The sequence below is a fragment of the Melozone crissalis genome, unplaced genomic scaffold (assembly GCF_028551555.1).
Source record: "Melozone crissalis strain CALT ecotype California unplaced genomic scaffold, PUWL_Pcris_2 ptg000159l_1, whole genome shotgun sequence".
Classification (NCBI taxonomy): domain Eukaryota; kingdom Metazoa; phylum Chordata; class Aves; order Passeriformes; family Passerellidae; genus Melozone; species Melozone crissalis.
Genome location: NW_026535930.1, coordinates 650,835 through 722,767, shown reverse-complemented (window position 1 = coordinate 722,767; position 71,933 = coordinate 650,835).

The following is a 71,933-nucleotide window of genomic DNA, read 5'->3' as shown; positions in this document are numbered from 1 at the left end:
GGAACCCAGAGCTTTTTGTGCTGCCAGTGTCACTGCACCGGGGTCATGGGATGGGAACACACAGCCCTTGTGCTGGAGCTGAGCTGCTCTGCCCAGCACTGGTGGCTGCCATCCCAGCTGATTTTCCTTGTCCTGGTTCCCTGACAGCTGGGGCCCTGGGCAGAGCCCTGAGAGCCTGGTCTGCCCCCAGGGAAGGAGAAGGAGCCCCTGGAGAAGCTGTACCGGGTGGGGATGCTGCTGCTGCTGCTGCTGCTGCTGCTGCTGCTGCTGCTGCTGCTGCTGCTGGAGACAGCGAGGATGACATCAAGGATGACAAGCTCTTCCTCAGCCTGGCCACGGAAGGCTGAAGGTGACGGACTTTGATTCTGGCACCTTCTTCAAAGCCAAACTCTACAGGGAATTTTTACCTAGGGAAATTCTGCCAGATTTGGGCATGACCCAGCGTGGCAGGGAACCAAAGGTTCCCCCTTTGCTGGGGCAGATGCAACTCATTCTTCAGTCGCTGCTCAGCTACTTTTTGGCAGGGCTGGGGCATGGGCTGGGGTGGGTACGAAATGGGAGTGGGCTCCTGGCCCTGCCAATGGCCCCCAGCACCCACCGTGCCCCGGGCTGGGGCTGGGGCAGCCAGCCCGACACAAACAAAGCCCCATGGTGGGAGCAGAGGTGGGGCTCCAGAACCTGTGCACAGCTGCTTTGCTGTGCAGGCAAGGAAGGGTTTGGGCTGCTCCACTGCCCTTGTTTGCTTTGGGATCCCTGTGATTTTTGGGGGGCAGTGCAAGGGGGAAGAGAGAAAGTGTCGGCTTCCCTCACCCATGGCTGGGTTTTTCCCTACCATGTAGCAGTTGGGCCTTCCTCAAGACCCTGACAGAGATGGGAGTTTTTACCGTTATTGTTGTTTTCCCTTTTTTTGTCTCTAATCTCTTTTCAAGAATGTGTTGTTTGTTTTTCCAGAGAAAGCGTTGGAGGTGGTCCAGTGTGGATGGGGAAGTGCTTGGGAGCAGCTGTGGCATGGATGGGCCGTGCCCTTGGAGAAGGCTGAGGACATGGTTTGGGAGCAGCTTTTCTTCCAGCCGTGGGTGGCGTGAGGTGGGTCCCTGTGTGCTTGGCAGGGTGGGATCAGAGCTTTTGGGAGCTGGCAGCGAGCACAGGAGCATCCTGCTCTGGGCAGCTGCTGAGGGCTGGATGTGCCGTGGCTGGCTGCAGGCTGGGCACATGTCCTGCCCTCCTGCTCTGCTGCCAAAGGCAGCAGGGATGGGCAGCTCTGGGCACAGCTCTGGGCGCAGCCAGCATGGCCGGGGCACCGCAGGCCTTGGCACAAGGGCACAGGAGCCCTCAGCTGACGGGCGCTTTCTGCTTTCTCTCCTTGCAGCCAGGCTCTGCGGGTGCTGAGGCTGCTCTGGGCTCTGCCAGGGCTCTGCTGGGCTCAGCCCTGGGCCCAGCTGGGCTGGCTCTGCCCTCACATTGCTCTGACAGCTCTGCATCAGACGAGCCCGTTGCGAGCACAGTGCCTGAGCTTTCGTCTTTGGCAGGTGAGTGAGACTCTGCTGCAGGCCCAGAGATTGCAGCTGGGGACACACATCCAACTGGCAAGGACCCAAACTCTCCACAGTCCCAGCTGAATGCCTGGATCTGCACAGGGTGTTTTGTCTGTCCCATTCTTCCTTCTTTATTGGCTGGAATTGTGCAATTGCACTTTCTTCCTCCTCTAGAAGTGCCACGAGTGGGCCAAAGCTGGCGAGTGGGCTGTGCTCCTGAGGCAGTGCAGTCTGGAGCTGGTGGATGGAGAATTGCCCTTCCGCACTTCCAAACCAGAGCAAAAAGCTGTCAGTGGGACTTTGTGTCTCTAAGAAATCCCTGACAGTTTCAAAGGGAATGTGCAGCTCATTTCCAGGCTGAGAAGGAAGGTCATTTTCTAAAGGATTTGGGCTTTGACAGAGTTTCCATTCCCAGTCCTGCTTGGAGCTGGAAGGGCACAAAGCAATTTCCTCTTGCTTCAAAACCACTATTTCAAATACCAGTGTTGGAAACAAAGCCCAAAATCTTTTAAGAGTCTACTGAGGTGACAAAGATGGATCCATGCCATCAGCACATTTAAAATGTAAATAACTGAGTTGTTTTTTTAAAAAGATCATTTTCCTCTTAATGCAAATAATGTAACTTTGCATTTATGTTTTGTTTTTTTTATCATTACCTGTATGTTATGTTTCTTCACTAACACTTGGATTTTATTCTTATCTTTTACAATTTATCAATTTTTTTCCTTTTTCCTTTTTTTTTTCCTTTCAATAGAAAACATGTCCTATAAAAGGAATGTCCTTTGCTCCTGGTTCCCGTGTGGAGCAGCTCCCTTCCTGCTGGCTGAGCTGCTCAAGGAGAGCCCGGCAGCTCCTGGCCCTGCAGGGCTGAGGCTTTTCCCCGTTGCTGGGCACAGACTGATGGAGCAGCACTGCTGAACACGGGCACACAGAGGGAGCAGCAGCAGCTGCCTTTGGCCACCTGAGGCTCCAAGGCCCAAACTCTGAGCAGCCAGGGCTGGAAGAGACTGGCAGGATCTGATCCGTGACTCTGGGCCAGGGCTGCACAAATGACCCCACAGCAGCAGCAGCAGCAGCAGCAGCAGCAGCAGCAGCAGCAGCAGCAGCAGGAGCAGATGGAGCTGACTTTGAGCACAGCCCCTGCCCCTCTTCCCTCCCGTGTGCAGCGGTGTCACAGCAGCCTGAGGCACCTGGGAGCCCCCAGTGCCAGCAGGGACTGGAGATGGCAGCCCTGAGCTCCTGGAGGCTGTGCAGGGAACGGAGCTGGGCACTCCCTGTCCATGGGGAGCTTCCAGATGGAAAAGGCTGCTGTGCCCAGGCAGCTCCAAGGGCACAGAAAGGAGGCTCTGGAGCACTGGATCTGTGTCAGTGCCATAGTCCTGGGCAGCAGCCAGCGAGCCCTGGGGGAACAGAGGGCACAGCAAGAGGGACAGAACCAGGCAAGGGCAGAGACTGGAGAGAGCCAGGCCCGGGAGCAGGAGCAGCTGCTCTATTGCACTCTTGGAGAAAGCTCTTGGCTGGTTCAAAGCGCTGAAAGGCGTGAAGGGCAGAGAGGAGGCCACAGCAAACAATGTTCCTGTTTGCACAGCCTCCCCTCTCCGTGTCCCAGAAGGAATTGCATGGACTGTGTTCTTCTCTCCGAGTCGTCACATTGAGCATGAGCAGGTCAGCACCAGGAGCTGAAGGAGCTGAAGCCTCAGGCCACAGGAGCTGGGCAAGAGGGAACTTTTGGAGCAAAGTAATGCTGCTAAAATAGCCCCAGCTCAATGCAATGGATAGAATCATGGAATCACAGAATCCTTGCTGTTGGAAAAGCCCTCTGAGCTCACCCAGTGCAGCCGCTCACCCAGCAGTGCCAAGCCCAGCACTAAACCACGTCCCTGAAGTGCCAAGGCCTGGACACCAGCCCTGAGTGAGGCCTGGACAGCAGGCCCTGAGCCAAAGGTCGCGTCTGGATGAACATTCCAAGCAAACGTTATCTTTGTATCTGCTCCCTAATGAAATATGCATGGTCATCAGCCCTGTGATAGATGTAGCCACTCATTAGTGAAACATGTATTGACCTTTGTGTATTTAAAAGCCAGACAAGGCCATGAAATCTGACATCTGGCCTTGTTTGGGTCTGTATGGTCAAAGTCACCTCCCTTGGTTCCTCCTTGAGTCCTGGCCAGGCATTGGGAGCAACTCAAGAGGAGGATGAAAGCAGATGTTGCCACACTAGCAGTGCTGTCAGTTTGTTCATTCAGCACTGTCAGAGCTGGGCCCTCTCCCAGCGGGGTTGGAGCCTCACCTGGGGCTGGAGGCACCTGCAGGAATGCCCAGTGCCCAGGAGTGGCTCTGCAGCCCTTGGCTGTGACAGCTTCCCCAGCTGCTGTGTGGGTCTGGGGGATGGTAAAGGCTGAGGGTAAATGCTGCTGGATCTTTGTTAATCACTGCAGGTAGTCTTTGGTGGGGATGGTTGGGTGCATTGCTGAGCTGCTCCTTTTGTGATTCTTTGCTGCTCTGAGCTGCAGGAAATGACACTGATTCCTTCAGCTGGAGTCTGTGTCTCTGGTGCTGACCATGCCCACTGGAAAAACAAAACTGGCACAGTCTGGCCAGATCCCAACAAAATGTCACTTGTTCAATGTAAATGTGAGGAATCAGTGCCATCAGAAATTCCCAGCTGGGAAGCCCTTCCCTGGCTCTGGAGTGGGCTGAGGTCGGAGCCCCGTGGGAGCAGTGGGGCAGTCGGGTAAAAGAAGCTGCACCTCTGGATGGCTTCAAATGCATCCAAAAATTGTATATAGAAAAAGAAGAGACTTTGTGGGTTTGAGCAGACAAAGATGAATTTGTTGAGAGTACATAGGAAACAGCACCTTCAGAAGGAACAATGATTGTTGGAATGCTCCCACATGGAGCAAGAGAAGAAGGTTTTAATCTTGAGCTCAGATGCACTTGTGCAAGTGAAATATCAATATAATAAATAACTATATATATATTTATAGGATAATAAGACCTTCATATTTATATTTATAGAATTATGTAGATATGTCTATATCTATATTTTCATATCAATATGTACATATAAAATAATAATAATGTGAAATAGTGCTGACAATACTTATTTGGTTTCTTTGGCTGCTCAGGGATGTAACACTAAATACCCTACAGAACAGGATTGGCCAGGACCCTAATGTCAGTGGTCAACTTTGTGAGATTGTATACAATGGAAAAAGGAGGAAGGGAGGAAATTGGCTATTTTTACAGGGTTTGCTGATACTGTGATGCAGAGTGCTTTGTCTGTTCCTGTGAAAAATACAGTGATTTTGTCTGCAGGGTTTTTCATGTACCAGACTATGCACAAGCTGCAGGATTGGTTGCATGGGTGAAGGGGTTGTTAAAAGAGCAGTTGGAAAAATGAGGAGATGGGAACTTTCCCAAGGACAACCCATCTCCCAGATATGCTCCATGCCCTTTACAATGGCCCACTGGGGAAATAGAAACCCCCTGGCTGTGCACAGCTGCCCCAAATTGGCAAATCCAGCCATGGGCAGTGAGACTTGGGCTGCCTGGGAAATTGTTCTGGCTGTGATGGCCCCTGGCAGGGCCAGCCCAGAGGCTGCAGGGCTGGGCCTTCATGCATTGGAATTCATTAGGATAAATTCAAAGCAAATAAGAGCTATCAATTCTGAAACAGGAATTCAGATTCCTCCAGGACACTTTGCTTTGGTAACTGCTGCCTTGGAGCTTGGCCTTGCAAAGTGGTCCTGTCATGGCAGGAGGAAATGATGCAGAATATCAAGGAGAAATTACAGTAAATCTGTAAACAATAATGAACAAGATTGGATTATTCAACCCCATGACAGGGTAGCACAATTATTGATCTTGCAATTTTAAGAATGATTGTGAAAAAAGGAGATCCAGCTCCAATCACCACCTTTTGTGGAGATAAAGGGTTTGGATCCAGCAGCCCTAATAATGGAGCCAGAGTGTGGGTCCGGAGGCCAAATGGCCCTCCCGAGGCAGCTGAAGGAACAGCTCCTAGGAAAGACAACTCTGAGTCCTGAACCCTGGGCAGGAACAATGGGAATGTGTCCCTGCAGCCAAGGATTCTGTGTGAGAACAAGTAGATCTGCCAGGATATTGTTTTATACGTCCTGCCAGACCAGATCTCCCTGTTTGCCCCAAGGGCCCCTTTGGAAAATGCTCTGATCCACGGGGCTCCATGTGAAGGCTGCTGTGACACTGAGGGACTTGCACAGGAATTCCATCCAGGAGCCTGGGTGCCCCTCAGGGACTGGGACCCGGCCCCTTCCAGCCAGAGGGGAAAGGGGCCCCCAAGCCTTGTTAGCCACAGACAGCATGGTAAAGCTGAACAGCAAAGGGCCTGGGGGCATTATTCTGGAATTAAAAAGGTGCCAGCTCCATGCACAACAGAATTCTTGTTCCTAATTCGAATGATTGAGAAAAAAGAATGAAGAACGGTGTCACTAAAGTACTACTGATGTCTGTAAGGTGTACCTTGATAGTCAGCCAGAATCTTTGTCTGCCACAAACACCTCTAGTGTTTCAACAAGGGATTGGTCATCAAAATGTAATGATGGGTTTTGATGGATTGCTGAGCTTCTTTTGTAATTCTCTGCTAATGATGATGTGCTTTGCTGAGCTTATCCTTTTGTAAATCTTTGCAGCTGTGCATGATATAAATGACATAATTCCTTCAGTTGGTGTCTGTGTCTTTGGTAGTGACCCTGCCCACTGGTGAAACAGGGCCCCCTCTTGCCTAGGTATTCCCTGGAAAGGCAAAAACCCTCACTCCAAAATTCCCCCCTCCCTCCCTTTTTTCCCCCCTTCATACCCTGAGCATGATGTGCTCTGGTCTGGGCTATGCCCGGGGTCAGTTGGGGTCCCCTGTCCTGGCTGTGTCCCCTGCCCAGCTGCCCCGCAGCCCCAGCCCCTCCCCAGCGTGGCTGGACGAGGGGCAGGACAGGCCTTGGCTGTGCTGCAGCTCAGCAAGAGCAAAACCATCTCTGTGTGCTCAGCCCTGTGCTCAGCACCCAGCCCAGCAGTGTCTCAGTGCTAGGGGCTGGCCCTCAGTCCCTGCCAGGGGTTTCCATGGCAACTGCCAGGCCAGGTGACCAAGGTGTCCCCCCAGTGCTGGTTGCCATGGAAACAGTGCCCAGCCCTGCCCCTTTCTGTCTGGCTGAGCTGGCCTTTGGCCCTGGCAGTGCCGTTGGCTGCTGGTTCCTGGTGCCTGAGCGGCCAGCGCGGCACAGGGCAGGTGGCCATGGCACAGCCCCCAGCAAGGCATACCCTCTGGCTCTGGGCACTGACACCAGCCCTGAGCAAGGGCCCAGGGCAGCTTTGCATGGCCACCAACCATCACAACGGGGCTGGGCATTGGTTGCCATGGCACCAAACCAAGGAACGGGTACCCGTGGCCATTGCCATGGCACCTGGTGGCACCAACGAGTGTGACTGCAATTGTACATGGAACAGCCCTGGCACCGCTTTGTCCTGAGGGTTGCAATGGCAGCTGAGGGCAGCAACAGCTGGTGCTCTGCAAGGGCCCTGGGGGAGACGGAAAGGAGCAGCAGAGCAGGGGCTGATCTATTCCCAGTGCGCTGCACAGCCCAGGGCAGTGTCCCAGAGCGTCCTCATGGAGCTGCCAACAACATCCCCCCTCTGCAGCCCTGGCCTCTACCCCAGCTCACACAGGTGCCCCATCCTTGCAGGCACAGACACGGCAGCACTGGCTCAGCAGCCCCTGTTTGCATTGCATAGAGCAGGGGAGCACCCCCATGCTGTTGGTGTGGAGACATGAACCTGAGGGAGCACAAATGCCATCAGCCCCTGGGGCCAGCAGGGGCTGGGGGACAACAGGGAAACCACTCAGCTTTGTCCTGGCCTCTGCAGTCAGCCAGAAAGTTTGTTCCCATCAGCTGGGAGCTTCCTGTCCCACTGCAGATGCTGTTGCTCAAGCCAGGACTGCCTGGCAGCCACCCCCAAACTGCCCTGAGCATTTTCTGGGCTTCACCTTTGCTTTCTTTCCTCTACCTGATACAAATTTCTTCCCATTGCCCACCCCTGTTCCCTCCCCTGCTGACAGCCCATCCGTGTTTGCCCTTTCCTTTCTGACCCAACTCCCCACGGCAGTTCCTGACTTGGCACCACGGGAACGTCCCTTGGGGAGCAGGATCATCCTACAAGTGCTGCAGGAATTGTCTGCAGGCTCCTGCAGTGCCTGGTGCTGCTCCCTTGCCAGAGGCACCCCAGGCCAGGGGGGCACATCTGGGCTGCTGTGTCTGCCTCTGGGGCTCCCTGTTCTGGGCAGTGAGGAGGAGCTGCAGAGGCTCTGCAGGACTGACAGGATGGGCCTTGGGGCTGGCAGGAGAAGCTGAGGGACCTGGGCTGCTGGAGCTGCTGAAGAGGAGGCCCAGGGCTCATCCTGCAACTGCTCCAAGGGTGCTTTCAGAGAATCCCAGAATCAGCAAGGGTGGAACAGGCCATGGAGATCATCAAGTCCAACCTGTGCCCTGACACTGCCTTGTCTCCCCTGAGCCTCCTCCTGGATAAACAACCCCAGCTCTCTCAGCCACTCCTCACAGCACTTGTGCTCCAGACGCCCCCCAGCCTTGTTGCCCATCTCTGGAAACGCTCCAGCCCCTCCTTGTCCTTCCTAAATTGGGGGGCCCAGAAATGGACACAGCACTCAAGGTGCTGCCCAAGCAGTGCTGAGCGCAGGGGAAGAATCCCTGCCCTGCTCCTGCTGGTCACACCATTCCTGAGCCAGGCCAGGAGTCATTGGCCTTCTTGGCCACCTGGGCACACTGCTGGCTCCTGTCCAGCCTGCTGTCCATCAGTCCCTGCAGGTCCCTTTTGCCTGGCTCCTTTCCCAGCCTGTAGATCTGCAGGGTTTGTTGTGGCCAAAGTGCAGGACCTGGCATTTGGACTTGTTAAACCTCAGCTTGCTGGATTTGGCCCCTGGATCCAGCCTGTCCAGGGCCCTCTGCAGAGCCCTCCTACCTCCAGCAGATCCACACTCACACCTAGCTTGGTGTCATCTGCAAATTTAGTGATTATCTATTCTTTTTCACATATGTGATAATCATTTCCTCAAAATCATTAACATATTTCCCCTCCCCTCATGCATGTGTTCTTCTCTCCTGGAGGTCTCTCTGGTGGTCCCTGGTGCTCGTGGATCCCAATGTTCCCATGGGCCTGGCTGAGCTGGCAGGACACTGAGGCTGGTGAACTTCCAGTTCCCCTTCTCACACAATGGGCATTGTGTGGTTTCCATAGGCCTGGGGTTTTGGAGAACAAGCTCCAGGTGTCAGCTCAGCTGGTGTAGACAATTTATCATCTGGTAACATGAGGTCACAGAGTGAGCTCTGATATCACAGAGTGTGTTATGTGGGGTCATTGAGCAGTCATGACATAATAGACTGCCTCATTGACATCACAGGACAGAAGTCGGAAACCACAGAGCCAGCTGTGACATCACACTGCAGAGGTCTGACATCACAGAGTTGGCTGTGATATCAGGGACCAGCTTTGTGACATTAGAGAATGGGCTGTGACCTCACAGAGCAGTCTGTGACATCCCAGAGGGGCTGTGTGACATCCCAGCAGGGCTCTGTCAGGTCACTGGGTTGGTCACACTGCCCCAGCTCCCCCTCACAGTTTCTCCCAACAAGCCCAATGCTGTTCATGCCCAGCAGGGTCCCTGTCCCCCAGGGTCCCCCCAGCCCACCTGGAGCCACAGCCTCCACCAAAGGATGTTCCACAGGATCCACCCCAGAGACTGACATGGGGACAAGGGGCTAGGGCTGTGTGACCAGGACATGAAGGACGGGGATTATCCAGGTCACTGTGGCCTGGGTTGGGTTGCCCAGGGCAGGAAAGATGTCTGGCAGCTGGAGCAGGGTCTGGGAAGGGCCTCCAGGGTGAGGCTGGAGCCCCTGGGCTGTGAGCAGAGGCTGAGGGAGCTGGGCTTGTCCAGCCTGGAGCAGGGAAGGCTGAGGGGCTCCTCATCCCAGCCTGGCAGTGCCAGCCAGGAGGGGATGGAGAACACAGAGCCAGGCTCTTCACCGGGGGGCCTGGGGGGAGACAAAAGCCAATGGGTGGAAGGGGAAAGAGGGGAGATCAGCCAGGACAGGAGGAGATGAAATGAGTCAGGCTGGTTTTAGCATTTCCTCAACACAAAAAGCAGCCTGACCTCCCTTCTCCATCCACCACTGGCAGCTTTCCAAATCAGGAATTGTTTGAGCTATTTTGCCCCCACTCCAGGTTAAGCATCCTGATACAAGAACTTAATTATGTTTATATCTATCACAGAACCACGTTGTGAACCCAGGGCAGGACCTGGCCCTTGGCCTTGGTGAACCTCATCCAGCTGTCCTGGACCCATGGCTCCAGCCTGCCCAGATCCCTCTGAAGAGCTTGCTGCCCTCCAGCCACAGTCCCACCCAGCTTGGGCTCACCTGGGAACTGACTGAGGGTGCCCTCGATGGCCTCATCCAGATCAGCAATAAAGAGATTTCACTGACCTGGCCCCATTCCTGAGCCCTGGGGACACCCCTGGATGTAACTCCATTCCTCAGCTGTTCTGAGTGCCAGGGGTTGGGTGAGGAAAATGGTGTGGAGGGGGTAGTGACAAAGTGTGATTGATTGTCAGCCACAAAGGGTCTTGATTATCATATCTGTTCAAACTGCATTAGGAGGTGCTGGGGATCAATATCCACTGGGGATTGCTGATATCAATCTATAAAGAAGAAAAAAAAACAGGACAAAACAGTTCTCTCTGCATTGTTTTCAATATGGTATATTCACTTTGAATAGACTTATGAAATCTGTCTTAATAACCACAGAAGAATTGAAAACTTAGATTATTCCCATGGACTTTTCTTGTTTTGGGTCTTTTGAACAAATATTTATGATATTTTCTCAATTCCTGAAGTGAAGAGCTCAAGGAAGAAGAGGCCCTGGAGTAGGAAAATTCATCATCAGCCTCTAAGCGGCTGAGGATCCAGCAGAGCAGCAATGAACAGAAATGGGCACAGCTTTGTGGCTGCCCCAGCTTTGGCATGGGCCCTGGGCCTGGAGCAGGAGCAGCTGTTGAGGGCCCCAAGGCCGGGGCTCTTGTGCTGCCCTAGGTAGATGGGATGGCAGCAGGGGCTGCAGAGCTCTCAGCACCTCAGCCTGAGGGCAGCCAGGGAGCCTCCTTTGGCTTTGGCCAAGCACCTTCCCCCATGGCTGGGGCTGAATCCTGTGGCAGCTGCAGCTGCTGCTGTGCCCTTGCCAGGGGCTGAGGCCATGGGGCCAGTGCCCAGAGCAGCCTGGCCTGAGCAGAGCTGTGGGGCCAGAGCTGGCTGGGCTGGGCTGGGGAGAGGCCCTTGGTGCTGCCCAGAGCTCAGGGCAGCTGGCAGAGCTTGCAGGGAGCTGGGCTGGGCTCAGAGAGCCTGGCCCAGAAACCATCAGTGTCCATCTCAGCCTGGCTGAGCGTGCAGGGGCAGGACTCAGGCCAGGCCTTGTGGGGCAGGGCCAGCGCCTGTGCAAGGCATTGAAAACAGGCAAGTGGCCCAGAGAGGAGGCTGCTCTGTGCCCTTGGTGGCATGGACAGAGCAGGGAGGGGGTCCAGAACATTTGTCAGCACCAGCCTCTGTGCCCGTGTGTTGGCAGCCCTGGCTGCTGAGCCCAGCTTTGGCCTGGGCTGAGTTTGGTTGTGGCCCAGCTCCATCCTCCTGCGGGGCTCAGGGCCTATTCCCAGCCGTGGTGAGCCCTGGCTGCCTCTCTGCTGGCCCAGAGGCCGGCAGAGCCCAGGCAGGGCTGTCTGTGCAGCCCCGCAGGTGCCAGGGGCTCTGCAGGAGCTGGCAGAGGCTGCCCAGCAGGGAGGCCATGGGGCACAGAGCCCCAAGGCTGCTGTGGGCACCACGGCACAGGGGCCGTTCCCAGCCGCAATGCTCCTGGCCTGGGCTGGGCCTGCACAGGGGCTGGGCCACCATGGCTGGGCCAGCACAGGGCCACAAAGGGGCCACGCAGCCACTGCCGGGGCTGACAGCAAGGCCAGGCACACACAAGCAATTGCTGAGCATGGCCTGCACTGGCCAGACCTGACTGAGCCAAAGGCAGAGCTCAGCTGGCCTTGGGGCTGCAGGAACAGTCCAGAGCCCAAAGAGCCTCCATGGCTGTGCTGGAGACTAAGGCTGCAGGAGGGAAATGCAGGGCTGCTGCGCAATGACGAGGGCATTGAATTCCAGCACACACCTCAGCTCTCTGATGATCCCGGCACCATGCTGGGCCCTGTTTCAGACTGGAGCAGAGCAGATGTTGATGGGCCAGGAGCCCTGTGGGGCTGTCAGGGACCTGCAGCTTGCAAGGTGCTCTACTCTCTCTCAGGTGCTCTCGGAGACATCCAATTCCAGCTGGGCACCTCAGGGCACAAGTGGCACTGCCTGTTCACGGGCACACAGCTGATGTCTGCCTGGAAAGGGGCACAGGTTTAAATACTTGTTAGTTTCTAATATACAAACAAATCTTTATTATCTGGGTAATCTGAGTACTTTGAAGTTATAGCAAAGTTTTCCCATCAAAACCAGGGATTTCCTGGAAGCATACTGATGGCAGAAGGAGAAGAAATACTGATCTTCCCCTCTGCTTGTGTCCGCAATATTCATTCTATGATTTAATCTTTCTTTTCCATCAGGTGTTTCCAGCCCTCCTGGTTAAATGGCCATGTCTAAGGACATCTCTTCTTTTAAAGCAGGTGGATCTATGTACTTCCTGCTGCCCCCAGATTTACTCCTTTAGGTCCTCTCTGGTCACTGAAGTACCTCTCAACTGACTGATTTCATACTTTGAGCTGCAAGAATTTGCCCAATATTTCTGAAGTTCAAATAAATATATAATTAAACATCATGTCATTTCTGTTTATACTTATCACAGTATTGTGTTTTCTTATGTCCTTTTTTTAGAACTCTTCCTGTACAGAAATCCCTTGGTGATCGGGGGTATGTCAGATGCTTCTGGGACATCCCAGAGAGCTGAGGGAAGAGCTGTGATGGTTCTTAAACTGTTCAAATGTTCAACTTGTGTTTGTTGGCAAGAAACCTTTCTGTGCCTCTGGATGCCACCAGTCCCTGACCACAAAGGACAAAAACCTGATGAGTTGTGGTTCCCACTGCAGGGGCTGCACTTGGACCTTGGCTCTGCACAGGAGAGCTCTTCATCCCCTTTCTCTCTTTTCCTCCCTCTGGGCATGGAGGGAGCTCCTGACTTCAGCGTGTGACTCGTGTGTGCAAAGAGCAAATCTGGGCAGAATTGGGGCAGGGAGGGTTTGGGGGGACCTTGGGATCTGTGGTGGGCACAGAAGGTGTTTTCCATTGCTCTGAGACTGTCTGCTGTGGAAAGTGGATTCAATATCCAGCAGAGGAATGACTTTTGCATTTGATGGAGCTGTGCCTTCACTTGGCTTTGTTGGCTGACAAGAAATGAACATCCCTCTTTTTCTTGGGCACCTCCTTCTCCAAGGAAAGCAGGTGGGAGTTGGAGCCATGGAGCTGAAAGCTGCAGGTGCAGCCTGGGCTGGAGGGAGCTCAGATTTGCACAAGGCTGCTCTGAGTGCCAGGGCTTGGATGGGGGAAATGGTGGGGTGGGGGTAGGGACAGATCTGATTGATTGTCAGCCATGAAGGATCTTGATTTTCATATCTATTCAAACAGCATGAGGATGTACTTGGATTCAGTGTCAATTGAAGATTGCACATATCAATTTATTAACAGGGAAAAAAACCTAAACGGGACCTAAGAAATCTTTTCTCACTGTTTTTTAAAATAGAATATATTCAGTTTGAATGCACTTCTGAAATCTGCCTAATTAACCACAAAAGATTTGAAAACTGAAATCAAATTATCCCCAGAGGCTTGGCTTGTTAAAGTGTTCTGAATGTTAATGAGACCTGGGACACTGAATTCCTGCACTGAAGAGCTGAAGGCTCTAGAGCAAGCCTCTAGAGCAGGAAAATTCAGCAGCAGCCACCAAGTTGCTGAGGATGTCAGCAGCCCCCACTGAGGCCATCCCTGCCCAGAGACCGAGGGGGAATGGGCAGACAAGGAGAGCATCCCTGGGGCTGGGGCAGCACAACTCAGAGGCACCAGAGGCTCCAGCTGGGAAATGGAGTGTGGAATGTGGCTGGGAGCTCAAAAGAACAAAACAGCCTTTACTGCGAACTTTAGAAAAATCAGAGAAACTTTGGCAAAAGGTTTAGTATGACGTTCAATCAACAAAAACCAATTCTCAAAGCACTGACTTGGCCCATTCACCTTCACGAACTCTTAGCTTCATCAATTTTAAGTTACTCAAATTCTACAAGAAGCGTGAATTAAAAAGAGAGAAAGACAAATAAGATACAGAGGAGCACACACAGAGCTAACAACTCCTGGATTCCAGCAGTGTTCAGATAGAAGTTCCAAGAGGAGGTAGGGTCAAGATGTGTGCTTGCCTTGTGGTCAGCCTTTAATACCCCTTGGTCTTCCTGGGCCCTTCCCCCAGGTGGGCCTTGGGCTCATTTGGTCCCTCAGGAGCTGGGCTGGGGCTGCAGAGGTGGCTGTGGAGCATTGCCTGTGCTGTGCCAGGGACTGGCAGCCACTGCTGGGCTGGGATAGAGGCTCTGGGGGGATTGGGATTCCAGGGCAGGGCAGGGCTGGGGTTCCAGGGCAGGGCAAGGCTGGACCTGCCCCTTCCTCCCCCACACACAAAATGTTTCCAGCCAACAGTCTCCTCCAGTCTGTCACTACAGGGAATGCTGGAAGTGAAATCCCATTTGTGGCCATGGGCACCTGGTTCAGAAAGACAGTTCTTTTCCATAGGAAGGAAAGCACAGAGGTCCAAGGTTTGGAAGGCAGGTGAGAGCCTCAGTAGGCCAAGGCCAGCCAGACGTGTCAGGAATGGCAGATTTTTTTTGGAAGCAGTCTTTGAATTTAGGGAATTTTGGATGTGGAAACCCAATCTCGGCCATGGGCACCTGGAGAGGCAGGACAGTTCTTTCCCATGGGAAGGAGAGCACGGAGCCTCCCTCAGTGTTTTGGGGACAGATGAGAAGTGACTATTGTGAAACCACTGTCAGCCAGATTTATCCTGGCAATATTCCTATGGGAACAATCTTGGGATATAAGGAAATTTGGAGGTGAAATCCCAATTCTGGCCATGGGTGCCTGGAGCAGAAGGACAGTTCTTTTCCATTGGGAAGGAAAGCACAGAGCCCCAGTGTTTCAGCAGCAGATGAGAAGTGACCCTCAACATGCACAGGTCAGCTGGACCAGTCAGGCAGTCCATGGGAGGCCAAACCAGCCAGAGCTGTTCTGTGCTCCCTAGGTTTTATGGGGCCCCACAGTGTCACAATGGTCCCTTGGTCTCACAGGGCCCCACAGTGTCACAATGGTCCCTTGGTTCCATGGCCCTGTGCTGCTGCATTCCCCCCTCCCCTTCTCAGGCCGCCCTGCCAGCTGAGAAATGCTCCTTGGGCCTGGGCCTTGGCCAACAGCCCCTGGGCTCAGCCCCTCTGCAGCTCAGTACAAACACTGTCTGCTCCAGGCACTGCTGCTGCCCAACCAGCTCCTGGTTTCTGTAGGAGCAGCCTGGGAACTGTTTTTGTTCCCTCAGTGGCACCACATCCCTGTTCTCACACTGCCAAAGAAAGCTGTTGATGCCAAGTGCGGCCAGGATGAACCATTGGTGGGACTGAAGCCCCTCTCTTGGGGCCCTACAAACAGCGCTCCAAAAGGAGCCCTTGGAGCTCTCCTGGGCCAGCGACTCCCTCTGAGTGGGGCCTCTCCCAGCTGGGAACTCTCCCGTTTGCTGCACTCAGGGATCCTGAACAATGACGGAGCCTGGGCCGATCCCCCCACTCCTCCAGGCTCAATCCTTTGCCCTTTGCTGGGGAGATGCCAAAGGATCCACAGGGAGCATTCCCTGCCCTCAGGGGCACTGTTCACAGGTGCTTTGCACTGACTCTTTATGTCTGTGTGCACACAGGAGTGCCTGTGTTGGGGAAATGTGGCAGAAATGCTGCTCTCTGAGGGTTTTGAGAGCCTTGGATAGCTGAGTCCGTCAGGCCTGTAAATGAGGTTAAGTCATGAGGCCTAAGCAAAGTTAAATGCTTCTAACAGTTGCTCCTTTGCTAAGCTGTTATGTTTAATAAAAGGTATTGGCTAAGTTAAGTACTGGTAAGTGTTATACCACTGTTAAATCATTAAGTCATAGGTTTTAAGTTAGATTAAATACCATTAAGTGTTGTTATTTGCTAAATAGTGAAGTTGAAGGTATCAGTTAAGGTTAAGGTCTGAGTTCAGTTTTGTTAAGTTTGGGCTCTGTTAAGTGTCCTTGTGTCTCACACACACACACACACACACACACACACACAGGGACAGTTCTTGATTCATTTCTGGTTTGATTGCCTGGATTTTGTTTGGTTTTGTTGTTGCTTTGTTTCCTTCGTGTGCCTCAAGTGTCCAGTCAGGAGCAGAGTGACTCTTGCCAAGGAACTTTGTGCTGCTGTCCCTTAATATTAAATCTGGTTTTTGCTGCTCCCTTGCTGGGGATTTTTTCAGCGCTCTCAAGCCCTTGTTCATAACAGGGAGAAGGAGCCCTGGCCCAGGCTCTGGCCCTGGGGGACACGGGGATGCTGCCGGGAGTCCCTGTCCCCCTGTCCCACCCCCAGGGCCCTGGCCCCCCATCCCTGTGTCAGGATCTGGAGTCGATCTCGTGGAACATCCTCTGGGGGAGGCTGCGGGGCCGGGGGGACCCGGGGGGACAGGGGACCCCGCTGTGCACGAGCAGGTTTGGACTGCTCTGGGGGGAACTGTGATGGGCACCAGGGCAGAGTGACCTCCCCAGTGACCTCACACAGCCCCTGTGATGTCACACAGCCTCCTGTGATGTCACACAGTCACCTGTGATGTCACACAGCCCCCATGTGATGTCACACAGTCCCCTGTGATGTCACATTGCCTCCTATTATGTCACACAGTCCCCTGTGACGTCACACAGTCCCCTGTGGTGTTACACAGCTGCTCTGTGATGTCACAGAAGGTGCTGTGATATCAAAGAGTCACACTGTTATGTCACAGTTTGTTCTGTGGTGTCACAGGCTGCTCTATGATGTTACACAGCCACCCAGTGATGTCACAACCCATTCTCTCATGTCACAGAGCCACCCTCTATGATGGCAAGGCTCTATGGCCTCACACTGTCGAAGGAAGGAGACCAGGACACCAGATGGTCATCAACAGGTCTAATTTATTGATTGATTCAGCAACCTAAATACAGTACATAATGAGCCCCATACATATTGCAAAAGCTGAGCTCAGGATTGGCTATTCAGCTACATGTCAACCCGCCTTTTTTAGCCTTTATCTACATTCCTGTGGTTAGCAAGAATAGCCACTTCTGCATTCCACACCCCGTCCTTGTATAACTTCAGCATCTTCTTTGTGAACAAGGACACCCTGCCTGCGAAAGGGCCTCTGCCCTAGTTAGGACATCTTTACCAAATTGATTCGGCTGTGTCCCCTCTCCTCAAGCCGCTCTTTGACAAAACTCTCCACATCACACTACGATGTCACAAACAGCTGTGTGATGCCACAATCCCCTCAGTGATGTAACAAAACCCTCTCTGTGATGCCATACTGCCACTCTCTAATGTCACAGCACACATTTTGATGTCACATCTTGCTCTATGATGTCATACAGCCATGCCTTGATGTCACAACCTGCTCTGTGATGTCACACAGTCCCCTCTATAATGCTGTATCTGCTCAGTGACCTCACTCAACAAACTCTGTGATGTCACCACCCAACCTGTGGCCTCACACAGACCACTATATGCTGTCACACAGCCCCTTGCTGACATCACAGCTGCTCTGTGCCTCCATGACACAGCCACAGAGGTGCTGTTGTGACACAGCCCCCTGGGCCATCCCACAGCCCCTGCCAGTGCTGAGCCCCTGTGAGCTCTGTCTGTGCCCTGCTGGTGTCCCTGAGGGGCCCTGGCAGTGCCCCAGCCCTGCTGGGCTGTGCACAGGAGCTGCTCCTCGCCAGAGCTGTCTCTCTGCAGCGCTGCCATTGCCAGGACCTGCCTCTGGGCCAGGAGCCCGGCCCAGCTCAGCAGCACAGACACAGCACAGGGACTTTAATGAGCCTCTGGGGCTTTGGTGCTCTTTGCATCAGACCCAGTCCCTCACCTCTGAGTGTGCTTAAAGAACTTCTCAGGGACTCAAAAAGAGGGTGAAACACTGAAATTGCTCATACTTTAAATACATCTTTCTGAGGGACAGGACTGAGAAAATGTCCCCAGGTTCCATGTAGAGGAGAACACTGGTGGCAGTCATGACAGGTGGGGACAAGCAAGGGAAAGGTGTCTCTGGTGCTGAGCAAACCTGCGCCTCTCTCCCTGCAGGTTGTCGGCATCCCCTGGCTGCCCCACCTGGCTGGGCCCTTCCTTTGCTGACACCTCTGCCTCTGCCTGCCCACACAAAACCTTGGGCTGCTCCAGGCTCCTGCTGGGGGACGTGCTGCACCACAGCCCTGCCCCTCCAGGGAAATTCCTTTCTCCTGGTGTTTAGTCTGGACCTTTCTAACTGCACTTGGTGCTATTATGTCTTCTTCAGGATCATTCCTACTATGAAGAAAAGCTCCAGTAACTCTAAAACCACCCTTCCATCCCTCCATGGCTACTCCTGTTCTGTCCTCAGTCTCCACACCACTGACCCCAGAGCCATCAGCCTCTACCTTCTGGTTTTGCGATGAGGCCTCCAAATCCCATCTTGGGAGACTTTTGTATCTTCTCCAAGGTCTGTGAAAATGGAAAAATAGTGGTCAAAGGTATTTTCTCCCAAATGTTTCCTTGACAGAACAAGGGTCAATATCTCTAAACTAAACAAGGGTGGATTTACATTTGTTAGAAGGAGGAAATATTTTACAGCTATGAGAGTGGCACAAAGCTGTAGCTCTTTTTCCAGATAAGTGGATTCCCCATCACAGGAATTGTCCAATATCAGGACAATTTGTGCAGCCTGACCCAGTGAAACCGTCTCATCCCTAAGGACGGAATTCCTAAGGACGGAGTTCTCTGTGTTCTCTGATGTGCTGGGTGCCCTCACAATGCTTCTGGCCAGAATGTCTGCTGAGGGCAGCCAGGCTGCTACAGGGGCAGTGACCTCACAGCCATCACCATGGCAGCCCTGTCCCTTGGGCCTGGTTCTCCCCTTTCCTCTGCCCCTGCCTTGTCTCTGCTGGCATGAAGAGTTTTGTCATTAATATCTTGTCCCCGAGGTGCTGGGGCCAATGGCTTCCCAGTCAGGCTCCTGGAGCAGAAGTGGCTTTTCAGGGCCCAGCCAGGAATGAGCCCTGAGGCAGCAGCTCTGCAGTGGTGGCCACCAGGCCGGGCTGCCAAGGGAGGCTTCTGGCCATGGCCTGCAAGCAGCTGCTGCTGCCAAGGTGCCTTTGGTGCCTCAAGCTCTCCCTGGCACAGCTCCCAGCACGGCACTCTGCCCTTGTGCCCAAGGCCTTCCCTGTGCTGGGGCTGGCCTGGGGCTTTTCCTGCAGCGGGACCTGCCCTGCTCATGGCACAGGAAAGGCAGTTCCTGCTGGAGCAGGAGGCTCTGCCTGCAATGGCCTCCAACAACTCCAGTGAGGTCCTGCTGACTTCAAAATTGCTGCCTAGAGCACTATATTGTAATAATTGTTATAGCTCCTGAACTGTGGAGTAAATAACTGTGCTAGTGATCTTTCCGTGTGATCATGATCAGAATAAGCCAGAGACATATTTATATAAATGTATCTGGTATTCTGTCATTAATCCTGCAGGACAAATTGTGTTAAAGTTGAATTCCACCTGTTCAATCTTTTACACCTTTGACAAAGTCTGGGGCTGAGATTGGATCTAGCCGCTCCCAGTCTCCTCTCTTAGAAGGAATTTTAGAAGTCGAGGGGCCCTGCAGAGGTTTCAGGATCCATGGTGGCTGTTGAGTGTCGTTTCTCCACCTCATGTCTCAGCAGGTGTTTCTCCAATAAAGAAAAAAAAGCTTTTGCCTGAAGCTCCCACTGTGCCCATGACAGGAACCCCTGGGAGTGTCTGGGGCATCCCGGGTCTTTGGCAGCCTGGGGGCTCCTGGGATGTCATCGTGGAGCCCCCGTGAGTGCCTGTGACAGATCGGTGCCTTTGCAGCCCAAGGTCCCCTGGGATGTCACCATGGAATGGCTGTGACAGCTCCTGACCACATGGCTCTTTACCATCCCCAGAAAGCCCTGGGAGGTTTCCATGTAGCCCCTGTCTGTGCCTGTGACATTCCAGCTCTGAAACAGCCTGGAGACTCCTGGAAAGTCCCCATGGAACCCCTCTGAGGGCCTCTGAAAAATCTGATCCTGTCGTGGTTTGACAGGAAATGGGACATCTGGGATATGTTGTTTTGCTGTGGTTACCAATGGGTGGTCGGAATTTAAGATGAGCGCCTGGTTTGACCAGTGCGGCATTTGGATCCGCCTCTTGAGACTACGAACCCAAGGGGTTAAAAGCAGGGCTCTTGTCCTTCAGAGCCCTCTTGGGATTTCCGGCGTGAAGAAGTCTCTCCCCCGGCCCAGTTGCTGGCTGGGCTGGGGGAGGGGAAAGCCACGTGGGCCATCTACGGTAGGCCCGGGTTCGGAGGAAGGGTGGCGGACCCTTGAGCGACCTGTTTATTCCCCCTCCCCCCCCCCCCTTTGGAGATGGAGAGAATGCAGCCCGTGCTACCTTGAAACTTGATATCATGTGCCGGCAGGCAGCACGGCTGGGAGGAGAAAGGGGGGGGCAGCGGGCAGTCCGGCCGCCTGGGAGAACTTTTAACCCTTGTGGAGAATGAAGGCTTCGCAGAATATTGCCTTTCCTGGGAAAGGGATAGGAGTGGAAGATGAAGGAAGAAACCAGGCCAGTAAGGGGGGTCTGGCAAAGGGAGAAGAGAGATGTTGAAGGAATGGAGGAAGATGGAGTGGCAGTTTTTGCTGGACTCTTTTTTGTTGTATATCCATGGACTCTTTCCTGGTGAGGCAGAGGCTGTATTGCAGGGGGAAGCGGAGGCTCGGAGTCAAGAGAGTTTGGTTTTGAGACCCCTCGGCCCCAGGGGGTATAGAAGACATGGGGGGGACAAAGGTCCCAGGGATGTGACTGTGCTCTGCTTGGAACGAGACGAGGCATTCTTAAAAGGCCCTGAAGGCAGACCCCTGCTCCATCCGACGCCTGGTGGTGAGAGCACCTTGGCATGGAAAGGAGATGTCACAAGATAGCAAGACTCCGGGCGGATTGCTGATTGTGACAAGAAGTCCGTGGCACAAGGAAGGACTCCGTCTATCCCTTATGAGCTGAAGATTTGATTTTTTTTCTAAAGGGTTGTGCCAGACCAAGTGTGGATAATTTTTGGAAATGTAAATGTGCTTGGGAATTTGGTGGGAGGAGGATAAGGAAGTGTTTCTGTGTAGTTTTCATTCTCCTTGTGTTATTTTTCTTTGTGTGTGTAGTTTAGTAATTGTGTGTGTAGTTTAGTTAATAAACTTCTCTTTATGTTTAAGTTGGAGCCTGCTTTGCTTATTTCCTGGCCACATCTCACAGCAGATATCAGGTAAAAGGTATATTTATGGGGGCTCTGGCTTTGCCAGGCCTAAACTGTGACAGATCCTTAGCAGGCAACCATCACTGGGACCCTATTGCTATGGTCAGTTTCAATGGCAGCCATCACCAGCCCACTATTGTTATGCTCTGTCCCTCGGCAGCTCCATGGAGACCCCATGCCAGGGGTGGTTGCCATGGACACCAGCTGAGACCTGCAGCCAGAGCTGTTGCCATGGCAACCATTGGCAGCCCCATCCCCAGGCTCATGGGATCCCAGAACCACAGAATTAGCTGAGCTGGGAGGGACCCATACGGATTCTCCAGTCAAAATGCTGGCCCTGCACAGGACACACCAACAATGCCAGCCTGGGCCTGGCAGCGCTGTCCAAACGCTGCTGCAGCTCAGAGAGCCCTGGAGCTGGGACCCTTCCCTGGGGAGCCTGGGCAGGGCCCCAGCACCCTCTGGGCAAAAACCTTTTCCTGACATCCAACCTGAGCCTGCCCCGACTCAGCTGCAGCCGTTCCCTCCACTCCTGTCCCTGGGCACCAGAGGGAAGAGGTTCCCACAGCCCCAGCCAGGGACCCGCTCCTAAGGCTGTTGCCATGGCCACAAGGGCTGGGACCAGCTGGGATGCTCAGTTTCCACGGGCCGGGGTTCAGGAATGGGATTCCCCAATTTCCTGCTCCTGCTAAAACCACGCTGCCCTCGCTGCCCTCCCACCTCCCATGGAAAGCACAAAAGGCAAAGATCCTGGGCTGGGATAAGAACAATTTATTGGGAACAGCAACGAGATAAGGAACAAATGGAACAGAAAAACTATTGATCACAGAAGGGATAAATAAAACTGTTTACAGGGAAAACTAAAACACAACTCACTGGCTCTTCCCAGCAACATATTTCCCCCACCTGGAAAGGACACTCTTCTTCTCAGGGAGAGAGAGAGTCCCTTTCCTGCCCCTGGCAATAACCTGAGGTGAGAATGAATGTAATGACAGGACCATGGAAAGACCCTCATGTTCTTCAGTTCTACACCATGTCATTGACAGGGGAAGGTATTGGGGCAGTTGTCTTCCCAGCATGGATCATAGGGAACATGGATCACCCGCGCTCTTCCCAACGTTAGACCTCCATTGGGGATGAAGCTGGAGCAGTTCACAAAGCTCCTCCTGCAGCTGGGGCACTCGCAGGGCTTCCCTTAGTGGCACCTCCATTGGTGTTTTGTCATGTTAGAGCTATGGGTGAAGGTCTTCCCACACTGGGGACACTCGTAGGGCCTCTCCCCAGTGTGGATGTGTTGGTGGGTGATGAGGTGGGAGTTTTGCTTGAAGCCCTTCCCGCACTCAGGGCAGCGGAAGGGCCTCTCATCCGTGTGAATCCGCTCATGCAGGAGGAGATTGGAGCTGCTCTGAAACCTCTTCCCACAGGTTGGGCACTTGTAGGGCCTCTCCCCAGTGTGGGTGCGCTGGTGCCTGATGAGGTTGGAGTTGTTCTTGAAGCCCTTCCCACAGTCGGGGCAGCGGAAGGGCCTCTCCTCTGTGTGAATCTGCTGGTGCTGGAGGAGACTGGAGCTGGTCTGAAACCTCTTCTGACACTGGGGACACTCGTAGGGCCTCTCCCCAGTGTGGATGCGTTGGTGCCTGATGAGTTCTGACCTGTAGCTGAAGCCCTTCCCACACTCCCCACACTCGCAGGGCCATTTCCCGGTGTGGATGCGTTGGTGGCGGATCAGGGTGCTCCTCGGCCTGAAGCTCTTCCCACACTCCAAGCACTTGTAGCCCTTCTCTCCATCATTAAGCTGCTCATGGACCACCAGCTCTGAACCCTGGCGGAAGCTCTGTCCACCTTCCTGGCTCAGGGAGGGTCTTTCCTCCTCAGAGCACCCCAGACTGGGTTTGCAGCCCCTCTTCCTATGGAATCTCTGGGGAGTTTCCTCCCCGTTGGATTCCTGTGCCCTGGAGTCACTCATCACGGCCTCTTCCTGCACGTTCTGCTGTGGGGATTTGTCCTCCCTGGTCCCAATCCTCATCTTCCTCTCTGGGGACGGAAAGACAAGGAGAGGATGGGATTTGCCTCTGTGCCAGAGGGCAGGGGAAGGAGATTCCCCCAGTGCATCTCCAGTAGGATGGTGTTGGCAGCAGGGTTGTCCTGCAGCCAGGGGCCATGCTGGGCTGGGAGATGGGGCAGGAGAGAGGGGGAAAGGGGCACTGATTTCCTTCTCACCTGCCTGGGTGTCCTGGGGATCCTTCTTGTTCCTCACAGCCTCCTTTTCCATCTGGCAAAGGTTTGGGGATGGGAAATTCTGTTTTGGGAGGAAAACAAGGAATGAGTGCATTGAGTTTTGCACTGGGTTTAAGGCAAACCTGGGAAGGGTCTAAACCAGAATTACAATTTAAAAGAAAATGAAGATCAAGGCAATGATACAGAAACACTGTCTTAAACTGACAGAGTCAGGATATAACCTGACACCCTGTATGTAAGGGTGGTGGCAGCAGTCCCATTAAATGGTGGCTGCAGTCCTGTTGGAGTGATGAACGTGATTCTGTCAAAGCAGTGATGCTGTAGAAGGGTCTGGCCTTCCTCTGGAGGTCCACTGGTGGTTCTGGAGCTCTTGTCCTCTGGGAATCCAGTAGGCAAGCTGCTCCTGGTTGTAGCAAGGCTCAGCTTATATCCAGGCAGGAATGCTTGGATCCTCCCCCTGGGCGGAGCATCCCACAATGGGAAGATGGAATTTTATCAGTCCTTCAGGGACACTCAATGGCCCATTAGCAGAAGATATCTCCCCTGGAGGGCGTTGTCAGGGCTGAGTCATGCAAGAGATAAAGAACACTGCCCCACCTGTTTCTAACAGTGGAGATGGTGATTGAAAACATGCATTTGGTTACATCTTGCATTGCAACCTGAAACAGTGGGGTAATTCCTGCTCAGGGGGGTGAACACCACCCCCCTTACCCAAACTGGCTCAGGTGTAAAACCCCCACACACAGGGGACAATATCACACTTGCCCTGCTCCAGGGGAGGTCTCTGTCCCTTGTCACTCATCTTTTCTCTTTCTTTCCATCTCTCTACCTCACATTTACTGTTCAATAAAAACCATTTTGGATTTGGTGTCGTTAGCACCTTAATTGGGGCAGAGGAATCTCTCTAACAATTTGCATAACCAGACTGTGACATTATTTTTGCACAGTGTGTTTAGGCGCTGTTCTCTGAACCCAAGTGCCTTTGACAACAGCATGGCTCCCTCCACTGACGAGGTTGTGGTTCTCTCTGGAAGAACTCTTGGAAACTTGGACACAGTCTCTCCTTCCTCCTGCGGAGCTTATGGAGCTTATAAAAGTTTTTTTTCTTTATGGGAGAAATGATGAGGAAAATGGCTTTTATGGCTGGCCAGTGTAAAGAAAATAATTTGCTGCCTTTCCTTATAAAGTTGTTAAAATCACTGGAGGAAACGGAGCAAATCTTACCAGTGAGACTGACAAGGTTCATTCACCCCATGGTGAGGAATGCAAGGCAGCTAAAAGTCCCAGAAGAAGCCCAGCTCAAGTAGATAAATTTCCGAATAAGTCCTGAATTCCCAGGCTTGGGGGCTTTACCAAATGTGACAATCATTTTTCTCTTTATCCCTGTCACCTTTGTTACTGCTACACACAGCTTTCCATTCCTTTTAATAATCTGTATTGGGCCAAATTTCCACTTTCCTTTTATTGAAACCTGCCAGCAGCTTAGCTGGAGCTGTGCAGGAAGCAATGAATATTGGAATTGCCACTTCACTGCTTGGATTGTCAGTTTATTCATGTTTGGGATTTGTTTGCACTTTCATCACAAGTTACTTGTGGGAAGACTATATATTCTTCACAGTGATTTTGCAGAGTCAAATTTGATCTCTGCCAAGTTTATTTTGTCCAGTGCCCAGAGGATGCTCAAGGGGTCTCTGTGCCTCTCGCACTGGGAGATGCTTGGGAGGGGTTTGGCGGGGGGGGGGGGTTTCCTCTCCCTGTCAGCCCAGACTGTTCCCCAGGGGGTTTCCCTGTCCCTGTCACCCCAGGCCATTCCCCAGGGGGTCTCCATAATTTTCACCCAGGAAATGCCTGGGGGGTCTCCCTCCCTCTCACCTCTGTGCCAGGGGGTGCTCGGTGCAGTCTCTGTCTCTCTCAGCCCAGGGGATGCTCAGGGGTCTCTGTCCCTCTCAGCCCAGGGGATGCTCAGGGGTCTCTGTCCCTATCAGCCCAGGGGATGCTCGGGGGGTCTCCTTCCCTCTGGCCCCAGGCAATGCCTGTGCAGGGCTGGGGACCAGGGGCTCTGTGTCCCTCTCACCGCTGAGGGTGCTCGGGGCTGGGGGGGCTCTCCGACCTTCTCACCCCTGGGGAGGCCGGGGGGGTCTCTGTCCCTCTCAGCCCTGCTGTGACCTCACCCAAACATCATTGGGGTCACAGGGAAAGAGACACCCCCAAAGCCCCAGAAGGGCTGAACCTGGGATTTGGTTTGGGGCTGAGGATTTAGGAAGGGGCTGGAATTGGGGCTGGGCTTGGAGTTGGGGCTGAGATTCGATTAGAGCTTAGATGGGGGTTAAAGCTAGACATGTGATTAACTTTAGGGCTGGGGTAGGGATTGGGTCTGGGGATAGATGAGTTTGGGACTGGGATGAGAATAAATACAAAACTGTGAGTGTGTCTAAACATGGAGTGAGACTGAGACCAGGATCAGGGTCAGGTTTGGGATTGAGCTCACCCAGAGCGGGACAGGGGGGATGTCACAGTGGGAAGGTTTGGGGAAAATCCTGGTTTGGGGAAAAACAAGGTGTGAATGCCTTGGGCTGCGGACTCCTCCAACCCATGTCCATTTCTAGAAGTCACCTGATGTCCAAAAATCAAGAGTGAATTAAAAAAAGCCACCAGGAGTTTCCCATTTCCAGTCTCATCCCTCTTGGGTTATGCTTGCTCCCCCATCTCAGGGCTGCTGGGGATTCCATCGGTCCTGGGGATCCCTCCTCTCCAGGGTCCTGCTTTTGGATTCTGGGAGGTTCTGGGGTCCCAAGGTCCCCCTCTCCAGCCTCCCCTCAGTCCAGCCACTTGGGGTTCCCCTTTCTTTCCACCACCCTGTCCTAGTTTAAGGCAAAATCGGTTGAAACCCTCCAAAAGGAGTTTCCTCTAGAATGCCGATTCAGCAGCCCCACCCTCAGCCAGTCCGGGAAAATATTTCCGGGGAGAAAAGTGGAAAAAAACTTTATTCTACAGGCAAAGCATTCACCAGCACAAAAAATTGAACAATATTAAGCAAGGAAAACTCCTGCTGCTCCAAAATAGATGACAAACTCTGAAAGTCCCTCCTTGAGTTGTAGCTCTGTGCACTCAGTGTCTTATCAGTGCCTTATCAGTCTCTTATCAGTCTATTACCAGCCTCTTATCAGTCCATCCAGCGCTGGAAATGCCTCAGCCCAGGCCCGTCCCAGTGGGCTTCACGGAGGAGCTGCCGGTGGTGTTCTGGGTGTTCAATCCAGAGCAGATTTAAACAGCTCCAAAGAAAAAGAAAAACCACAGTCCAGGGAACTTCTCTGCCTCAGCGAGCTAAAAACTAACTAAAAGCAAAGGAGAGCTCTGTCCTGCTCTCTGTCCATCCAGCAGCTGGAATGTAGAGGAGTGAGTACAGTTTCTGAAAACAAACTGCGGCTTCTTCCTCCTCCCCTTCGCTCTCAGAACCAGCCTTAAAGGTGCAGAACTCATTTCTGGGCTAAACAGACCGATGGGGTACGAGCATCATGAAGTCACCCCAGGACACGCCCCTGTCACGGTCAGGGGGTCCCGTCCCCGCCTCATCTCCGGGCTGCCGGGCGTCCCCCAGCTCCGGTATCGCCCCTTCCCCTCTCTCCGCCCCGGGGGTCCCCCGTTCCTCAGCCCCGGCTCTAACGGGGATCCCCAAAACAAATGTCCCGCCCCGTCGGTACCGGGCCATCCCCACGTGGACCCCCCGGGACCCTCCCGAGGGGCGATCGCGGCTCCTCTCCCCCCGAAAAAGCTCCTCTTAGGGAGCCCGGAGATATCCGGGGCTCGAGTCCGGGATCTGCCGGCTCCGAACACTCTCCAAAAGAATCGTCCCGGAGACCCCTGGCTGGAGCCGGGGCGAGCTCGGCCTCCACCCTCCCCTGCGGCTCGGGGCTGGGGGCGATGCTCCCGGGGCAGGGGGCGCTGCAGGCTCGGCGTGCGGGCGCTGCGAGCGCCGCGTTTCTCCCCCTCCTGCTCCTGCTCCTCCTCTCCCTCCTCTTCCTCCCGCATTTCCTCCGCTGCCAGCCCGGACCCCCCTTTCCCACCGCTCTGCCCCGCGGCCCCGCAGCACCGGCTGCTGGGTGGGGGAGCCCCCGATCGGCCCCAGGGCTGGGCAGGGGCTCGGGGACCCCCCCGGGGCGGATCCGTCCCCCCGGCCCGAGCCCCAAATTCCGCTCCGCGGCCGCCGGGCTCTGCGGATCCGCCTGGCAACCTGTGAGTCATCGGCGGGAAAAGCTCTGGTTGGCTGGAAATTGTTTACCGCGTCCTCTAATTGGCTGGAATTGTGAAAGGCGCTGCTCCCTGCGGGTGACCCTGGGAGCTGTGGAGTCCGGGCCAGAGCCTTTTCCTATTTCTTTATGTTCTCTGAGACCATTTTCCAATTTCTTTCTGTCCCTCTGAGAGTTCTTCCCGATTTCTTTCTCTTCCTCTCTCCTTCCCGTGTCTCGTTCAGTTCAATTCAAGTTCGAGCAGATCCGGAGATTTCGCTCCCATGGTCTCATTCGCTCATTCACTGGGGCAGAGGCGTCTTTCCCTTGCGAAATCTTAACCCATGGGCGGGGTCATTTCCCAGCCCAATCCTTCCAGGATTTTGTTGCGGACTCGCTTCCATTTCCTCCCTCCCTCTACTTCCAGCGGGGAAGGTGCTGGAAAATGCCCGGCAAAGCCACCTTTGCTGTGTGCCCACAGAGCTGCTGGACCTTGTCCCCTGGCCCTGCACAGCTCCTTGGGAGGCACGGCAGGAGCAGCACCCTGGGAGCTTCGGGAATGCCCCTCTGGCATCCATGGCAAACACTGCCAGGGGCTGGAATTCCAGTTCCCGGCCAGGTAAAGATGTTCCTGCCCTTGAAGGCAAAGCACTTAAGAAGGTGCCAAAAGCCAAGTGGAGCAAGATCCTACAGTGACATTTCACTGCCAGCCTTCCAAACTTCACCCATGGCTGTTGTAGCCCGTGGATTGGGAGTTAAATCATGGCAGGGTCTTTGGTGGGAGCTGCTCTGGGTCAAGGGAGACCCTGAGAGAGAAACAGAGCAGGGAAAGAGAGGCAGGAGAGAAAGGACGGCATAAACACAATCAGCTGAGAAGGTGGCACTCAGAAAACAGACCAGAACTGACTGAAAGTGAATGGGACAGAAAGAAATAATTCTGCACTTTTCATTTCCTATCAAAATACAATTTCTTCATTTTCTCAAAAACCTCCTCCCAATGTCATTCAGCAGGGCTGTAAGAAAGTTCTTTGTTCTCTGTCAATATTCCAGGCTGCAGCCACAAGCAAACAGGGAATGAGGATTTTGCTGCTCCTGGGGAGTTTGACATCGTCAGCTGAGGAGAGGAGGAGGCACCAGAAGAAAAGAGCAGCTGGGCTTCACTCTTCCACAGGAAAAAGAGTGGAGAAAATCTCTCATCCTGTCTGCAGCTGCTCCCACAGGGATGTGAGGGCTGATCCCAGAGCCCCAAGGGTCACAGTCAGAGCTGCCCTCAGGGAATGCTCACCTGGTATTGAGGGGCAGTGTGGGAGCACCTGGATCTTGGGGCACCCAGCTGCTCCTCATGTTTGGAGGTGCCTGAGGAGGGCTGGGATGATGCCAGGGACATCCTGCAGTGACATCCCCCCTGTCCTGCTCTGGGTGAGCTCAGTCCCAAACCTGACCCTGATCCTGGTCTCAATCTCACTCCATGTTTAGACACACTCACAGTTCTGTATTTAATCACATCCCAATTCCAAACTTGTCTAGCCCCAGACCCAATCCCAACCCCAGCCCTAAAGCCAATCCCATGTCTAGCATTTACCCCAATCCCAGCTCTAATCCAAATCTCTGCCCCAATACCAACCCCAGCCCCAATTCCAGCCCCTTCCTAAATCCTCAGCCCCAAACCAAATCCCAGGTTCAGCCCTTCTGGGGGTTTGGGGGTGTCTCTGTCCCTCTGACCCCGATGATGTTTGGGTGAGGTCACAGCAGGGCTGAGAGGGACAGAGACCCCCCCGGCCTCCCCAGGTGTGAGAAGGTCGGAGAGCCCCCCCAGCCCCGAGCACCCTCAGCGGTGAGAGGGACACAGAGCCCCTGGTCCCCAGCCCTGCACAGGCATTGCCTGGGGCCAGAGGGAAGGAGATCCCCCAAGCATCCCCCAGGTGAGGGGACATAGACCCCTGAGCATCCCCAGGGAACGGGGCAAAATAAACTAGGCAGAAATCAAACTTAATCCTACATAAAATACTTTGATGAATATTTGATTTTCCCGAGAGTCACATGTGATGGAAATGCAAATAAATCCCAAACAGGAATAAACTGACAATAGAAGAAATTCTGTGGCAATTCCAAGTTTCATTGGTTCCTGCACAGCTCCAGCTCAGCTGCTGGCAGGTTCCAATAAAAGAAAAGTGGAAATTAGGCCCAATACAGATTATTAAAAGGAAGGGGAAACTCTGTGTAGCTGTCACAAAGGTGACAGGGATGAAGAGAATAATGATTCTCACATTTGGCAAAGAACCCAAGCCTGTGAATTCCAGAGTTATTTGGGAATTTAGCTACTTGAATTGTGCTTTTTGTTGGACTTTTAGGAGCCTTGTGTTCCTCACCATGGGGTGAATGAATCTTGTCAGTCTTGCTGGTAACATTTGCTCCCTTTCCTCCAGTGATTTTAACAAACTTTTCAAGGAAGGACAACAAAATATTTTCTTTTTCACTGGCCACCTCTAACAGCCATTTTCCTCATCAGTTCTCCCATAAGGTGCTCAGAGGAAGCTGTGTCCAAGTTTCCAGGAGTTCCTCCAGAGAGAACCACAACCTCCTCAGAGGAGGGAACCATGCTGTTGTCAAAGGCACTTGGGGTCAGACAACGGTGCCTTGAACCCACTATGGCAAAATAATGCGACATTATTGAGAAAATAATTGAGATTATTTTCTAAATCTGCTTAAGAAAATTGTTGGAGAGATTCCTCTGCCCCAATTAAGATACTAACAAGACCAAATTCAAGGTGGATTGTACTGAACAGTAAATGTGAGGTAGAGAGAGAGTTGGAAAGAAAGAGAAAAGCGGGGAGAGTAAGGGCGTGACAAGGGACAGAGACCTCACCTGGGGCAGGGCAAGTGTGACATTGTCCCCTGTGTGTGTGTGGCCTTCCCGGGGTGGGGGTTTTACACCTGGGCCAGTTTGGGTAAGGGGGGTGGTGTTCACCCCCTGAGCAGGGATTACCCCGCTGTTTCAGGTTGCAATGCAAGATGTAACCAAATGCATGTTTTCAATCCCCATCTTCATCAACTGCTATATACAGGTAGGCCAGTGTTCTTTATCTCTTCCATGACTCAGCCCTGATAACGCCCTCCAGGGGAGATATCTTCTGCTAATGGGCCATTGAGTGTCCCTGAAGGACTGATAAAATTCCATCATCCCATTGTGGGGTGCTCCGCCCAGGGGGAGGATCCAAGAATTCCTACCTGGATATAAGCTGAGGCTGGCAACACCAGCAGCACCTTGCCTACTGGGTTCCCAGAGGACAAGAGGTCCATAACCACCAGTGGACCTTCAGAGGAAGACCAGACCCTTCTACAGCATCACTTCTTGGACAGAATCACGTTCATCACTCCAACAGGACTGCAGCCACCATTTAATGGGACTGCAGCCACCACCCTGACCAACAGGGTGTCAGGTTATATCCTGACTCTGTCAGTTTAAGGCAGTTTTTCTGTATCATTGCCTTGATCTTCATTTTCCTCTTAAATTGTGATTCTGGCTTAGACCCTTTCCCAGGTTTGCCTTCAAACCAGTAAAAAAACCAATGTGCTCATCTGTTGTTTTCTGCCGAAAACAGGATTTCCCATTCCCAAACATTTGCCAGATTGAAGAGGAGGCTGTGAGGAAGATGAGGATGCCCCAGGACACCCAGGAGTGAGGAGGAAGTCAGTGCCCCTTTCCCCCTCTCTCCTGCCCCATCTCCCAGCCCAGCATGGCCCCCAGCTGCAGGACAACCCTGCTGCCAACACCATCCTACCGGGGATGCACTGGGGGGATCTCCTTCCCCTTCCCTCTGGCACAGAGGCAAATCCCATCCTCTCCTTGTCCTTCCTCCCCCAGACAAGAAGCTGAGGATGGAGACCAGGGAGAAAAAATCCCTGCGGAATAACCTGGAGGAAGAGGCTTTCATGAGTGACTCCAGGGCACAGGAATTCAACGGGGAGGAAAATCCCCAGAGATCCCACAGGAGGAGGGGCTGCAAACCCAGCCCAGTGTGCTCTGAGTAGGAAAGATCCTCCCTTAGCCAGGAAGGTGGACAGAGCTTCAGCCAAAGCTCAGAGCTGGTGGTCCATGAGCAGCTTAATGATGGGGAGAAGCACTACAAGTACTTGGAGTTGGGAAGAGCTTCAGGCACAGCAGCACCCTGATCAGCCACCAGCTGATCCACACCGGGGAATGGGCCTGTGAGTGTGGGGAATGTGGGAAGGGCTTCAGCTACAGGTCAGAACTCATCAGGCACCAACGCATCCACACTGGGGAGAGGCCCTACGAGCGTCCCCAGTGTCAGAAGAGGTTATGGACCAGCTCCAGTCTCCTCCAGCACCAGCAGATTCACACAGAGCAGAGGCCCTTCCGCTGCCCCGACTGTGGGAAGGGCTTCAAGCAAAACTCCAACCTCATCAGGCACCGGCGCATCCACACTGAGGAGAGGCCCTACAGGTGTCCTCAGTGTGGGAAGAGCTTCACCCAGAGCTCTCACTTGACCAGTCACCAATGGAGGCACTGGTAAGGGAAGGCCTCCAATGCCCCAAGTGCAGGAGGATTTTGTGCACTGCCCCAACTCCAGTAATAGGAGTATCCATGTTGGGAAGAGCCCTGATGATCCATGTTCCCCAGGATCCATGCTGGGAAGACACCTGTACCTTTTCCTGTCCCTGCCAATGACATGATGTGGGATAGAAAAACATGAAGGTCTGGCCATGGCCCTGTCATTACATTCACTCCCCCCTCAGGTCATTGCCAGAGGCAGGAAATGGACTCTCTTTCTCCCTGAGGAGAAGGGTGAAATTTCCAGGAAGGGGAAATTGTGCCCAGGAAGACCCAGTGAGTTTTGTTGAGTTTTCCCTGTAAACAGTCCCTTCTGCTATCAATATTGTTTCTGTTTTTGGTTGTTCCTTATCTCGTTGCTGTTCCCAATAAATTGTTCTTATCCCAGCTCAGGATCTTTGCTTTCTGTTCTTTCCATGGGAGGCGGGAGGGCAGTGAGGGCAGCGCGGTTTTAGTGAGAGCAGGAAATTCAGGGATCCCATTCCTGAACCCCTGTCTGTGGAAACCCACAGACAGAGAATCCCAGCTGGTCCCAGCCCTGGTGGCCATGGCAACAGCCTTGGGAGCGGGTCCCTGGCTGGGGCTGTGGGAACCTCTTCCCTCTGGTGCTCAGGGACAGGAGTGGAGGGAACGGCTGCAGCTGAGTCGGGGCAGGCTCAGGTTGGATGTCAGGAAAAGGTTTTTGCCCAGAGGGTGCTGGGGCCCTGCCCAGGCTCCCCAGGGAAGGGTCCCAGCTCCAGGGCTCTCTGAGCTGCAGCAGCGTTTGGACAGCGCTGCCAGGCCCAGGCTGGCATTGTTGGGGTGTCCTGTGCAGGGCCAGCAGTGGGACTGGAGGATCCTGATGGGTCCCCCCCAGCTCAGCCAATTCTGTGGTTCTGGGATCCCATGAGCCTGGGGATGGGGGCTGCCAATGGTTGCCATGGCAACGGGCTGTGGCTGCAGGCCTGAGCTGGTGTCCATGGCAACCACCCCTGGCATGGGGTCTCTGTGGAGCTGCCAAGGGACTGACCATAGCAACAGGGGGCTGATGATGGTTGCCATGGAAACTGACCATAGCAACAGGGTCCTGGTGATGGTTGCCTGCTAAGAATCAGATTTGTCACAGGCCCTCAGAGGGGTTCCATGGGGACTTTCCAGGAGTCTCCAGGCTGTTCCAGAGCTGGAATGTCACAGGCACAGACAGGGGCTACATGGAGACCTCCCAGGGCTTTCTGGGGATGGTAAAGAGCCCTGTGGTCAGGAGCTGTCACAGCCATTCCATGGTGACATCCCAGGGGACCTTGGGCTGCAAAGGCACCGATCTGTCACAGGCACTCACGGGGGCTCCAGGGTGACATCCCAGGAGTCCCCAGGCTGCCAAAGAGCCAGGATGTCCCAGACACTCACAGGGGTTCCTGTCATGGGCACAGTGGGAGCTTCAGGCAAAAGCTTTATTTCTTTATTGGAGAAACTCCTGCTGAGACCTGAGGTGCAGAAAGTACACCCAACAGCCACCATGGATCCTCAAACCCTTGCAGGGCTCCTAGACTGCTAAAATTTCTTCTAAGAGAGGAGACTGGCAACAGCTGGATCCAATCCCAGCTCAAGAATTTGTCAAAGGTTTATGTGTAAAAGATTGGACAGGCGGAATTGAACTTTAACCCAATTTGTCCCACAGGATTAATGATGGAATACCAGATATATTTATATAAATACAGCTCTGATTGATTCTGATCATGATCGGACAGAAAGATTTTAACTCGAGTTATTTACTCCACAGTTCAGGAGCTTTATCAATTATTAGAATATAGTGCTCTAGGATGCAATTTTGAAGTCAACAGATTGGTCTATGACATCAGAGAGTTTGTTGTGGAAGTCACTGAGCAGCTACAGCATCATAGAGGGGATTCTGTGACATCACAGAGCAGGCTGTGGCACCATGGCATGGCTGGATGACATCACAGAGCTGGCTGTGAGGTTCAAAGTATGTGCTGTGACATTAAAGAGTGCCAGTATGACATCACAGAAAAGGTCTCGTGGCATCACTGAGGGGTTTGTGACATCACAAAGCTGTCTGTGACATCATAGTGTGAGGCAATAGAGCAGACTCTGCCATCATCGAGGGTGGCTCTGTGACATCAGAGAGTGGGTTGTGAAATCACTGGGTGGCTGTGTAACATTATAGAGATGGTTGTGACATCACAGAGACTTCTGTGACATCACAAAGCAGATGTAGCATATCGTAGGGTGACATCTCATAGTCAGCTGTGTGAGATCACAGGGGCTGTGTGACAACCCAGAGTGGGCTGTGACATCACTGGTGGCTGTGTGACATTGCAAAAGAGCTGTGTGGCATCATAGGGGCTGTGACATCACAGGGGCAGTGTGACATCATGGGGGCTGTGTGAGGTCACTGGGGAGGTCACTCTGCCCCAGCCCCCCTCATAGCTCCCCCCAAAGCAGTCCAACCCTGCTCGTGCACTGTGGGGTCCCCTGTCCCCCCGGGTCCCCCTGCCCCTGGCCCCGCAGCCTCCCCCAGAGGATGTTCCACGAGATTGACCCCAGAGCCTGACACGGGGACGGGGGGCCGGGCCCCGGGGGTGGCACAGGGGGACAGGGACCCGCCGGCAGCGTCCCCGTGTGCCCCAGGGCCAGAGCCTGGGCCAGGGCTCCTTCACCCTGTTACCAACGAGGGCTTGAGAGCGCTGAAAAATCCCTGGCAAGGGAACAGCAAAAACCAGATTTAATATTAAGGGACAGCAGCACAAAGTTCCTTGCCAAGAGTCACTCTGCTCCTGACTGGACACTTCAGGCACACCAAAGAAACAAAGCAGCAACAAAACCAAACAGAATCCAGGCAATCAAACAGAAATGAGCTGAGATCTGTCCCAGTGTGTGTGAGACACAAGGACAGTGAGGGCAAGGATAAAACGAATAAAGAAATAAAAGCTTGACAGAGGTCAAACTTAACAGGACTTCACTGATACCTTAACCTTAACTGATACCTTCAACTTCACAATTTAGGAAAAGAACAGAGCTTAACAGCATTTAACCTCACTTACAACCAATGACTTAAGGATTTAATAGTGGAATAACATTAAACAATATTAAACTTAGCTTATAACATAGTAAACTTTGCAAAAAAAGAAACAATACCCTTTTTAACTTAACTTATTTGTCATGATGTAACCTTACTTACAGGCCTGACTGACTCAGGTGTCCAAGGCACTCAAGACCCTCAGAAAGCAACATTTCTGCCACATTTCTCCAGCACAGGCACTCCTGTGTGCACACAGACACAAAGACTCAGTCCAAGGCACCTGTGAGAAATTCCCCTGAGGGCAGGGAATGCTCCCTGTGGATCCTTTGGCATCTCCCCAGCAAAGGGCAAAGGACTGAGCCTGGAGGAGTGGGGAGATCGGCCCAGGCTCTGTCATTGTTCAGGATCCCTGAGTGCAGCAAACGGGAGAGTTCCCAGCTGGGAGAGGCCCCACTCAGAGGGAGTCGCTGGCTCAGGAGAGCTCCAAGGGCTCCTTTTGGAGCGCTGTTTGTAGGGCCCCAAGAGAGGGGCTTCAGTCCCAGCAATGGTTCATCCTGGCCACACTTGGCATCAACAGCTTTCTTTGGCAGGGTGAGAACAGGGATGTGGTGCCACTGAGGGAACAAAAACAGTTCCCAGGCTGCTCCTACAGAAACCAGGAGCTGGTTGGGCAGCAGCAGTGCCTGGAGCAGACAGTGTTTGTACTGAGCTGCAGAGGGGCTGAGCCCAGGGGCTGTTGGCCAAGGCCCAGGCCCAAGGAGCATTTCTCAGCTGGCAGGGCGGCCTGAGAAGGGGAGGGGGGAATGCAGCAGCACAGGGCCATGGAACCAAGGGACCATTGTGACACTGTGGGGCCCTGTGAGACCAAGGGACCATTGTGACACTGTGGGGCCCCATAAAACCTAGGGAGCACAGAACAGCTCTGGCTGGTTTGGCCTCCCATGGACTGCCTGACTGGTCCAGCTGACCTGTGCATGTTGAGGGTCACTTCTCATCTGCTGCTGAAACACTGGGGCTCTGTGCTTTCCTTCCCAATGGAAAAGAACTGTCCTTCTGCTCCAGGCACCCATGGCCAGAATTGGGATTTCACCTCCAAATTTCCTTATATCCCAAGATTGTTCCCATAGGAATATTGCCAGGACAAATCTGGCTGACAGTGGTTTCACAATAGTCACTTCTCATCTGTCCCCAAAACACTGAGGGAGGCTCCGTGCTCTCCTTCCCATGGGAAAGAACTGTCCTGCCTCTCCAGGTGCCCATGGCCGAGATTGGGTTTCCACATCCAAAATTCCCTAAATTCAAAGACTGCTCCCAAAAAAAATCTGCCATTCCTGACACGTCTGGCTGGCCTTGGCCTACTGAGGCTCTCACCTGCCTTCCAAACCTTGGACCTCTGTGCTTTCCTTCCTATGGAAAAGAACTGTCCTTCTGAACCAGGTGCCCATGGCCACAAATGGGATTTCACTTCCAGCATTCCCTGTAGTGACAGCCTGGAGGAGATTGTTGGCTCGAAACATTTTGTGTGTGGGGGAAGAAGGGGCAGGTCCAGCCTTGCCCTGCCCTGGAACCCCTGCCCTGCCCTGCCCTGTGACCCCAATTCCCCCAGAGCCTCCCTCCCAGCCCAGCAGTGGCTGCCAGTCCCTGGCACAGCACAGGCAATGCTCCACAGCCACCTCTGCAGCCCCCAGCCCAGCTCCTGAGGGACCCAATGACCCCAAGGCCCACCTGGGGGAAGGGCCCAGGGAGACCAAGGGGTATTAAAGGCTGACCACAAGGCAAGCACACATCTTGACCCTACCTCCTCTTGGAATTTCTATCTGAACACTGCAGGAATCCAGGAGTTGGTAGCTGTGTGTGTGCTCCTCTGTATCTTTTTTGTCTTTCTCTCTTTTTAATTCACGCTTCTTGTAAAATTTGAGTAACTTAAAATTGATGAAGCTAAGAGTTTGTGAAGGTGAATGGGCCAAGTCAGTGCTTTAAGAATTGGTTTTTGTTGATTGAACGTCATACTAAACCTTTTGCCAAAGTTTCTCTGATTTTTCTAAAGTTCCCAGTAAAGGCTGTTTTGTTCTTTTGAGCTCCCAGCCACATTCCACACTCCATTTCCCAGCTGGAGCCTCTGGTGCCTCTGAGTTGTGCTGCCCCAGCCCCAGGGACGCTCGCCTTGCCTGCCCATTCCCCCACGGTCTCTGGGCAGGGATGGCCTCAGTGGGGGCTGCTGACATCCTCAGCAACTTGGAGGCTGCTGCTGAATTTTCCTTCTGCAGAGGCTTGTTCAGCCTTCCGCTCTTCAGTGCAGGAATTCAGTGTCCCAGGGCTCAGTAACATTCAGAACAATTTAACAAGCCAAGCCTCTGGGGATAATTTGATTTCAGTTTTCAAATCTTGTGTGGTTAATTAGGCAGATTTCAGAAGTGCATTCAAACTGAATATATTCTATTTTAAAAAACAGTGAGAAAAGTTTTCTTAGTGCCCGTTTAGGTTTTTTTCCCTGTTAATAAATTGATATGTGCAATCTTCAATTGACACTGAATCCAAGAACCTCCTCATGCTGTTTGAATAGATATGAAAATCAAGACCCTCCATGGCTGACAATCAAGCAGACTCTGTCCCTACCCCCACCCCACCATTTCCCCCATCCAAGCCCTGGCACTCAGAGCAGCCTTGTGCAAATCTGAGCTCCCTCCAGCCCAGGCTGCACCTGCAGCTTTCAGCTCCTTGGCTCCAACTCCCACCTGCTTTCCTTGGAGAAGGAGCTGCCCGAGACACAGAGGGATGTTTATTTATTGTCAGCCAACAAAGCCAAGGGAAGGCAAATCTCCATCAATGCAACAGTCATTCCTCTGTGGGATAATAAATCCACTTTCCACAGCAGACAGTCTCAGAGCAATGGAAAACATCTTCTGTGCCCAGCACAGATCCAAGGTCTCCCCAAACCCTCCCTGCCCCAGTTCTGCCCAGATTTGCTCTTTGCACACACGAGTCACATGCTGAAGTCAGGAGCTCCCTCCATGCCCAGAGGGAGGAAAAGAGAGAAAGGGGATGAAGAGCTCTCCTGTGCAGAGCCAAGGTCCAAGTGCTCTGGGATATCCCAGCAGCATCTGACATGTCCACCATCCCCCAGAGATTTCTGTACAGCAACAGTTTCAGACAAACACAAAAGAAAAGGTAATTCTGTGAGATATAAACACAATTAAGATGTTGACTAAAATGATATTTATTTGAGCTTCAGAAAGATTGGGCAATTCCCTGAAGCTCAAAGCATGGAACCAGTCAGCTGAAGGGCACTTGAATGACCAGAAAGCATTGGGAGGAGTGCTGAGGGTTTTTTGCAGGACAATGGACATATGCAACATATGCACAATGCAGCCTTCATAGAACCTGAGTAAGATCACCATGCCCTTGAAGGACACAAAAGGAGAAGAACATGTTTAGCAGCAGATGGTTCAGGATGCAAAGGAACACAAGAAAACCTGCAGCAAGATGCATGAAGAAGAAAGACTAACAAAAATTAACTGAAATGTCAAAATGCATGGGTAAAAAGGATTTAACCAATCAATCACATATTAGCTTGAGGTGTGAACAATAGAGAACAGTGTAAAAATGGCTTGCTTTTTGTAATAAATTGGCTTCACTTGATCATATTGATCATGTTGTGATATCCCGTTAATGATCCTCTGCACTTAGGGACCAGAAATGCATGCAAGCCTCCACCCCAAGAGACATTATGAATTCAAAAAACATGGCCATTAACTGCTTGATACAAACACAGAGTAATGGCAACCAAAATGCAGTCAGAACAGGGTTTTTTTCACTCTCTCTCAAGCCCCATGCATTGGGCACCAACTTTTGTCCTGGTTTAGGGCAAATTTGGGAGAAAACTTCCAAAGAGGCCCCTCCAGAAAGGAAACACACACAGCCCTACTCCCCAACCGGGTCGGGAAGGATTCCTTGGAGAGAAGTGGAAAGAACCTGTTCATTTAACAGGTAAGGCACCCCCAGCACACAAAATGAACAATACCAGGTGACAACACTCTTTCACCACTCTGAAAAAGATGACAAATTCAGAAAGTCTCTCTTGGGAGTGGTCGCTCTGTTATCAGTCCCTCCGGTGCAGGGGCAGCTGCTGCAGCCACAAGGTGCAAACTCTCGGTGTTTCCCAGGGCCCAGTCCAGAGCAGGTTTGAGTGGTTCCAAAAAAGGGAAAGGAAAACAGTCCAGGCAAAAATTCAGACTGCTTAGCTAAACTAACTAATGAGCAGAAACAAAAGCAAGAGCAAAGCAAAAAGCCAAGCAAAAAGCAAAAGCAGCACCATGTACTGCCCCGTCTCTGTGTCCTGCCAGCCATGGGGGAGCGGCTGATAACAAAACCAAAACAAAACTTCACTCTTCAGAGCGAGTCTTGAAGGCAAAGAACATAATATCCAGCATAAACAGAACAGACAGCTGGGGATACAAGCGTCCTAATGTCACCCTAGGACAGCACAGTTATTCCAAACTGCCCCCCAGCAGCCCCCTCCTCACCGATGCCATCTGCTGGGGCTGTGCCAGCTTCAGGAGATGCCTCCAGGGCCTGCATTACCTGTGTGAAAAATGCATATTGTATGACTGGCTTTTGACAAATATTAAAATGAATATTATATGTGTTGTGTTAGAAAGTTATGTTGTACTAATTTCCTTAAGTAGTGTGTTACATCTAGTTTTAGGTTATACCATAATGTTGAAATAGAAACTATGCTATGTAAGATACTTTTATAATTAGAGTATTAATAATTTGGACAATTTGAATTAGGACAATATGAGATAATAGAAACAAAGAATTACAGACATCTGCGTAACTTCTTCTGGGCAGCATAAGCCTGAAAAAGGACACACTTTAACAGAGGATTAACCCTTAAAAACAATAGCCTGTTGCATATTCATACCCCTCATACATGACGCATAAATTCTATTCAAACACAGGATTCTGTCTTCTTCCTCTGAATCCTGACGGCATCTTCATAGCTGAGCAGGCAGGAAGAAGTTCGTTTCTTCTGATAAGAGAGCAATAAATTCTCTTTCTCTGAAAGATTTAGGTGTCCTGTGGCCGCTATCTCGTTGCGAGTCCTTTCTTTAAAAAAAGTATTTTACATAGCATAGTTTTTATTTTAACATTATGTTATACCCTAAAACTAGATTTAACATACTACTTAAGAAAATTAATACAGCATAACTTTCTGACACAACACATATAATATTCACTTTAATATTTGCGAAAAGGCAATCATAAATCACGCATTTTTCCCACGGGAGAACGGGCCCCCCCCCAGTTATTCCCTGTACGGGCGGGACCACCCCCCCCCCCCCCCACTTCCCCTCAGAGCTCTCCCGCGCTGAGGGGCCGCTGCCGCTTCCCGCCCTTCGCGCCCGCCCTCAGCGGCCGCTGGGAACTGGGGCCGCCCCGCCCGCCCTTTTATCGGAGCCATGGAGGAGGAAAACCGCTTTAAATTGTTCATGCCGCCGCGTCTGAGCGCTGGGCAGGTGTCTGCGGGCAGATCCCAGGTGAGCGCTCGGCCGCGGAGCCGCTGAGGGCGGCCCATACCACACCCGCCCCCGACCCCGGCCGCCTCCTCGGGCTGTGCTGCTCTGGAGGCCGCGGCTGAGGAGGGGACGGGGGGAAAGCGCAGGGGCCCTTCCCGGGGACACGGGGACAGTGCTGGGCCCGGGGAGTGCCCCGGCAGAGCCCCCAGCTGGAGCACACACACACCTGCCCCTGCATAGGCCGGGACGGCTCCTGCACTGAACTCATTTCTGTGCGTATGCCTAGAGTGGCACATGCACAGACATCTTCAGTTTGAATTTCAAAGACTTTTGTTGTTGTGTTCTCTCAAAACTGAAGGGAATCATCTTCTGGAGCATCCGCTCTGTGTTGTAAGTCCGCGTTTGCTGTGGGTAATTCAGCCCAGAGAGCGAGCAGGGCTCTATCGGCGGCCGGGGTCTGTGTACAAATCACCAACGGGATGGGGCTGCTGAGGAACTGCCTTGAGCTGTTTTATTTTCCAGCATCAGTCTCATTACATGGTTATAACAATGGGAAGGTGCCAGCAGCTCACATCCCAGGCAGCAGACAAAGAACTTAATGTGACAACTTACTTTAAAAGTTTTTTGACCAATCACCAAAAGTTTTTTGACACCAAGCAAAAGCATATTGACAGCAGTTCTATCCAACCACTATAAGCACATGTTCCATTGGTTAAAACAATGCTTGCCTTTTTTGAATACAATACCTGCTTGTAAGCCTTGAAACACAATGCACAGAGCTCCATTATTAAGCTTAGAACTTTCTAATATCTTGCTAGATAAACTTTTCTGTAGCTTAGGGAGTTATTCTAGCCAAGCATTAATACACAGACCATTGTTCTATTTGTCATTACTTTTCTACTTTTTGCATAATTTTTCTGCTGACCTATGTCATGGCTACTGCTTGGCACTAATCACAGTTCTGCTGTCTCTGAGGCTGCCTTTTGCAGCTTTCTGAAACCCCTCTGATTTTATGGATTCCCACAGGCCCCACTCAGATGCTCGCACTGGCATTGGCGTCTTGGTCTCACCAGGTCAGGTGTGCAGTGAAAATGTTCTGTCCCCACGCTGAGTTATGGGAATTCAACAAGTTATTTTTTCATGTCAAAGCTCCTTATGAAATATGTTGAGATTCAAACAGGATATTCTGACAGCAGATGAGTTTGCTGTTTACAGGATGAACTTCTGTGACTTAAAAAACTTGTAAAAGGGTATTTTCATACTGAAACATAATCAGATATCGTTTAGAAGTGCCCTTGGAAGTAAAGCAAAAAAGAAATATCAACTACTGAAAAGTCTTCAGAAAAGTAATTTTTCTCCTTGAGTCCTTTGCCATGCAGCAGTGCCCAGACAGGCAGGAGCTGCCGAGTTCCCTGCATTGAAAGCTCCCCTTTGGCCACAGTCTATAAATCAAACTGCAGAACACCAACAGTTTGATCAACCACTGGGAAGTAAGAAGTGAGTTCCAAAGCCATTACCAATACCTTGGGCTTTGAAAATTGTAGGCAGCTGTTTAATTAATGACACATTCTATTTTCACATCATCTGTAGGGATTTTTTCTGGCTTTTATAATTCTTCTTTGCAAATCTACTCTTAAGGAACTAATTTTTAAATTTGTGCAGGGTATTCACAGACGCTCAGATGATGACTTTAAGCTGCCATTCGATGTGTTGAGCCATGGTGAAATCACTGATTCAGGTACGATTGGAATATTTGCCATGCACCTTCTTTAGATTTTTATATATTGTCAAGTTTTAATTTTCATGAGTAGTCTCACAGTTTCATGTCTGTAACTGTTAAATACAGTTTCACTGTTACTTTTTTTAGAAATACATTGATCAAAATCTCTTCATGTTTCAGATGCAATTTCACAGCAAGTGAAACTTTGCTCTGGAGTAGGTGAAGAGGTCAGCTAAGTATCAACTCTGCACATCTAATTCCTTGGGGTCTTTTGAATTTGTTCCCAAACAGTGCCTAAAGCATTATTCAGTAGATATTTCAGGCCTAAAGGAAGTAGTCAAAAGGGAATAATGTTTTCTGTCTCGTGTTTAAAGCTGAATCACTTAGAGGAGATACTTGTGATTTAGTGAACACACCTGGAAATTAATCTTTAAAAATTAAGGTGATTGCAATATTGTTGTTGTTTTTTTCTTTGTTTGAAGTGTCTGCAAAGTCTATGAGCTTTAATTAGAGTAAGATTTAAACACTTAAGTATCCTTGTCGAACTGCTGCTGAATATTCTGTTGAGGGGCAGAAGGGTTGAAGTCAGAGTATTCTTTGGAAAACTGAAGTAGATTATCCCAATTGCCCTTTCTGGCTTTATTTTATCTGTAAAACAATGAATTCAGTGGTTTCCTCAAGCACTGGATTCCTTTCACAGTGTCTTTACCAGCAGATCTCTGCTTTAGCACAACTCAGTACAGCTCATTTTTTTGCAATAGCTTCTCTACTTTGCAGCTACAAAACACTGTTTGCTACCACAAAATAAAACACATTTCTTGTGCTCTCTCTGCTGTTTTTCATATCCCTGACAACTTTTTAGACTTTTTTAATCCTAAGCTATTAAAGTACCATCAGGACTGTAACAAAACTGTGATGCAGCCAAAACAAGGGTGGTGTTTGGGGCTGTTGTAAGTGAACCAAAGGGCCCTTGGGACTCGTGTGTTGCTCTCCCTGCCTCAACCACTGGCCCAGTACTGCTTGTAGGGCACTTTCAAGATGCTGTAAGGGCACAAGGGTGGTGGTTTTCCTTCCTGCTCTGTGTGTGAGCAGAGAACTGCTGGGACACTTGGATATTTATAAATCCCTGGTTCCAGATGGGATCCATGCCAGGGTGATGAGAGAACTGGCAGATGAGCTTGCCAAGCCTCTCTCCATCATTTATCAGGAGTTGTGGCTCACTGTGAGGTTCCAGAGGATTGGACACTGGCCAGTGTGACACCCATGTACAAAAAAAGTAGGAAGGAGGATCCTGGTAATTCCAGGCCAGTCAGCCAGGCCCCAGTGGCAGGTGAGATAACGGAGCAGTTCACACTGAGTGCTATCACACAGCACTCACAGCATGACCAGGCTATCAGACCCAGCCAGCAGGGCTTTACCAAGGGTGGGTCATGTCTGACCAATCTGGGCTCCTTCTGTGAGCAGGTGACTGCCTGGTGCATGCAGGAAAGGCTGTGGATGTTGTGTCTCTGGGCTCCAGCAAGGCCTTTGGCACTGTGTCCCACAGCACACTCCTGGAGAAGCTGCAGCCATGGCTGGGACAGGAGCACTCTGTGCTGGGCTCAGAACCGGCTGCATGGCCGGGCCAGAGAGTGGTGGTGAATGGTGCTGCATCCAGCTGGCAGCCAGGCACCAGTGCCGTCCCTCAGGGCTCTGTACTGGGACCAGTTCTGTTTAATGTTTTTATAGACGACATGGGTGAGGGCATCGAATCCTTCATCAGTAAATTTGCAGAGGACACTAAGCTGGGAGCTTGTGTTGATCTATTGGGAGGAAGGAGGGCTCTGCAGAGAGACTTAGATCAGTTGGATGGATGGGCAGAGTCCAGCAGCATGAAGTTTAATCAGTCCAAGTGCTGAGTTCCACATTTTGGCCACAAAAATCTCCTACAGCATTCCAAGCTGGGGACAGTGTGGCTGGACAGTGCTCAGGCAGAAAGGGCCCTGGGGGTGCTGGTGACAGCCGGTTGAACATGAGCCAGCAGTGTGCCCTGGTGGCCAAGAAGGCCAATGGCTCCTGGCCTGGGTCAGGAATGGTGTGGCCAGCGGGAGCAGGGAGCTCATTCTGCCCCTGTTCTGGGCACTGCTGAGGCTGCACCTTGAGTGCTGTGTCCAGTTCTGGGGCCTCAGTTTAGGAAGGACGTTGAGATGCTGGAGCACATCCAGAGGAGGGCAGCAAGGCTGGTGAGGGGTTTGGAACACAAGCCCTGTGAGGAACGTTTGAAGGAGCTGGGGCTGTTTAGCCGGGAGAAGAGGAGGCTCAGGAGTGACCTTATTGCTCTCTACAGCTTCCTGCAGGGAGGTTGGAGCCAGGTGGGGTCGGGCTCTTCCACCGGGCAGCACTGACAGAACCAGAGGACACAGTCTCCAGCTACAGCAGGGAAGGGATGGGTTGGATATTAGGGAAAAAAATTTCACCAAAGGAATAATGAAGCACTGGAATACTCTTCCCAGGGAGGTGGTAGAATCACCATCTCTGGATGTGTTTAAAAAAAGCCTGGACATGGCACTTGGTGCTGCAGTTGAGGTGTCAGGGCATAGGTTGGACTCGATGATCTGAGAGGTCTCTTCCAGCCTCATTATTCTGTGATTCTGTGATTCTGTGATTCTGTGATTCTGTGATTCTGTGTGTGTCCATGGCAATATCACAGGTACTCCTGGGCAAAGTCTCTGAAGCTGCTTTTACTTAACTCAGCAGTGTCTGTCAGAAGGAGAGGACAGAAATGGGGTGAAGAACCTGCTAGAAGGAAATTTGGCTTCACTGATAATTCTGGCAAAATTTTTGTTGATTTTGGTGGATTGCAGTTATCCGTGTCTTTAAGCCCATCTATTTGGTGATGTCTGAAGGGGGTTTGGGATATTTCATTGTATTTGTATCTCCTATGTGCCCTGTAATGCCTTTTGATACATACACAGAGGATGCACAAAGATTTAAACTTGGGCTCCTGATCATATATAAGCTTATATCACCATCTGTGGAAAAAATATTACTCTTGTGATGTTTCTAAGAGATAAATACATTATCTACAACAGTATTAATTAGATATTATATACTATTAATTAGATAGTATTTGAGAATAACTTGTGGAACCTGTTCTAATAGAATCCAGAAACAACGAATGAATTGTTCTCAAAACTCTACAAAGAGGCTGAGAAGATCAAGCAGTGGAAACTGACTGTGGAAACTGAACTAAACCAGAAAGAAAGAAAACTCCAAGAGAATAGAAAGATTATTGAAGCACAGAATAAAGCCATTCAAGAACTGCAGGCCAGTATTGTATAGTGTACATTGAATAGATGAAGTTCAGTGCTTCCTGATTCAGTATGACACTATTATTGATACAATTAAATATTAAAGACTGTTGCAGTTTGGTTTGTGCCTTGAGAAAATGATTATTTTGAGAAGTTGCAGGCACCTGTCCTGTGTGAGGGTGGGTATGAAGAATATACCTGTAAGTGTCTCATTTGCTGGTAAATTGTTGTTCATTAATTATTGTATCTTTCATGCAAAAGATGACTCAGCATGTAATACCAGATAAAACAGACTTCTGTCTACTGATGCCCCAAGTGACTTTTTCATGAGGGATTTGAGAAGTTCAAGTGCATTTCTAATATATTTTTCAATAACAGTGTCTTTTTTCATCTGTTCCCCATGAAAACAGTTTGAAAATGAGAAACTCCATTTGAAACTGGAAGATGAGATATGTGAAAATAAAGATCTCTTGAAAGAGTAAGTAATAGAACCAAGGATATATTTTTGTGGTGGAAATAATCAGTTTCCATGTGGGCAGTTTTATGTAGCTGTTAAATTTTGAAGGTCATTTCCATTGTTACTCCTTAGGTGCACAAAGCACTGTGCACTCCTGTGCAAACATGATATTTTTCCCTCCTTTAGAGCTGCTGCTTCGAGGCATCTGTGTAATCTGCTCAAGGAAACCTGTACTCGCTTCACAGAGAAGACCAGCAAATGTAAATGCTTTTTTAGTTTTTATTTATCAGATAAATGTACTTCTAGCTTGATCTGAATTCACAAACAGAAGCAAGAAGAAGAAATTTCTCGTGCTGTTCAGAAAAGTTCTCCAGTTGAGATCGACTGGATGTGGCTCTCAGAATGAGAAGTGAATTTTAAGTGGCTCACAAAATTGGAAGTGAAGCCCCAGGTCTAACAGATTTGTGGTTTGTAATGCTGAATGCAGAGGGCTTTTGAAGGCAGTGAGATTGTTTGCTGCAAGGTTGCCAGCCTGGGAGCTCCTTGGGTGCCCAAACAGTGCTCCAGGTTTGAGGCAGTGCCCACAGCCCTGACTGGCACTGGAGCCACTGCAGAGCAGGGCAGGGCTCCCCAAGGCTGCTCAGCCCATTGAAGCCTTGCAGTCCCAGCCACACTCTGGGAATGTATTCAGACATGAGAAGTGACACTTCATGCCTGGTTTTAGGCAGTAGAATCTACTCTGAATTCCCAGCACTCTGTAACAAATTTCCAGAGCTGACCTTTCCTGTTTTCAGCCATCACACATTTGTGGGGAAAAAAGGTCTGAACCCCAAGGTATAATGAATAACTGGAATTCTTCTCATGAAACTGAACAAGCCAAGACAGTTGGATAACTTAATGAAGTTTAAATTCTTGAGGTTTTAAAATATGTTATTGATTGGGAATTTTACTTTATATGCAATTTAGAATTGTTATTATAATCATTATAATTTTACTAACTTGATCCTGGATACTTAAGAAGTGTCTATTTCTTTTTAGCCTTAATTCTAGAAATCCTTGTATATAGATGTACTGTTCTTTTTTGATAGCTGTTTCTTTTACTGTTCTCTTTTTAATTGTTTTCTTAGGAAAAAATAGTATCAATTACAAAAGTGAAAGGAAAGAAGGAAAATATTGTTGCAATATAGTGTTGCAATTTTGTAATGACAGTTCAGATGCTCTATCAGCATCTGCTGATAGGAAGAAATTAAGTGCTAAACCCTAGATTACAGTTTATAAATACTAACAGTTTTGATACGTTATTATTCAACAGCATTAATACTATAATAATTAATATGGTCGCATAAACTGATCCAGAATTACACTTTTCACAGAAAAAAATATCTTAGGAAGGAAATTTAAAAGCTGAGCTTGCTTAATGTTTCAATGAAATACACCTTTTCCCTAGATTCTGTAACTTTTGGCACCATGTTTCATAATGACTTATTTAGTAAGAATGGAGCTGATAATTCCTTTGTTAATTCATTATGCTGATTAAAAATTATGACTTGGGCAGCTGGCATTCTTGTTCAAAAGAAAAGCTTTCTTATATGTTCTTGCTTTGATAGATGAACAGGAAAAGGAAGCAACAATACAATTGTATGAGGAACTTCACAGCAACGTAGAAGTAAGTGAGTAAGCTTGATGAAAGGAATGTGAGTTATGTGAGCTGAGCTGAGTTCCATGTTTATGTTGGGATACTGTTTGTGTCCATCATGTGTGGGTGTCATGTCATGTGTGATGCATGAAGTTGGGTTTTCAATCCCTTTTCAAGAGTGATTTTTGCGTTCTATAAAGCACATTCAATGGAGAAGGTGCAGCAGTGTGTGGGATGTAGATCCCTGTGATCTGGGTGATGTGTGCTTAGTGCTGGGTCGCTGCCACAGCTTCTGGCTTCTTTCTGGGCTCTGTTTCACCTCCCTGCTGGTTCCTCAGAATGGCTGAGGTGGGCAGCAGCCCCTGGAGAAGTTCCAGGGTTTCCAGTATTGAACTTCAAATATTAAATTTTGTTTTTAGAGAATGACGGTGGCATTTGAAGAGCTTTGTGTGCAAGCAGAGAACGACAGATTGGAAATGAGTTTCAAATGTGAGAATTCTGTTTATTGAGTTTATGCAGCTGGCTCAGTTTTGTACTTCATAGCTTGTGTTACACATGAAGTGTCAGGTCAGCCAGATGTGAAGTGCTGGAATGGTGAGCAGCTCACACTGAGACACTGGGACCCTTCTTTTATTCCTGCTGCCTTTGGTCACTGCCTGGCCCCTTCTGTTGCTGTTCCACTGGGCCAAAGCTGGAACTTTATTTCTCAAACAGTCACTCAAAATTGAAGTTTTGTCTGTGAAGTACAGTCTAGAGATCAATACTTACTTCCCATAGTTTGTTTATTTAAATGATAATGCACAAGTGTATAGCTACAGAAACTTTAGCTAAATGCTCTCTCTCTGTATGTATAGCCTGCTATGTTCCTGTTTCATTCTCACTTGCTCTTTTCTATTTGTATTTTCATTATAAAATCAAACATTGCCGCAACAATTACTCTTGGGAAACAAATGGTACAGCTGTACAATTCCAGGCAACCTTAAACTGGAAGTTGTATTGAGCTTGGAGTTTATTTCAGCTAGAATGTTAACTATGGATGTTACTGTATCTCCAAAGTAAAAGAAGAAGCAGAAAAAGTAGACAAGTTTGAAAAAGAATGCAGACTGGAAGTCAGTCAAAAGGAAAAGCAGGTTTGCTCATTTTACCATCTAAGATGTAGAGCTTTATTTGGAACTAATGGGGCAATGCAAGAGCCAAGAAGTGTTTCTGGGTATTAGTAAAAAAGACAAAATAACATCTGAAGCTGCATTTAAGTCAAATTCTTCTAAGTTTAGTGGTGTTTCAGTCCCTTTAGTCTACTGGAATTTATGGTTTGATTTTGAATTGGAGAACTTTTTTGTTTAGAGTAATGTGACTTGATCAATATTTGGCTAAGATTATATCTAGACAAATATTATCTATCTATCTGTCTGTCTATCTATCAATCTATCTATCTTGAATGACAGCAAAATGTCTGCTTATCATACCTGGGTACAAATGAAAATTAATATCTGTCCCTTCTCCAGACTTCATGATGATATTTCTTGCATTTTTCTAGATTTCAGCTCTTACCATACAGAGAGATGAAAAAGATGATGTCATAAAAGACATCAAGGCTCAGCTGCAGATGTCACAAAATAAGATTGCTGACTTAATGGAAGCAAAATGTAAGAGTTCTGCCTGCTGTGTTTAAATGTAATTGTTTCTAGAATTGAAATGTAATTGTTTATGATTGTTTATTTATTAGATGTAATTGTTTATAGAAGCGTAGGAAACAGGGCCATGATAGTCTTATTCTGTTGCTGGTTGGCAGCAGAATTTTGGGGCCTTGAAGGCCTTATTTTTGTTTGGAACAGGAGCTGCTCATGTGGGAGCAGGACTGGCAGGGCAGTTTTTAGGGTGAGTCAAGCAGTGTGAGATTTTGAAAATTGCAAGGGGAAAATATGTTGCTTCAGTTTTGCAAATGTACAGTCAGGCAGATGTCTCTGAGGACACTTTTCAGAACTTGATTTTCAATATTTTTAAGCCATCTATATTCAAATTTGATATATTACTTTATAGTATATGATGTCAGTACTATTGGTCTCTGTTAAATTCTTTAAATGTATGTAATTTTCCATTTTTAGCAGCATTTTTTAGTAAATATCCTATTTTAAAAATATAAACATCTTTTTTTGTTTAGTACATAATGAAGAAATGTTAAAGGAATCCCAGGGCAGTAAAGAACATTTGAGGGCAGAGCTGGAAGAGGCTAAAATTTCATTGCAAAAGGCAGAGGTACCCCTTGCTTATAGTTTTACAGTAGAAATAGACTAGATGAGTATTTGCATAAGTAATTATGGATACTTTAGACATGAAACAGCTGTAGCTCTTTGTTGCAAAACATGTTTAGAAATGATATCATGTCTTGAAGGCTACTCAAAAGAACTTGGAAACTGAATTCCAGACTACAGTGAAAACATTAATTCAGGTCACTGGAGAAAAGGAAGAGCAGGAGGAAGAATGTAAAAAAATGAAGGCTTTGCTTGCAGCCCTGACAGAGGAGTTTGAGACTTCTGTTGCCAATTTGAAAAGCTTGCTGCAAGAAGAACAAAATAGGTAAATTAATGAGTTTAAATTCCAAGAGTGATCTTACCGGTTGCAGTCTATGACGAAATCAATAACAATTGGAAATGAAGCTGAAATTTTTTTCACACAGTGGTCTAAATGCAGAGAATTTAATGTATTTTTTTTTGTTTGTGATAGTTGATACTGTATAAAAAGTAATCTTTTGCCCCCTCCAACTTTCATAATTCTGTCTTTAAGAAATACAGATTTCTGTAGGTATATATTTGTTTACTTTTATGTCTACTGTTCTGAGGTTTTAAAAGTGAAATTTGATGTGTGTTGCAGGCAGATCTATCACCTGCCTGTTGAAAGATAAATGTTCTTAAAGTGCTTGTGCTAAGACTTTGTCTTATTGTCCTGTAAGTTTGGGGGTGCTTTGTACCCTACATTTGGGATTTTTCATTTACCATTTCCTTAGATTAAAGAAATCTGAAGATGATTCAAAGCTGCTTATCTTGGAGCTCCAGAATAAATCTGCTGAACTGGGTAAGGCTTGTAGAAAGGCAGAAAATGAGCTGGGCAGTAATAAAAATGTTTTCTGCTCTTTTCTGGAAATGGACTGTCTCTAGTAGCTGGAGAAATGATTTTACAGTGCCTGTACCTGTCAGGAATGCCTGGATTTATTTTTACTCAGCTGATCCCTTTTCTTTGGGGGTCATTGGTGCTGGCAGCAGCCACAGGGCAGTGCTGTGCGCAGCTCCAATAGTCAGACCATTCATGCATGAATTCTTCTGGAGGTAATTTTGGTTTGCAGCTCAGAGCAGCAGCACTGCAGGTGCCAGGAGTGACTTGTGCAGCAGAGACAAAACCTCCCATGGAGGTTTCTGTGACCCTCCCCATGCTGGAAGTGCAATGATGCTGGCAGGGGTTGTCTTTAAATATCATCAATTTGACATCCTGTGCTTTCTAGGGATGTGCTCCTTAGTCCCCAGAGTAAGAGCTCTGCCTTGCTGTTGAGAACTTGCAAAAAATCCCAGAATTGTGAATGTGCACATAGAAACCATTTAGAAGTTAGTAACAACTGGTTTCCTTTCCCAGCATATCTATGTGATACCTTCAGCAGTTCATATTTTTTTTCTGGAACAATGCAGGTGCATCAATACTTGGAGAATACTCTAGTCTTACAGTCCATGGTTTACTTGAAGCTATATTTGTGGAAAACATAATAGGCTCTAAATTTTATTTAAGATAAATATTCAGTTTCTCTTCAGATATAGATTTGCTAATGTCTGAATCATTTTCTCAAGTCTACATTTAGATTAAGTCATAAATTAGCTTTTCAGTTTCTTAACTTAATCCAACAAGTTTTGAGAACTGGGTATTGCAAAAGGGGAAATGTTTTATACTGCCTGCTAAATATGAAAAATCATTTCTGTTCCATTCATTTTACATTCCATGTGCTGTAGAAGAGATGACTAAAGTGAAATGTGATAAAGAAGTGCAACTTGAAGAGCTGTCAGAAACTCTGGTAAATGTTCATTTTATTAATCTCATGGCATTTGCTCTTCATATTAAATTCCTCTTGCTTTGTAAGTATCTTAAATGCCATAAATAAACTCCATCCAGTCTGCCTTAACATTTCTACTAAACTTTCTCACACACAATTTCAGTGTTTTCTTTGAAGAATTCTTTATTGCCTCTGTTTTTCTTGTCTCCCGTGCTTTTGGTTTTTCTTGTCTCCCATGTTTTTGGTTTTCCTTCTCAAGGTTTTTGGTTATTTCCTTCTTTGTTCATGCCCATTCAAATGCCACTCCCTCTGGATATAAAGTTTTCCCATTTTTTCTTCCTTCCAGGAAGGTAATTAGCTCTGGCCTCTGTGAACCCTGCTGTGCTGTGACACAGGCCCATTTTCTGTCACAGAAGTCTAAGCTATATGAAATACACTCTTAACAGAGGTTTATTTTCATTATGATTTGATATTTACAAGCCTAACAAGAATCCATATCAGCTGAAGTTAAGATAGTGTGAAATCAGGTGTGCATTTTACTGTGTCTGCTTGTTGTTATAATCTGTGCATTGAGTGTTCTGAACTGAGTTTCACTCATTTTCTAAAATGGGTAAATTGGAGCACTTTTACTGAAGAAGAATCTTGAGGCTAGTACAGAAAATTTGCAGAGAGAGAAACATTTGGAGAGAGAAATGAAAATGCTCTCCAAATGAGGGAGGTCTGAAGAAAGGCAACAGTTACATGTTTTTAGAAATAGTGAAGTTGCACATCGTCACTTGGATACAAGTTTATACATAAGAAACAGCACCCAGAGCAGGGTCCCACCCTAATTTTGCAGCCCCGGTAATGAAACTCACAGCAGAGGACAGACATGAACAGCACTGGTGTCACAGTTCACTGTCCCACACCACTTCCAGATCCCAGCAGAGACTGGAAAGATCCAATCTGGATAATCCATGGCATGGATGTTGTTGGGTTCTTCTGAAAGCCTTGTGCTCTTAGTTCATGTCTGATGACCTCCAGCAGTTGGAGTTTGCACATGGGAACTCAAAACTCTTCCTTTTCATTTTGCAGAAAGAATTCCATGGTTTGAAAGCACAGCTGACAAGAACAGCTGAGAAGGAACAAGATTATTTAAAGCAGCTTGTGACTCTGAAAACAGATCTTCAACAAGAGGCGTATGACCATTTTGAAAATATAACATTGAATTAGTTTTGGTGTAATATAGAAGTTGCTTTAATCCACAGTGAAATGAACTATGATTGTTTTCTAATGGAAATTTTGAACCACATATATGCCATTAATTATATACTTACATTTCTAAATTCCACTTTTCTATTTATGTGTATTCTATGGCATATGTAGTTGTTCTTTCACTTATTTAACAAGAAGAGAAAGTTTCTGAATTCAATGTTAATCTTGCTTTAAAATACATAATCTTCACTAACCATTATATATATATAAAAGTTGACTCTGATTTTCTTTCCTTCTTCTGTCACCTTCTTACATCTCTCTGACTCTGCTACAAAGCTTATATTTGTAGATAAAGGCCTGGACTTCTTTCAGCATGGAATAACACTTGATAATGGGTATTTTTAATTTAAAAGGAGATTTCAAAATGCATCTTCTTATTCCTCTTGGCCATTTGTTTTAAATTAGGTTAAAGAATGAACAGCTAACAGTGTATCTCAGTAAGCTTTCACTAGAGAAAGAACAAACAGCACAAGAGAAAAATGCTGTGGCTGCAGAACTCCAGAAGCTGCAAGAACAACAAGAGGCAAGTTGTAAACTTCCAGCTTTCTTGAAAGGACAACACTCAATTTGGCAAATGACTCCGTTTTACAAATTAGATGATGAGCTGCAACATGACTTGGATCTGTAGAGTACCTGAGCAAATTTTTTTGTGTTTGAATTGGAAAGGAAGTGTATTTACACTTGTGAACAAGGCAGGTCTGTGTGCTTTGGATGGCTTTGAATTTTTTAAGAAGTCACTTTGAATTTTATTTCTTTGCTGACACAAGGGTCTTTATTTAGGATAGTAAGAAAAAAGAAGACAATACAAAGCAGTTAGTTGAAAATCTAGAAGAGGCAAATAGCCAGCTAAGGCAAGTAAAACCAAATATTAATAACTGATATTGCTAAAGGAAGTAGACTCAAATAGTTAGTTGTGTTCAAATGTTGCTTTCTGGGATTTTTTGATTAATGTTTTTTTAGATTACATAGCTAAACAGAAACTATTCAGAATTGCTGTTGGCCAAGTAGAAATTTTCTCAGATAGAAATACCAATTGCTGCAGGAACAATGTTTGCCATCATTTTGTATTCCATAGTAGGAGCTGTCTTGTTTTGCATTAGACATCTCAGGTGTGAAGGAAATTCAAATGGAAGCTGAAGGTTATGGATGAAATGTGACAAGGCAAAACTGGATCAGAGTTACTCTCTGTAGCCCCAGTTCAACAGACAGGCAGCTCCCATGTTTCACAGCTGCATTGCAATAGTCCAGGTCAGGATGTATTTTCCTTGGGCTCCTGGAACATCTTTTCCTACTTACAAGAAGTATGGACAGTTCACATATTGACTTACTGGGCCTGTTGCTGCATTTTAAGAACATTTTCATTGAGCAGCTTATGTGAAGTTCCCATCAACATTAGCAGCTCTTTTCAGAAAATAAAATATGGGTTTATTAGAAGTACTGAAAATAAGTTAAAGGCAATAAGGACATATTTACTAATGCTTGTTAATTTGGCACTTAGAAATGAACTGGAGTCTTTGAAGGAGAAAATGGCAAAGACTGGTGAAGAGATGAAAAGTACACTGGATGAAAGAGAAGAAAATGTATGTCCTGTGTCAGGAAAATATCTTACAGAACCTGCAGGGCAGCATTCAATGTAAAATCTTTGTTGGGATTTTTTCTGCAAAGCTCTGCCTGGGGGATGTGATCTCTGCCAGAGGTTTCTTCTTTCCCAGCTGCTGCCAGCTGTGCCCTTGTGTGTCCCCATGTGAGCCCTGGTATTTCAAAAGACAAGCACAGTCACTGGGATGTTCACTCTGTGCTGGAAGTTTAATATTAAAGATTTATTTGTTTTCAGGCAAACAGAGAACCTGCTTTTCTGTTTTTTCATATACCCACTCAGTGATGGATGGGCTCTGGATTAGCTTTTTATATATAGTGTGAGTTTGAGCTGAAATAGATTCAAACATTTTTACTTTTCTTTCTATTGGTTCAAAGCAACCTGGGGTTTTTAGCAAATTTCAAAATTTCATTGTAAAAGTCAAAGATTTACAATTTAATTTCAGGTTAAGAGAACTGAAAATGAAATTTCAAGAAAGGAAAAGCCATTGAAGATTCTAGAAAATAATTGGGAAAATTCATTTTTTCATGGATGTAGGGAACTTCATACAAGTGCACTTTTTAAATTGTGAAGATCTTGGGGTTTTTTTCTTCTTCTTTCTTAACTCCATAACCACTAAGGAACTGGTTCACTGCTATTAATTAACATCTTGTGGTACTTTATGGCTAAAACTCTGATTATTCTGACATGTCAGCTGGTGTTTCAGTCCCATTGGAACAAACCAGACTGGTGCAAGTGCAGGTTTGAGAACATCTACAGGAATTGCTCACATAGGGAGTCATTTGTAGAACTCACTAACTCATGTCTGAAATATCTCTTTCAGATGAATAATTTAAAGAAACAGATGGAAAATAAAACCAAATGCATTGAAGAGTTGCAGCAGGAGGTGTGTAGAGATTTTAAATGTCACAAATACATAAACACATTATACTTTGGGTTGCCTTTTCAGCAGGTTTTTGTCTGCTGTGATGTCTTTAGATACACCTATGTAACTTAAACATTTTCCTTTCTTATCCTAACCCTGAGCAAATTAGAGAGTCATCTTAGGGATCACTTGATTTGTTAAATGAGCCTTAATTTGAAAAGAGCAATTACAAAAATAATATCTTTAATAAACTTCTACTCTTTTTCATTTAGTGCATAGTGTTATTTATGTACGTGTATGAATATCTCAGTTACCACTAGTAGAAAAGAATTCTGCACTGGCACAAACTGTAGTAACTTCACTGTAAAAATAAATAACTTGTATTTTTGGTCATGACATCTTGACACCTTCTGTCAGCAGCATCTTAGTTTTAATTTCCATTCTGCACCTCATTTGTTATTCCCTGCTGCTGCTCAGGAGGAGCCTTTCTTAAGGTCGTGAAGAAACAGTAATTATCACAGAAATTAGCTGAACATTCATTTGTTTGAAGAATTGTTCTGGAACCTGAGCTGCACAACAAAGAGTTATTTGCCTGATGAAAGCTGGAATATCTTGATGCAGTTAAACCATGACATAATTCTATTAACTTATTAAGGTACAGTGCTTGTTTTGTTTTATTTCAACAGAATAAGGTGCTGAAAAAGAAAATTACTGCAGAAAGCAAGAAAAGCAATACTTATGAAGGGAAGGTAGGTTTAAATAACATCGTGTAGAAGATGAGGTGAGTGTTTTTAACTTCCAGGGTAGGTAATGATAATACTTGTTATACATTCTGAGCTGGTTTATGGATCTAGGATCCAGACTTTGCAGGAATGAGCTCATAGTTTTTAGAAGATGCTTCCATTTTTAATCATTGGGCACTGACTATTGGACATTTAAGAGATGGATTCACATTGCAATTAATGATGTTTCCAATCTGTTCCTTTTTGTTTTCTTTTGTTGATAGTGGACTGAACAGGGTTCAGCAACCTCATTGTAACAGAAAAGCATTTAAAAGAAATATATATATAAACATATTACTCTTTTTAGGCTGTTCTTTAAATGTGTTCTTCAGTGGCAATCCCTCTGATGGGAATATTGTGTCCAGCTTTGGGTACTGCACTTGAAGAAAAGTGGACTTTTTTGAGGATATTCATATGAAAAACTTAAAAGGAAAAACTGTAGTCAAAATGCACAGCTGGGAGAAAATGTACCATAAAACCTGTGAAAATCTGATACAGATTTACAAGAGAGGGAATAAAATCTCCATCTGTATTTGTTTTTTTTCCAAGGCATTCACAGCATTTAGGGTGACTGCTTAGGGCAGTCTTCCCCATTGTGCTGTTGCCATTGTTCCTTTGAGTATTTTCTAACTCACTTCAGGCCAAAGTTCAACTCTTTATTAAAAAAAAAACTGAACTTTTAAATAGGAACCACTTGAATCATATACCTGAAAAGTAACAGTGTTTGTGCTCAAAAATAAGAGGTAAGAAAAAATAATCAACATAGTAATTCCTAAACAAATAACAGCAGCAATTCTGCTTTCTCCAAAGGTGAATAAATTGCAGTTAGAAATGGAAAATATGAACAAGCAACATAAGGAAGAAGTTGACATCTATCAAAAAGACATAGAAATAAGAAAAGTAAATGAAAATAAACTTCGCGAAGAGGTGAGAGGTGTTAATTTTTACTGCAATTTATTTTTTTTTAGTTTAAAATGTTGTTCTGAAGCTTTAATTTCCAGAGTCCTTGCTCATATTTCAGTCTTCTCAACATAAATGGAACTTGTTTTGTATGCCTGTGAGCAAAGCTTTAGTACATTAGGTGCTTAGGTTGAAATATTTGAATATGTCTTTGACAATGAGAACTCCATTAAAAATTCCTTCTTTCACGATATAGTTCAAAGAAATTCCACCCTTGGTATAAAGTCAGCACAATTAAATTAAATTATAACGTCTCCCACATTAGGATTTTTCCGCCCACACTTTTTTGATGGCAATGCTAAGAAATGTTAGGGCAGAGTGCTTGAAATGGCCTTTTGGTTTGCAGTGAGCTTGCCTGCCATGGCTGTACCTTTGATCTTGCCCATTTTAACAATCTGCAGAAAAGATGAGGGATTTGAAAGGGATCTTAAAAGCAAATAAAGCCCAAGTGGGACTGCAAACTTTGCACCCACAGCGGGAAGAAGAAATTGAGATTTAAAAGAAATATATTGTTATGTTGATGAATGAAATGCAATTTATTACTGACAGGTAGAAAAGATGAGGTTGCTTTGTGATGAAACTGCAATGATACAGAGAGAAACTGATGCCAGATGTCAGCACAAGATAACTGAGATGGTGGCACTGATGGAAAAGCACAAGGTCAGAGATTTTCCTGCTTGCTGTGGTTTGCAATGGGTGATACCATGTCAATACCATGTTTATAACTTGTGACACCACGTTAATGACCTTTCCAAAGCAGAAACAGGCCTGAGTCTGGGAAAAGGAAGCTGAACACATGCTGGACTTTGCATCATCTAAAATCAAATTCATTTGAAGAATATGAAAACATTCCTATGGGCAGATACATTCCATTCATCTAAACTTCTGGGATTTTTAGATTTTTTTTTCAATTCAGGCTTCCTTTGATACCATCTGAATGCAATATTTTTCAGTATCAGTTTGGCCTCTTTCTCAGAGGTTACCTAGTGACTGTCAGCAGTTTAGCCTGACACATTTTAGTTTACCTTTGTATTCCTCATTTTGCAATATCTTTAGCAGCTACATTAATAAAGATGGCACAGCTGGCTCTTAGTGCTGAGCACATATTGCTGCACAGAAATAAAGCACTCTCTGCCAGTCCACAAAATAATACTTTAATTGAGCATTTCCTGTTTTACAGTTTCTGCAGAAGCATCAATGAATCTTTTCTTTATGAATCTTAAGAGCCTGGTTTGAAAAAATGATGTTTTAAGACTGGATAACTCTATATTGCAACATTTAGTCACATGTTTTGAGTTTGTTGTTGGTTTGGTTTTTTTACCACAGAATGAATATGATAAAATGGTTGAAGAAAAAGATGCAGAGTTAAAAGTATATAAAATGAAACAGCAAAAGCAGTTCTCATCAGAAAGGGCACTGGTAAGGAGCACTTTGCAATGGTCAATAATTCAGTGAAGGGGCTGATGTCCTTGTGTAGTGGTTTTATACTGGCTAAGTGCCAGGCACACACAAAAAAACATTCACTCATTTTTCTCTGCTATTGTTGAGCAGAGGAGGGGAAAGAAAAATTCAAGGACTGAGTTGAGATAAAGATTAGGAGAGAAACACTTTGAGGGTAAAGCAGATTCAAACTTAAATAGTGTAAAAAAATTATTATTAATAGAATTAAAAGTGAGTAATGATAATTAAACGCAACCCTTAAAACACCTTTTTTCCCAATCCCTCCCTCTTGCCCACCGACAGCACAGAGAGACAAAAGATGTGATCTTCGGTCAGTTTGTGACTTCTAAAGATCTTTTTTCAATTTGCTTAGAGAGTTTCTTTTTCCTGCTGTGCTCTGGGGTCTTTCCCACCAGAGACATTCTCTGGGAACTCTTCCAGTGTGCTTTTAATTTTTACCCGCAGCAGTCCCACCCAACCTGCTGCAACAGATCTTATTCTGGGCGCTAAAAACTCCAAATGTTTCTAAAAATAAATTGGAGTGGCAGTGTGTTTGTGTCTGCTCCTCCAGGTAGTGGGTCATGTTCTGACTCCGCACTTTGAATAGGAAACTTTTGTTTTCAATATTTAGATTGTGCCCTCTCACCCCTGTTCTATTGTGCCCTCTCACCCCTGCTCTCCCAAGGGTTTTAAGGTATTACCTTGAACACTTCTGATCAAGTATCTGTTTCTTACAGTGCTTCAGTCTTTGTTAAACAAGCTAAAGCAAAGCTGCAGGTATAGGGCTGAAAAGCAAATAGAATTATCTTGTGTATCTAATGAGTGTCCCTGTTAATTACTGCCTCATTTGGGACTGTTTTCCTTTTTCTGGGCTGTGCAGAGTTAACCCTGTCCTTTATTTAACGGTTTGTCGGAAAATGAGCTGTCATGTTTGAAAAGGGAACTGTCCTCCCTTAAGGAACAGCTGAGAGCAGAAATGGAAGAAAAGGTGGAGTTTTTTATTCCCTGAGCAGTGGGAGTGAGAGGTGTGGCCTGGGCTTGTGCTGTGGGAGGAGTTGGGTAAGAAATGAAACTGAACAGAAAAACAGTGACTTTGGAATGCTGGGGTTGTGCTAAATCTGGTCATAGATTTGTGTGAACTTTGTAACAGTCTGTGATTATAGATTACATATAAATAAACAAACAACAAAACAAAACTCTCCTTGATTTTAGTTAATTTTAACTAGCTAAAGCAAAAAAGTTCCCTAAACTGAAGGGGTTTTTCAGTGACTTTGGAATGCTGGGGTTGTACCAAACCTGGTCATATTTTTGTGTGAACTTTGTAGCAGTCTGTGATTATAGACTGTGCTCTGTAATTAGACCAAGAAGATTTTTAACAACTGAATTCAAATCAATATTTCCTTGCTGTCACATAACTCTTTTGTAGGAGAATCTTGTAAAAGAGCACTCTGGCAGTGTGATTCCTGAAAGTGAAAAGAAACACAAGGTAACTTTAACTTTTTAATTGCTTTTAGAATTTGGTAGTATTTATATGTGTAGAATCAATTGAAGTGCCATGATAATTTATTTCCATTCAACAAAAGACAGTAGAATGCTTTAGACTTAAAATTTGAAATTATAGAAAATACAAATTGATGTTCCTGGGACTCCTAAACCTTGTTTAGATCTATGCAGTGAATCTATTCTCTATTCATGTAAAAAATAGAAACTCTCCAAATTATATTCCTAAAAAAAAAAAAAACACGTCTTCTTCAGTACAGAAAGCCCCTTGGGCAGTCCAACATTGAAGTTTTGTAACTCCTAACAGTGAATTTTTCTTGTTGCATTTTTCTGCCTGTATTTCTTACTTCTCTGTAGATTATTTTTTTTCCCCCTGGGATAAGAAGGGATTTTAAAGGGTCACACCATTCCATGGAGATATGAGACAGCAGTTTCTGGAAGGGCTCCCAGTGTGTAATTTTTCTTGCCCACTTGTTGATTTTTTTTATGTCTCTAGAACTGATTTACTTAGTCTGAAAAGTGTCCATTTGTAAAGGCACTTTTCCTCTATAGAAGAGAAAAAAGCTGATACAGCTGTAAAAATGGTCAAAGTATCAAAGTAGTCCTGACTGCAGAACTGACCCTTCTTCCCTGTCAGGAGTTCACTTGTGGTTTTCACATTGGAACAATGGAATCCAGCACCATTTTGATGTTTTCTGTCTAAAAAAGGACTGCACTGGACCATTCAATGCTTCTCAGTTTCACTTCTAGTGAAAAGACTATTTTAAGAAACACCAATCTTGATGTAGCTACCAATCTTTCTTTGAAAGCCTTTTCCTGCAGTTTTGTTTGTTCCCATTTTCTTTGATGTTTGGTAGAGTCCAATGTAGTGGCTGCGGTTCAGAATAACCTGGATTTCTGCAGATAAGCATGGAGAACTTAAATACAATGTGCCATGAAACTCAGCTCTTCCATAGCTTCCCCTTCATTCTCCTCATTTGGTAACAAAAATAATATAAAAAATGATATTTCCACCCCACCCCACTTTGTTTGGGTCTTTGCTCCATCTCTGGATGGAAAGATCAGAGTTCCACCATTTCTCTCAGGTGAATTCTTGGACACTCAGACTGTAAACTGGGTCCTGAGTTTGGCTTTAGATTCCATACTTACCCCATAAAATGTAATCTAAAAATAGAAACATTTTCTTTCCCAGACATGTGTTATAAAGACTCCTCCAAGGGATAAAATGCAGAGTGGAAGAAGCACAAACCTGCCTGCAGGGCAGAGCAGCAGGAAAAAGCAGAAAGTGCTTGTGCAGCTGGACACTCAGTCACACAGCTCTTAGCACACTGACCTCCTGGTAAGAGCCAGAGAACAAATCGTGGGCTGAGCAGCTCTTTGTGCTCACTGCTGGGCTGAGAATGGAAATAAAGAGTTTGGGCTTCCACATTCAAGCCAATATTTATGTATATTTTTAATTTATTGGTTCTTTCTGGAATTGTAGTTGTATGTACATAATCAACATTCTTTTTATTGAACTGTTATGCCTCATAATGACAACTTTTCTTTTTCATAATTTAATATCCTTAGGCAGAAAGAAAAAGTAATTTTAATATAGTGTGACTAAGTAACTTTTAATTTAACTTTCAACTTTTAATCATATAGAGCATAGTCTCGGAAGAAGAAACATTTAAAAATTTGTACAAAGATTATCCACAAGCTTCACAGTTACATTCCACAGCACCAAAAAAGGTATGTTAGCCTTTCCTAAGATTAAAGCAAGCAGTTAATCAGATTGTTTACAGAAACGAAAGGATGGCTTTATTTTCCTTCCCAGAGCCCAGCTCCATGCAGTGTGAAATCTCCAGGCTCTGCTCTGAAACTCAAAACCATGAGGAGGATGCGTGAGGCGGGCTGGACTGCACTCTCCAAAATGGACAGGAAAAGGAAAATTAAAGATGCTGTAAAGCTCTTTGCTTAAAATGCAGAAATGCCCAGTGCCCTGGCATTGCTTGCACGGTTGTTCTTCTCTCAGGGTTAGGAATTTGTTGCTTTTTTCTGTCATACTCAGTGTGTTTAATACTTCAAAATGTTGGGACAAAAATGAGCCAATTTTAAATTTTGAAATAAATAGAACTACATAGAAAGTTGTTTCAAAGCTGTTTCTGGCATTATAAACTCTGGTTTTATAAACTTCTGTTCTTTTACATTTGCTCTGTTTTTCTTAACACATAAATACTTAGTGGAAGAAATGTAGCTGTTAAATGAATGTTCTTTTACCTGAAGTCCTCTTGCTTTTTCCTGCATTTTAATGGCTGTTAGACCTGTCTTTTTAGACTGTTTTGTTTTCAGTATGTTAAAATGGTTTCGAAACTTCTAAAATTTCTGTAGAATTACTTGTATTTAAAAAGATTTCAGCTTCACAAGGAGTAAAATATGCACGTTATAAGATTGTGAAACCAATGTTAAGATGCCATTAAATTCTTCATATGAAATATAAAGTGTGGGACTATTTGTTGTTGCTTTAAATATTTGAACACAGACAGAAATCACCCACCAGCTTTCCTAGGGACCAGCAGAAGTGCAAGGATAGATTAGAACATCTATTTCTGTATTAATCCCTGATTAATCTTTGTCAAGATCTCTGGCTGGTCAGAGTGACCCCGAGAACAGTTCCAAAGTCTCTTTTCCCAGTCTGGTGCTTGAAGAAGGAGTCAGGGCTCTTCATTTCTCAGTCTCAAGGTTGTTTCATTTATCTTATCTGTAAAAAATTTTCTCCTGCCCTGCCAAGGTGAGCTCAGCAGGACAGTCTGAGGCATTCTGCCTCCCCCGGGGCAGTGTTATGTCTTTATACTACAAACTACATGTACAATGTTTACAATTACTTTCCAATAGCTATCATCTATGTTAGACAGTGAGCTTCTACTCTAAACCAATTGGTAAGTGCCACCATCACAGCAGAAGAAGAAGGAGAAAGCTGGACACACACAGTTCCCTCCATCTTGCCCCCTGAACCCCTATACCAGAAACCCCAAAATCTACATTTTCACCCTGTAATAGCTTCACTAATACGCTACCTAAACTGTTGTGGCTTGCTGATCTTCATAGAAGGTTGGTAACTCGCTCCATGGGTCATAATCAAAACCACAGGGCCATTCTGGGCTCTGTGCCAGAGTCTCTGAGCCCCATGGCAGGGCTCTGGGCTGCTCAGGACAGCCAGAGGGATGTCCTGGGTCCTGACAAATCTTGCTTCCACAACAATGACAAACCCTGCTTCAGAGCCTAGACATAACAAGAAAACTACAAGTACATCTTAATCCCCGAGCCCCCTGCCCATCGCTGGGGGCTCTGGGGGTTTCTCCCCCTGTCCCAGTGTAGGATTGATGGGGGTAGCACAGTCGGGACGCATGGAGATGAGAGATCTCTGCAGCCAGGTCGTGGAACTTGGGGTTGTGATAAATAGGTATGATTCATGCTGATAAAAATTGAAACAGTAATCAATATTGATACAGTAATTAATATTTGAGAATAATAAAATAGTTAATAGCTAAAAGTTGTAATGCCAAAGAAGAGAGGGAAAGGAGGGTCTCCACCCACCCCCCCCTTCCCAGCAGATGTTCTCAAGGACCACAGGAAAGAAGCTGAAGATACCGTTGCTAAAAATGACCAAGAACCTGGTTGGGTCCAAGAAAATGCTAATTATAAGGGACTTATTGCCTTGATATGCAGATGCAGTGATACATTAGTCTTGGCTTACATTATACTGGCTTGGTGCGCATGTATAACCCAAAGGTGAATTAAAGGACAACGAAGAAGACTACAGAGCCTTCATCAGTGACGACCCCCAAAGACTTGTGTGACCACCAAACCGAGTGGTGGCGCATGCGTGATAAGGGTGGTAATGAGGGCGGAGATAGAGATATGATGAACCGAAAATGGGAGGAGATGGCATTTACACATGGCATATAAGGGGTGACTTTCACTTGGCAAGCTGGTACGTGAAGTGGCAAGGGTCATTGAACTCTGCCCTCCGTACCCCGCGGTTGTTTTTGCTTATGTGCTATTATTTGAACCAAATTATCCCTTATTTATATATTTTCTAAACTATTCAATTAAAATTGCTGCTACCTTAAATATTGTTTGGTTTTTTTTTATGATGGATAATTGGGCAAACATAACAGGGTTTATTGCAAAGGGCCTGGGTGCAGGGCCCTGCTGGGATTTGGGGTTTATTGCAAAGGGCCTGGGTGCAGGGACCTTTTGGGATTTGGGGTTTATTGCAAAGGGCCTGGGTGCAGGGCCCTGCTGGGATTTGGGGTTTATTGCAAAGGGCCTGGGTGCAGGGCCCTGCTGGGAGCTGCAGCCACAGCTGGAGCAGCCCTGAGAGAGGAGAGGGGGAGAGAGGATGAGAAGGTAAGAGAGTAAAAGCGTAAGAGAGTAAAAGGGGTAAGAGCATCAAAGGCAAGAGCTAAGAGACAAGAGGTAAGAGCAAGAGTAAGAGAGGTAAGAGCTAAAACAGCAAAGTTCCCATTACAATATAATAAATCTTCTGTGTTGAATATTCTGATTCTCACTAACCAATCTAGTACAAGATACAAATCCTACAGCATTTTCATACCACCTATAAGAATCATTACATTACCATACTGTGCTACATTTTAAACCTTAAAAACTCCTCCGTGGACCCCTTCAGTAGGGGCTGCTCTGACCCTGGGACCTGCCTGCAAGCAGAGGGAATTGTTCCATCAAAAGGGGGTTACTTTCAGCGGCCACACCGTTGTTTTCCCGTTGTTCAGTAACTAAGGGATCTCATAGCTTGCTTTCATTTCAATCTCGCTTATAGTTTCCATATTCTCAAAATCTTTTGCCAGACAATCATATTTGTAAGGCTTTCCTGTTTCATCTTCCCCAACACCCCAGAGCCGGCGCTGCTGCGGCCGTGGGGCAGAGGGGGTGCGAAAGGGGGATCCGGGCTTGGAGCGGGAGGAAGGGGAGGGAGAGGGGAAGGGGAGGAGCAGGAACAGGAGCAGCACGGAGGGAGCAGCCCGAGGAGGAGCAGCAGCAGGGCAAGGAGCATTGCGGGGTTCCACGGCGAGCCCGCAGCTCGGCTGGGCCCGGCAGCATCGCATTGCCCCGCGTCCCGCAGGTGAGCGCCGAGGGGAAGCGGCAGCTCCGGGAGGGTTTTTGTGGGGGGAAGAGGGGGATTTTGCTGGGGTTTGGACCTTGCCGATTCCGGAGTTGTGAAAAGTGCGTATTGTATGGCTCTATGCAGATATTTACTGTGGGAATCCATAGAATCAGAGGGGTTTGGGAAAGCTGCAAAAGGCAGGCCTCAGAGACAGCAGAACTGTGAGTAGAGCGCAGCCATGAGATAGGTCAGCAGAAAAATTGTTTAAACTGTAGAAAAAGCAAGGGCAAATAGAACAATGCCCTGTGTATTAACGCTTGTCTGAATAGCTCTCTAAGCTGCAGAAAGTTTATCTAGCAAGATATTAGGAAAGTTGAAGCTTAAGAATGGAGTTCAGTGCGTTGTGTTTTAAGGCTTACAAGCAGGTATTGTATTCGAAATAAGCAAGCATTGTTTTAAGCAAAGGTATGTGTGCTTATGGTGTGTGAAAAACGGCAATCACTTGTTTTTAAAATTTTAAAAGTTTAATAGCAATAAAATAGTTCTACAAATAGTAATATAATTAGAGTAATAATAATTTAGACAATTTGAATTAGGACAATACGAGACAACAAATATAAAGAGTTACGGACGTCTGGGTACCTTTTTCTGGGCAGCACGAGCCCGAAAAAGGAGCCCCGCTAACGAAGATTAACCCTTAAAAACAATAGCCCATTGCATATTCATACACCTCATAGATGACGCATAAATTCCATTCAAACATTCAAACACAGGATTCTGTGGTTCTGGTCAGTGTCAGCTTCTTCCTCTGAATCCTAACAGCACCTTCGAGGCGGGAAGAAGTTCTTTTCTTCTGATAAGAGAGCAGTAAATTCTTTTTCTCTGAAAGATTTAGGTGTCCTGTGGCTGCTATCTTGCTGCAAGTCCTTTCTTTAAAAAAGTATCCTACATAGCATTGTTTCTATGTTAACAATTTTTATAACCTAAAACTATATTTAACATGGTACTTAAGAGAATTAATACAGCATTACTTTCTAACGCAACACATATAATATTCATTTTAATATTTGCAAAAAGCCAATCATAAAATACAGGCATTTTCACATTTACCATATGTATTTTGATGTATTGATTAGTAGTGCTGTATTAACAGTTTAATAATAAATGTAGTCTTGTAATTAAAAGGTAACTTTTGTAGTTAAAAGAAGAACTATGTCAGTGAGGTTTTTTTAAAGAAAGGAATGAGGCACTCGCACCAGATAGCAGCCACAGGACACCTGAATCTTTCAGAGAAAAGAATTTTTTGCTCTCTTTTCAGAAGAAACAAACTTCTTCCTGCCTCGAAGGGGCTGTTAGGATTAGAAGGAAGAAGTTGATGATGGCCAGACAGAATCCTGTGTTTGAATGGAATTTATGCATCATGTATGAGGTGTATGAATGTGCAACGGGTTATTGTTTTTAAGGGTTAATCTTTGTTAACGGGTGTCCTTTTTCAGGCTCGTGCTGCCCAGAAAAAGGTACCCGGACATCCATAATTCTTTGTATTTGTTGTCTTGCATTGTCCTAATTCAAATCGTCCAAATTATTATTACTCTAATTGTATTACTATTTTTAGAACCATTTTATTACTATTAAACTTTTAAAATTTTAAAAACAAGTGATTGGTGTTTTTCACAGGAGTTGAGTCCCAAATATATTTTGGTGTCGCTGAGAGAGATATTTTTAATTCATTTGATGAGGGGATATTTTTGGATCTCTCAGGAGTGCAAAGGGGAGCAGGTGAAGCGCTGAGTGCCTAGAGTGGGGGGATGCTGGAGAAAGGGGACCCTGGAACACCTGATGTAAAATTTCAATAGCCAATGTGAATTTTACTTCTATACCTTTTATTTTAAAGCAAGCACGCAGCGCTGGGTGGCCGGGGAGTCACTGCTCCACTCACAGCACACACAGTTCAGTAAAGTATATATACTGTTTTTAAGCCTACAAAGCATTTTCCAATGTGCTTGGTTAGTCCAAATTAGCAAATATCAATAAGCTGAGAGCAGTAATTTCATAATATTTCTATGTTGTCCTTGATTCCTATCCTTGTGGTTGTCTGGAGGGAGGCCTTACACTGGTGTCTGCTACATGATTTTGTCAAGTGCATCAAGCTTTTTATTATACATAAGCTTTTAATTGCTTTGTTGCAATATCTCTTAGCTTTACCCCAACTTCCTCTAATTTATTCTAAGCATCAGTCATCTTGCTACCTCATCTCTTTTGCTCTACTATACTTCTTTGATTTTGATGCTTTTTTTGGCTGTTTGGTCAGAAAGTTTCAAAACCTTTCTTTGTGTCTGTTTTGGACACAGCAGATAGAAGCATTTGCTGATTCCATTGCCAATTGGCACAAATCACAAAAACAATTTCCACAGAATCAGGGGAGAGTGAGCCCTGGGACCCCCCAAAACCCCCTCATCATGCCTGAGCAGGATCTGGGAGACGGGGGAATGCCCAGGACCCACAGCCCCCCCAGCAGCTCTGAGAAGAGGGACCCCCATAACCCCAAAGTGAGGACACTGGAAACAGGGAACTCCTGGGAGAGGCTTTTGGACTCCTTGATTTTTGGAGGTATTTCTGGCCACCAGACACCCGGTGACTTCTAGAGATGGACTTGCCCAGTGGGACCTCCGAAGGCAATGCACTCACATCTTGTTTTTCCCCCAAATCAGGATTTCCCATTCCCAAACCTCATCTGGATGGAGAAGGCTGTGAGGAAGAGGAAGATGCCCCAGGGCACTGAGGCAGGTGAGGAGGAAGTCAGTGCCCCTTTTCCCCTCTGTCCTGCTCCATCTCCCAGCCCAGCACGGCCCCAGCTGCAGCTCAGCCCCACTGCTGATGCTGTCCAGCCAGGGATGCACTGGGGGGATCTCCTTCCCCTTGCCTGTGGCACGGAGGCAAATCCCATCCTGTCCTTGTCCTTCCTCCCCCAGGAAAGGAGCTGAGGATGGGGACCAGGGAGGACAAATCCCCACAGCAGAACCTCGTGGCAGAGGCCGTTTTGAGTGGCTCCAGGGTACAGGAATCCACCGGGGAGGAAAAGCCCCGGAGATCCCACAGGAGGAGGGGCTGCAAACCCAGCCCAGGGTGCTCCGAGGAGGAAAGACCCACCCTGAGCCAGGAAGGCAGCCAGAGATCTGGCCAGAGCGCTGAGGTGGTGGTCCATGAGCAGCTTGATGATGGCAAGAAGCCCCACCAGTGCTTGGAATGTGGGAAGAGTTTCGGCAGGAGCGACCACCTGCTCATCCACCAGAGGACCCACACCGGGGAACGGCCCTATGAGTGTGGGGAATGTGGGAAGAGCTTCAGGATCAGCTCCCACCTGCTCATCCACCAGAGGATCCACACCAATGAACGGCCCCACAAGTGTGGGGAATGTGGGAAAAGCTTCAGGATCAACTCCAACCTGATTGTCCACCAGAGGATCCACACCAATGAACGGCCCTATAAATGTGGAGAATGTGGGAAAGGGTTCAGGAGGAGCTCCAGCCTGAAACTCCACCAGATGATCCACACTGGGATACGACCCTTTGTGTGTGGGGAGTGTGGGAAGGGCTTCCGTGACAGCTCCCGCCTGATCATCCACCAGACAATGCACACTGGGGAGTGCCCCTACACGTGCTCAGAGTGTGGGAAGAGCTTCATTGAGAACTCCGGCCTGATTCTGCACCAGAGGATCCACACTGGGGAGAGGCCCTACAAGTGCAGGGAATGTGGGAAAAGCTTTAGGCAGAGCTGCCATCTGAATGCCCACCAGAGGATCCACACTGGGGAGAGGCCCTATAAGTGCAGGGAATGTGGGAAAAGCTTCATCGACCCCTCTGGCCTGAGTGTCCACCAGAGAATCCACACTGGGGAGAGACCCTATGAGTGTTCTGAGTGTGGGGAGAGGTTTCAGAGCCGATACCGTCTCCTCAAGCATCAGCAGATTCACACAGAATAGAGGCCCTTCTGCTGCCCTGACTGCAGGAAGGGCTTTTAGAAAAACTCCACCCTCGTCACCCACCAGCGGATCCACACTGGGGAGAGGCCCTGACAGTGTCCCAAGTGTGGGAAGAGCTTCTCCCAGAACTCTGCCGTGACCCAGCACCAAGGGAGGCAGCAGTAAGGGATGCCCAACAAGTGCCCTGTGTGCAGGAAGAGTGTTACCTTGATTTTTAAAGATTTTCTGAGCCTTCTAATGTTTACATTCTTGTAGCAAACTTTCTCAAACACTTTCTGTAAATAACTTCTTGTTTGGCATTCTTTTATAGAAGAAGAAAAATTTGATGGACTGTTGGTTTGTCCAGTGTCATTGGAGAGGTGGCACTTTCACCCTCCAATCCACGGTTGCTTTTAGAAAACTATAAATGTTGGAGTCAGGAAATAAACTTCCCTTTTCTTCCCCTTGAGAGCAGCAGTGTGTGCGCTCGTGTTGTTTTGTGTCCTGCAGTGACAGGAAGAGCTTTGAGCGCTGCTTCAACTCCATCCCCCATTGGGGACCCCCACTGGATGGTCCACAGTGACCCTCGCTGTGCAGAGACTTGGTCATCCATGGTCCTGGTGATCCATGTTGGGAAGACACCTGGCTGGTGGTCTCCACGTCTTCCTGGCTCCCCTTGGGCACTTGGACACGGCCAGAGAAAAATCCATTGGGATGCAAACAGACATCAGAATTTCACAGGGGACAGCACAGTTTTTTACTTTTGACACCAAAAAAGTCTCACCTTTTGCATCCAATCATTGCTTCGAGTGGCATCCAGAATTCCAAATGGTGTTGGAGGTCTTTTCCAACCTGAATCATTCCATGATTCTAATTCTCTCTGGCCCACCAGCATCTTCCACAGCCAAATGGTGATTGACTGGGGCCAAACCCAGGATTTTGGAGACAATGGAGTGGAAATCTTTCTAGAAAAGGTCCTTTCTACCCGCCCGGGCACACGGATACTCAGCCAGCATGGACCCATAAATGCTTTTATTTTGGCCTTTATTTTCTTTCATTTTTCATTATCCTTCACCCAACACTGGGGTAAATATAAAGACATTTAACTCACACACACATGGTGACATTGTGGGACATGGGTGGGGACATGGTAGGGATGGGGACAAGGACCTGGGTGGGGACATGGTGGGGATGGGGACAAGGACCTGGGTGGGGATATGGTGGGGATGGAGTCAAGGACCTGGGTGGGGATGTGGTGGGGATGGGGACAAGGACCTTGGTGGGGATGTGGTGGGGATGGGGACCAGGACGTGGGTGGGGATGTGGTGGGCATGGGGACAAGGACCTGGGTGGGATGTGGTGGGGATATGGTGGGGATGGGGACAAGGACATGGCTGTGGATGGTGATATTGGGCATGGGGGGGTGTCACAGATAGAGATGGTGACATGGGGCTCTATGGCCATGGAGGAGGACATGGGGGACATGGCCATGGATGGTGACACAAGTGGCCTAGAGACAAGTCCATGGGTTGACACGTCCATGCCATGGGGTGTCCCATGGCCAAGGACAACACATCCCCACCACCACCATGATACTGTCCCTTTCATGCTACCATTTGTTCCCTGCTCCTCCCCACTGTCACCCCACTGTGAACCCAGCCAGGGACAGGGGTGACATTTGGGGACACTCCTGTCCCCACTCCAGCACATGCCTGGGGCCAGCAGAGAAGGGGACGAAGGACGACGGGGACCGTTCCTTGCTGTTCTCCGGACTGAACCTCAGAGGACTGAACACCTGGGGTGACACCGACACAGTCACACCGAGGGGACACAGCTGTCACCACCATGGTGACAGGGACACCTCATAGGGTGGCCCTACCTCAGGCTTGGGCCAGAGGTCTGGGTTGTGGTGGGTCCCGTAGATGCTCATCAGGCAGATGACCCCTGGTGGGATGGGAATGGCCACTTTAGGGACAGCAGATGAGGGTGGGTGGTGACACTGGGGACACCCTGGCCATGCCATACCCTTGGGGATGACACAGCCATCACACAGGGGGATGTCCTCGGTGCAGCGCCGGGACACAGCAGTGACAGGAGGGTGCAGCCGCAGGCTCTCCTTGATGCACATGGTGGTGAAGGGCAGCTGGGACAGGTCGTCCCTGGGGACAAGCGGGGGTGGCACCGTGTCCCCAAGCCACATGACCAGGGTGGCCCTGGGGACATCTCACCATTCAATGTCTGCAGTGTCCCGGCCAGCCAGGAGCTCCTGGACCTGCTGGCGGCATCGCTCCTGGTGCTCAGGGTGGCCGGTCAGGTTGTAGAAGAGCCATGCCAGGCCACTGGCCGTGGTGTCATGGCCTGTGGGGACACTGGGTGAGTGAGGGGACACTGGAGTGGCTCCTCCCCAGTGGCACCTGGGAGCTCGTGCTCACCCTCAACCATGAAGGTGTCAGCCTCAGCCGTGATGTCCTCGTCCGACAGGGTGCGGCCATTCTCGTCCTGCAGGGGCAAGATGGGCCACGGGCCACTGGGGCCACCAGTCTGTGGCCACCTGGGGCCAAATCCCATCCATGGCCACCACCCTATGGCACCACCATCCCAC